Below are 70,672 nucleotides of genomic sequence, written 5' to 3' on the forward strand. Positions count from 1 at the left end.
ACAGAGTTGTTTGGATCCAATTCCAACTTGTACGAAGAATTGTGGCAAGACCCTGCCTTGCAAGCTGCATAACTGTCAGAGTGTGTGCCATTCAGGGCCGTGTCCTCCCTGTAATGTTCTTGTTACCCAAAAATGTCGGTGTGGGTCGACCTCTCGAGCTGTACAGTGCTACAGAACTGCTCCAAGTGCTGAAAAATTCACTTGTGATAGACCTTGTGGCCAGAAGAAAAGCTGTGGCAGGCATCGATGCAGTGAGCGTTGCTGTCCTCTCTCTAACTCCTTGAATTCTTCCGTGGTTGATGGAAACCCACATTTGTGCACAATGCCATGTGAGAAGAAGCTACGGTGTGGTCAGCATTCTTGTATATCACTGTGTCACAGTGGTCATTGTCCTCCTTGCCTGGAGACAATTTTCACCGACTTGGCTTGTGCTTGTGGTCAAACTTCTATTCCTCCCCCATTGCCTTGTGGTACACCTCCACCTTCATGTCAGTACCCCTGCTCAGTTCCTCAGCCTTGTGGCCATCCATCTTCACACAGCTGCCATTTTGGAGACTGTCCACCTTGCACAGTTCCTATCCCCAAGGAATGTGTGGGTGGACATGTTGTTCTTCGCAGTATCCCTTGTGGATCAAAAGATATTAGATGCAATAAACTATGTGGAAAGACGAGGCAGTGTGGTTTACATGCTTGCTCCAGAACTTGTCATCCAGCCCCATGTGATTCTTCTGCTGCATCAAGTACGAGCTTGAGAACATCTTGTAGGCAAACATGTGGTGCTCCGAGGAGAGATTGTAGGCATACTTGCACAGCTATGTGTCACCCTGCCACTCCATGTCCTGATGTAAGATGCGAATTTCCCGTCACAATCTCTTGCTCCTGTGGCCGAGTAAATGCAACAGTTCCTTGTGATGCTGGTGGCAGTAGTGGAGGATATAGTGCTGATACAGTTCTTGAAGCTTCTATAATACAAAAGTTGCCAGCAGCTCTACAACCTGTTGAAGAAAATGGCGAGAAAATTCCACTTGGTTCGAGGAAGCTAATGTGTGATGATGAATGCGCAAAAGTGGAGCGCAAAAAGGTTCTTGCTGATGCTTTTGGTGTTACTGCCCCGACCTTGGATGCACTTCACTTTGGTGATGCTGCATCTGTTTCTGAAGTGCTTTCTGACCTCCTGAGGCGTGATCCTAAGTGGGTCTTGTCCGTAGAAGAGAGATGCAGGTACCTGGTCCTTGGTAGGGGCAGGGGTGGGTTAAATGCTATTAAAGTCCATGTGTTCTCTGTGATGACCAAGGAAAAAAGAGATGCAGTGAGGCTGGTTGCAGAAAGGTGGAAACTTTCTGTCAATGCAGCTGGATGGGAGCCAAAGAGATTTGTCATTGTTCATGTCACGCCGAAGTCAAAAGCCCCAGCTCGTATGCTTGGTGTTAAGTCATGCAATCCTGGTAACATGTTGCAACCGCCGATATTTGATCCCCTGGTGGACATGGATCCCCGGCTTGTTGTGGCTTTATTTGATTTACCTAGGGAAGCTGATGTCAGTGCACTGGTATTGAGGTTCGGTGGGGAATGTGAATTGGTTTGGTTGAACGATAAGAATGCATTAGCTGTCTTCAGTGATCCAGGGAGAGCAGCAACTGCTATGAGGAGATTGGATCAGGGGTCTGTGTATTACGGTGCTGTTGCAGTTCCTCAGAATGGGGGGGCGTCAGTAATGACTTCAGGCGCTGGGGCGTGGGGATCTTCCGCGGCTTCCAAAGATGCTGCATCTGGAGCAGCCCTGAAAGAGAACCCTTGGAAGAAGGTTGTCCTGCAGGACTCTGAGCACAAGGAAAGCTCGCGGGGAGGAGCTGAGGAGTGGTCTGCTAATGCAGCTGATCCCAAATTGCATCACTGGAAAGATAAGGAAGCTCCAACTGCTTCTTCAAGCAACCGCTGGAGTGTCCTGCAATCGGGAAGCAGTTCAAAATCATCCGATGCTTCTACAAAAACGGAGAATCGTCAGAAACAGCCAGAAACTCCTCTGAACTTGTCATCTTCTACGGGAGAGGAGTCTAGCTTGAATGCAGCAGCATTGCAGCCAGAAGGCATGAGCAACAGTGGGTCTGGTGATGTGGTGGACGATTGGGAGAATGCCTATGATTGAGTGAGCATGGCGTGTGAACATCGAGTAATGCATTTAGAGTGCTTATATGGGAGATGGAAGTAAGTATATCTTTTGGTAGCAGGAGGTTCAGCATTTTGAATTCTCCCCTCAAATTCATCCTTATTGTTGGTTGTCTTGTTTATTAGTTACCATTACCCAATCGTCTAGGCTAAATTGCATGCCCTGCCTATATAGACATTTTCGCAGGCAATTTTAGTGCTGGCTTGTGATTTTCTTGAAAAAAAAATATGATAATGAAAAGGTTCATTTCTTTTGAACAATCTCTCCCTGTGGATCCTCATTCACGTTTTTCTTGACCAAGTTGGTACGAGTTGGATAATATTATACTACTCCCTCCGTCCCGCCACTTGTTTTGTAAAAATAATAATAAATAGTTTTAGTGGAGAAATGGTAAAATAAGAAAGAATAGTATAGTGAAGATTCTTTTCTACATTATTATTTCTCTTACTTTACCATTTCTCTGCTTAAATTATTTATTATATCATTTTTACAAAACGAGTGTTAAAAAGTAACTGGGACTGCTAAAGCGGGACGGAGTGAATATCTTTTTTATGTTATTTCTGCTATTTAACTATGCTATGATTCTTGTTTAACTATAGCTGATAATTGTGATTCCTTCAAGATAATATTTTGTGTATTGCTCATATTAATCTTTAATAGGACTGGCATTTATATTTCAATCGTATGGTAAAAAAATGATTTAAACTGTCCTCAAATCATATAGAATATGGGATGCGATTTGCTATTTCTGTCATATTTTGATGAAAAAGAAAATGTGTAGGTTTACGCAAACACGAGACAGTAGATGAATAAATTGTTGAAGCAACTCGTCTCCACACAAATCGGCCTGTGGGTCACCCATTCACATGGCAATAAAAATTGATTTATTTGTCTGTCACATTCCGAAGGTGAACACTATATATGGTATGCCAAAAAATCATGTGTACACCATGATTTTTCAACCATAGACAAAATATCTTATATCTCAAATCAATCTAATGTCTTATTTCATCAATACATATCAAACTTATACACATGTGATAATCATAATGAATTGGCGAACATGCATCACTATTGAGATCCATACACTACAATATAGCACGGAATATCTTTATTAGAATTTATATGTTGTATTTATATTTATCTTTATTAGCATTTATATGTTTACCAATTTCCAGAACACATAAATGTTATCCAATTAATATTCGCTTTAAAGCCACTTGACAAAATTATTTTATTAATTTGATACATATTATTGTTAAAAATAATGTAATTTTGGTTTTTCCGGACCGTGAAGCAAATTTAGGAAGGAAGAAACACAAACATAATACTACAATACAATAAAATAAACCAAAATAGTTATAGTTACAGGACATGTTTCAGTTCCACAAGTCAATCAATCCACCAAGACATAAAACTTCAACTCTGGATCCGAAACATAATCTATTTTTGTTTTTTGTCTGAATTTGATTGCAAACCTTTGATATAACTACTTAATATTATTCTACTCTTCGTCCGACCTTAGAGTTTCGCTGCCTCCTACACAAAAATACAACTCATCATTTGTTTTCTGGTGTATATCAAATGAAAAAAATAATGCATCTAATCTAATTAATAATAATCTCATAGCCTCAAATCAATAAGCCTTTGTCAGATCAAGATACTTCTAGATCGTATGGACACATAAAAAACCAAAGAAAATAAACTAAAAAAGGTGCAAACTAAATGGAAGTATATGATACAAATCCTAAAACTAACCTGCAAAAAGACGATGTATGTATATATGTATGCATGTATGAAAAGATAAAATGAGTGTAAATTGGAATAAAATAATCTTACTGGAGGAAGGAGTGTCAAGTAGAAGGTCATCAAGTTGAGAATACATTATATTAATGAATTCCATAGATTCTTGTTGAGGTTCCTCCATTTCTTCTTTTAGCTTCTTTAGAGTCACACAATATGCCTCCTGCGCCACGTTTTTATTTTATAAAAAAAATACTATAATTCAAAACACTTATCATAGACGTATAGCTAAGGACAAAAGGATATATATAAACAACCTAGTAGTACTTAACTACACATATATTAGAAATTCATGAAAATTGTGATACCATAAACTTGTCCAACTCTGATCGATCAGCTGTGAATAAGTTGGCATGCTGGTTTGGAAGTGCAGCACTTGGATTATTTATTTCATTATTCTCCATTTTACCTAAACATAGCTGGAAAAAAATGAAAATTAAATCTAAATATAGATATATCCATATATAGTAGGAAATTCTTTGGATAAGCAAAAACCCTTAATTAGAAGTAGGGAGAGAGAGAGAGAGAGACCTTCAAGCAGTTGAGGTGAGATTCAACCATGAGGCTAAACAAAGAGTGGCATGCAATTTCTCTCTTTAGCAAAGACAGATTCTCATCATCTCCATTTATAGTAATCTTTGAGTTCTGCACCCTTTCTTCACCACCTTGTTTTCTTTCCATTTATAACTTCCACAACTCCCAACTATGGAAACCTTTTACTTACCATACATATATATAGTCTATAGATAGCTAAATAGATTTGTTCATAATTATAATTACTACTCCTATATAAATAAAAAGTGATTTGGTTTAATAAAAAGATGATTTGGAAGGGAGTATTGAATGAGTGATGAATGCATTGAGTTATTATATCAGTCAGAAGAAGACAGAGAGAGTGGAGTTGAGTGAGCTTTTTGCCTCACCATTAACACTATTGAAATTGAAAGATACATTTCATAGGTTTCTTGGAGACTTCAAAATCCCCATTTTCTTTCTCCCTCTCACTTCTTTTTTTTAACTGTTCTCTTTGGACTCTTCTCTTCTCTCTCTACTTTCATGGCCCCCCAAAAAAATTATTTCAGAATTGCTACTGTGCTTACACATGGGCATTTTCCTTATTTTAATTCCTCATTTTTTAAATACTACTACTACATTTGGTAAATGTATAGTAATATAATTTGTCCATTTCGAGTTACTATCTTTTAAGAATGATCATATGCATGTTGTGCCTTTATTAATTATTATTTCAATATATGGTTCTAACGCTGCATTGCGGATGAGTAAATATTTATTTCATTTATTGTTATTACAAATTCACAAAAAATATTCTTCTACCCATTAGCTAAATGAATATCGATGTGAGAAAAATATTTGGTTAATTTGGTAAATTTCAGGAATCACTATATTTAATACTACTCCCTCCGTCTCATAATAAATGTCACACTTTCCTTTTTAGTTTGTCCCACAAAAGATGTCACATTTTTTTAGAAAAAACTCTCTCTCGTATTTCCACCTTGTACACAAAATAATACAATCTCCTAAAATCTCGTGCTATTAGGTTATTTCTCAAGTATATCATCTATTATGGGACATGAGAGTATTATATATAGTGTGTAGTTTTCATATTTTGAGTTCTTTATCCAAGAATAAATGAAAATATTTTAAATGCATACAAATACAGGTGTATGTAAATAATGACAAAAATATATCGTACCATAAGATTCCCCACAAAAAAAACTTGGTTGAATGTGTCAACTTTCTGCAACTCATTTCATGAAATGTCATAGTTGTTTATTACAATGGAATACAAAGATTATTTATGAGCGCAATCTAAAGAAAAACTACAAAAACAATTTGCAACATTGTGTTTATATAACAGTAACTCAACGAAGAAGAGAATTAGAATTTCGAACACAAGTTGAATGGGCTGCTTATAATTAAATATTTATAGTCACATAGATTTTAGTTATATAAAACTTTATAAACGAAATAAAATTGTGTCACTGTCAGCCTTATACCTTTATTCCTTTTTTTGAGGGAAGTGCATAGCTCTCTATCTTACTCATTTCCATATTAACCCTAAATTTACACTATAATGCATACAACTTGAAAAGATCTTCACTAAAAGTAGGCATCTTGCAATATAGAATACAGAATTTCAAGTTTTCAACATATATATGTGGTGAAATAAGATTATAATTAAACCTAATGACTGAAGATAAGTCCACAGTGCTGCAGATCTGAGTCACAAACGTACATAAACCGTTATCAATACATAATGTTTAAGATCGATGCATGTGCATTTTTCTACTAGTGTTATTAGACAAGAACCTAAATGAAGTAATCAAAATGTTGATTGTGGATTTCCTGTACAGACAAGTTGTTGTCCAAATGAAGCATTTAACTTTCAGTGAAACGTATCTGATTCTTTCACAATGCCATCTCCACTCCAGTCTTTATCAGATTCTTAATTACCTTTCTTTCTTCTATGGCTTCTTGCTAGAATAAAATTGATTTTGCGTTTTGGAACCACATAAATTATTCTTGATTATCTTAATTATTGTTAAAAGCTTAATTTGCTGCACAACAAACCATAAAATAGACAAAAATAACACGCGGAAAATAGTGAAACAGATCACATTAGGTTGTCTATTTAATAGGGATTAAATAGACAACCTAATGGGCTCCAAGGCCCAACAGAAAAATCCCGACAATCCGGCCCATCAATGGGGAAAGGATCACAAAAGATTAAACTCTCACAGGAGTTGTCTGAATACTGTAAGGCATCGTGAAGAGAATATAACAAAGAAAATCACTAAACGGCCTTTATTCATGATAAATTAATGGACCCAGTTCTGTGTGATGCCTAGTAAGATACACAAATTTATTAATCGGTGGTGTTACATCATTATAAGATAATTAAAAAGCTCGAATAAAGTCTCCAAATAAATTGAGATGCCAAGGATTATAAGTCACAATGAGCCAATAAATGTACGGTGAACTTGATAAAATCGCTGAAATATCGCAACTTTATTGACAAAGTAGCGAAGGTGTATACAAATCAATAAACATTTCTTATCCAGATTTATCTTAATATGATTCTCCTCCCATTATATATAATTTAGTACTGTAATTAATTTTGTTTGGCTGTAACAATTAACAAAGGTAACTTTAGTTTTTTCCTATCAGGGACTTCCGTCTAATTTATCATAACTCAATTTTTTAAATATAAAATTTGACTCATTGACTTGTGAAAATTGAAAGTTATAAAAGTAAAGTACATTGAAAAATTTAATGTTAAATTTGAATTCATAAATACTAATGAATTTAGGTCAGTTATGTCTTGAAGGTTGGGCAAAATAAGAAAGAAAAAGTTGAGAATGACTTAAAATGTGATTAATAATTTTCTAAACACCCGTGGTGATATTCTTTCAAGGTTAGACACCTAAAAGCTAAAACACAATTTTAGGGACCTAACTTTTATTAACTTCTCATAGTATAGTTTGTTTTTATCATATAATGTCAGAAATGAGAAGCAGCTTCCCGAATCCGGATAGCCATGGTGCGTGTGTGCATTTGACTCATTAATAGTATGTGTGTGTGTGTGTGTGTGTGTGTGTGTTATGTCAAAGAAGAAATGTAAAATTGAGAAACTCGTGACACCAAAAAATGTCTCTTCAGATCCCGTTTCAATTTTCTACACAATTCAGTAATGGAGTAATGGTTACCATTTAATGTTATTTAATTTATGGAGTAGTTAATATTACTAGGATTAGTAAATCCAAAGTTGTAAGGTATTTTTTTACTTCAAGGATACCATGCACGTCAACGCAACAGGAATGATCGAATTCAGTAACAACAACAAATATATGTATATATAAACCCCAAAAAATGAATTATGGTAGAAACGAATAAGTGAACACAACATAACCATATCTGCAATTTAAACAGTATAGAAGAAGCAGATGGAGAGGAGCAGAAACAGAGCAAGAGAAGAAGACGACGACAACGACTCCGAAACTGATGAACAACGCTACAGTGTCGAAGATCTCGACGACTCCTCCAAATCATGGAGAAACAAGCATCCTTTCAACCTTCTCAGAAACTACTCCTCACAAGCTTCCTTGCAATCGCATGGATTCATCATCCGTCCCGATAACAGGTAGAGAGAGTTTATTCAGTCGAAAAATGGATGGATTTATATGAGTTTGATATTAATTGCAGGTGGTACGTTGCTTGGTCACATTTCATCCTGATATGGGCAATCTACTCCTCCTTCTTCACCCCGCTCGAATTCGCCTTCTTCCGAGGCCTGCCGGAGAATCTCTTCCTTCTCGACGTCGCCGGCCAGTTCACCTTCTTCCTCGACATCTGGATCTCCTTTTTCGTCGCCTACACCGATCCACACTCTTACTGCCTCGTCTACCACCGCCACCTCATCGCCCTCCGCTACCTCAAATCTCGATTTCTCATCGATCTTCTCGGATGCTTGCCCTGGGATGTCATCTACCGGGTACAATCTCAATTACACCTTTCCGATTGCCTAATTTCAATCAGATTACTTACACTCTCACATGAATTGATCAGAGCTGCGGCAGGAAGGAGGTGGTGAGGTATATGCTGTGGATCCGGCTGAGCAGAGCAGTTAGGGTTACATACTTTTTCGAGAAGCTGGAAAAGGACACGCGCATCAACTACCTCTTCACACGAATCGTGAAGCTTTTCGTGGTTGAATTATACTGCACACACACGGCCGCTTGCATATTCTACTATCTGGCGACGACTCTTCCTCCGTCGGAGGAAGGCCACACCTGGATCGGCAGCTTGCAGTTAGGCGACTACAGCTATGCAAACTTCCGCCACATTGACCTCTGGACTCGTTACATAACCGCCCTGTATTTTGCCGTCGTCACCATGGCTACCGTTGGTGACTACTTCTTCCCGCTGCTTAAAACAATAATCGATTTGTGTGTACATTTTCTAGATTACTTTTATACCCGTGACAGGTTATGGTGAGATCCATGCTGTGAACACGAGGGAGATGATATTTGTGATGTTGTATGTGTCGCTCGACATGATCCTAGGCGCTTACTTGCTCGGAAACATGACAGCATTGATCGTGAAAGGGTCTAAAACAGAGAGGTTCAGAGATAAGATGGCGGAGCTTATAAAATATATGAACAGAAACAAGTTAGGAAAGAGCATAGGCAAGGAGATCAAGGGCCATGTCCGGTTGCAGTACGAGAGCAGTTACAGCGATGCCTCTGCTCTTCAGGATCTCCCACTTGCTCTAAGAGCTAAGGTCAGGGACACTCCTTCTAACTATATCTATATATCGAATTCAAATTGTGGCCTCTCCATTGATGATTAGGTTTGCAGATTTCGAACAAGTTGTATGAACCTAACATCAGACAAGTTCCTCTGTTTAATGGTTGCTCGGATGGATTCATCAAGAAAATAGTAAGACATACATTAATTTGCTCGGGTTGAATGAAACTTGCATACACATTCAATGGTTCGCTTCATGTGTAGGCGATCAAAGTGCACGAAGAGTTCTTTCTTCCGGGAGAAGTGATAGTCGAAGAGGGAACCACCAGTGATCAGCTCTATTTCCTTTGTAATGGCAAACTGGTAAGTCACAAATTAATGGTAAAGAAAAAGTATTACTCCCCATTTATTTACTGTAGGAGTTGTGGGATTTGTGCAGGAACAAGTGAGAAATCAGGAAGAAGAAGGATCTGTTTCAGCCACCATACCGGTTAACAGTTCAATAGGCGACATTTCTGTTGTGTGCAGCATCCCAGAGGCGCGAACTGTCCGTGCATCCGAGCTGTCTAGGCTGCTGCGTGTCGACAAGCAATCTCTCGTGCAAGTCATCGAGATACACTTTGCCGATGGGCGTGTTATCATCGACAATCTGCTTCACGTGAGTTGGTGATGATGGTCTTGAAGAAATGAAGTGGCCTGGGTCTCACGACTTACTTGGTGTGTGATGTGCAGGGAAGAGAGCATCATCTTCGGAAGAAGATACTGGAATCCGCCATGGCTGTGCAGATTGAGAGATGTGAATCGGAGCTGGCCATGAGGTTGAACTGTGCAGCTAACGATGGTGATCTGCATCGTTTGCGCCATTTGGTTGAAGCCGGGGCAGATCCTAACAAAACAGACTATCATGGACAATCACCTTTGGTACTTAATCTGCATGTTTCGATCCAACTACTTTTTCGTGAAAGTTGGATAGAATTTAAGTGAGATATGTTATCCATGGCTTGTTGCAGCATCGCGCTGCGGCCATGGGATATGAAGACATCGTTCAATTTCTCATCCAGATTGACGCCAACATAAATCTCCGTGGTACGATAAAAATAGTATAGTTAATCTACCACATATTTCCGTAGTCCACAATTCTAAACATTTGTTGGTCGGCGTAGATAACTGTGGAAAGACCCCGTTGTTTGAGGCAATCAAGAACGGGCATGATGGCGTGGCGTCTCTGCTGGAAGAAGCGGGGGCTGCACTGGAGGTGGAGAGGCCTGGGATATGTCTGTGCGAGGCTGTTGCTAGAAATGAGTTGGATTTTGTTACAAGACTTTTGGCAAATGGAATAAATCCCAACTCCAAGAATTATAGTCTCCAGACACCTCTGCACCTGGCTGCTGCAGAGGGCTTGTTTCAAGTCTCTGTTGTGCTTTTGCAAAATGGAGCCAGCATCTTTGCAACAGACAGGTATATATGTTACATCTCGTGTTTCATCTATCTATCTATCGATCTATCTATATATATTTGTTGGTGGTGTGCAGATGGGGTAGAACTCCATTAGACGAGGCTCGAGTAGGAGGAGATCACAAACTAGTTCAATTGTTGGAAGATGCAAAACGCACTCAGATGACTGAATTTTCTTCTGCCATCAGATGATACGATGTGCCAAAAATATATGGATTTATACATAAATCATTACTAGACTACTTTTATCACCATTTCGAGAAATTATAGATGCAAATTAATGACTCACATCTTATATCAAAAATACATATACAATGAATTATAAGCCATACTTACAGATTAAATTAAGAAATGGTATTATGTGATGTATCAGAATTTATAAGAATACACGCTTCTGTAGTAGCAATAGATTAACTTGTGATGAATGATTGTATTTCTTGCAATACAATGCACTTATAATAACCAATAGATTAACTTGTGATGAATGATTGTATTTCTTGCAATGCAATGTACTTATAATAACAGTACTGTTGCTTAATGAATTCCTCATTTAATTTCCACCAGTCAGTTAGAGGATAAATTTTACCAAAATTTGTTGAAGTTTCAATTTGAGTACCCTCAAAACTCATACTAGCAACTTCATTTGTGGCACAAACTAATACAGAAAGCATGTAGTAATACTATATCATCATAAGTAATGGAAAATCAAGAAAACAAATTAAGCTAATTATAAACCTTGCATATTAATTTCTCACCACTGGCTTAATTTTGGTATAATTTTATGCAGTCTTATCTTCTAAAGTTCATATAACCTCTGCCATCTCAGTTTCTGCAACACAAAATAGGAAAATAAATTCAGAGGACAAAAAACAAAAATCTCTCCTCTGAGACATTCTTCCAAAAGGTAAATCTTTCTACACATATAATCATATATTGGATATTTGTTTGGCTAAATAGCGTTATTAACAAATGAAAGCATTACAACGATGAATATTGGCAGATTGTAGACGAAATGGAGGATTTGGAAGAAGATACTACGCGTGTCGACAATGAAGAAAATGGTGAAATAAAGACGCCTGTTGTTGCAGGGATCAATCTTGTTTTGATGATGTCTTTCCTATCGTTGTCCGAGGAAGATGGCTCCAATATCGATGAAATCCAGGAAATTGAAACGTCGGATTTCAAACATAAACATACGCATGGCATTCAGGCAAGAAGGCAGCAAGTGAACCGGCTTCCAGCCATCGAAAGGCAAACAACGTCCAGGGTTCATACCAAGATAAGAGACTCTAGGTCAATTTTGTAGCATGTTCTGTTTTAACAAATCGATAAATGCTATTGATGAAATGTAACGTCTCCTATTTGATCTTATACTCACCATTTCAACTATTTGATCTCAGGCATTGCAGACGATTCTGAATTTCCAAGAACGAAGCATGCATTCTACTTCTAGATGGACCGATTTTGCATTCGTAATATTCGAGGCTTGTTTTTTTAGGCAAGCTAGTTAGGAGAAGAAATCAAACTTTTTGTTGTTTGTAAAATATCGTTGACACCATAATATAGGAAATGTCTGTATTATGTCGGATTCAAGACATTGATCCGCATCAAATATTTTCATAAATACATAGTTTTTAATGTCTCTAATTAGGAAGGCCCAAAATATGAGTACCATTAAAGATCTCGTTATAGCTTTGCAAAGACTAGTATCTTCATTCAATGATTCATTTTAGACCAAGTAATTGGATGTAGAAGTTTCAGAGCTCAATAGCTCATGCATGATTTGAAGTGGATTTTGAGCTCACCATTAATATGGAACTTCTTTAAAAATTGGGAACCTCAAAAGCGTAACGTTTGGGCCGTACGAAATGAAAATAGAACTTTCCGACCCGGCCCCTATCGATTTTCTTAATCATGCCGGGCCTAAAATATAGGGCCCAGCCCGATAAACCGGTAGAATGGTGGGTACAGTTTGGCAGCTACTATTAAAATTTGTCGGCGTAATAAACCGAAGATTACTAAGTTCAAAAGCTCAAAAACGAAAAGGAAGAAAAGAAGAAGACGACGAGTTCAACACAATTATAAGCGAAAAATGGCGCTGCAGTGGATGATTCTGGCCTACGCCGTGGCAGCTGAGGCAGCGATCGCGATTATCCTCACGCTACCGGCGCCCAAAGCGATACAGTCGCGAATTTCATCGCTTATATCGCGTATTGTGCAGCCATCGCTATTCATCGTACCCTTCTCCGCCTTTCAGCTCCTAGGTACTCAATTTCTTCACCTTTTGGTGATGAGTTTGCTGGTTTCCGTCATATTTGGGTGTTTATTTTTGCAATTTACATAGTAAGTTTTTTTAGGGGTTTATGTTTTGTTTTCTAATTTTCTTTCTGTTTGAATTGATCTTAGATATATATTGGAAGAGTGAGCATCGCCTGAAATGTAGTGGTGAGACCTGCACTGCGGCTGAGAGGAGTCGTTATGAGAGAGCGGTAATTACAATTTCTTGGTGGGGAAATAAAATATGCTTATTCTGAACTTGACATTGGGGTATACTTGTTCTTTGCTTCAATAGATCGCATTAAGTGATCAAAGTGGCTGTGAGCAACACTGGGGTAGGGGTGAAAATGGAAACATGTGATTCTTACCGCTTATTGGACTATGAAGCTGGTAGTTAAATGTAACAGCAAATTTGGATGTATCACGGTCGGTAATACGAACATATTGTGCGATGGATGGCTGCTCAGGGCTCGCTGAATAAGTCTTATTTTGCAGCCGATAGTTAGTAATTAAATCTATAATAACTTAGCAGAGTGTCCTAAATATTTAAGATTCTTTTGTGTATGTAGGATAGTATCGATATTGGGTTAGAGGTGAAGGTCATATGATGTTGAGGCAGTGATAGGAGTAAAGGCTACCCACACAGAGTTAGCACGAGATGTGCTGAATAACAGTGAATTTTAGAGAAAGGAACGGGGAATTTTATTGCTAGAAATACGGAAGGAAAAACAATCCTCACAAGGAGGCCCTACGACAGAAGTCGTCCAAAAGTGATCACGTTCAGAGATACTCTATTCTCCCTAGCGTCCCTATATTTATAGACTGCAGAATAATTGAATTACAAGGAAATAGGAATTAAAATAGGAACTGCCTGAGACTTTCTTTCGAACTACTCTTCCTCTTCTGTTTCGCCTGCTTCCCCCTTTTTCTCTTTGGCCAAACTACTCCCCTATTTCCTCGGTGGTTTACCTTCCAAGCTTTGACCGTATCAGGCAGCTTCTTCTTTGGTGCTGGGCATGAGGAATTCCTTTGTTCTGTTAAAGAGTGATTATGTTTATCACCGTTTGCTATTTGCTTAATTTTATGTGCCATTCACTCTATCAAATCAAATGCATAACTATCTTTTTTTATTATGCTTCGAAACATTCTTTTGTATGCTTCAAATTTTTTGGGGGGAGTTCTGATATACACACTCTTAGTAGAAATGAATACTTGTCTTCAATCTCAGACTTACATATTTATGAGTTTAAATGAAATGTCCTCAATATGCAGCTTTGCTGTTCTCCAGCTCACTTGCTTTCAGCACTGCTATAATTTTTTTTGCATGTGCCCGTGTCTTTTGTAATTACATTTTGTGTTTCTTATCCTATCTATCTCTTTGGTAGCTCTTGATAACCTAGTCTTACTGGTTTTGCTAATCACTTTCTCCGTCTACTGTCAGTTCTGCTCTACTGATTGTTTATCCTAAAACAATGTATAATGTATATCTATATGCTTAATGTGTGCTCCCCTAGAAATGGTCTTCACTTGTGCTGGGATAATAAGTCATGATAGCATCGACTATATATATAGAGCCTTTCACGGCGAGTTCTGTTGCACAATCATTTAAATTTTGAATCCAATTGCAATGTTTTAGGCTGGGATTATAAAAATTTTGTTTTAGCAATTCACTCTATTGATTATGTTGTCAACGATGGATGCAGTTCTTCAAGGCTCAGAGAAATGTGATCTTGTGTTTAGCTGCATGCTTCCTTTACTGGTAAAACAACTTGTGCATTTCCAAGTTATTATCTGATTTCATTGAGTTTTTGCTTCTGTATCCTCACGTGGAGGCTTCTCAATGCTATTGCAGGTGCATCTATCGCATCTGCAGTTATCACAAGGAGATTGAACGCTTGGAGGAAGTGGAGAAGAGACAGAAGAAGGATTAAATAAAAAAACGGTAGTTTTGCTATACAAAACTTTTTCATGACGGCTCTTGTTTCCTCTGTTCATGTGATTGTTATGGCTGTTTGAGTTGTGTATGCTTGGAACTCGTTGTTGTTGAGATCATATGCGTATCTGTAATATCGTAACATAACTAGTTTGATCACTAAAAATTGTCCCGCCGATACAGATGATATATAAATTTGTGGTTCACGCTTGTATTTTGCAGATGGAGTTTCGACCCCCACTTTCAGAAGTATAGACCATGTTTTGATACACGCGCAATTTTTAGATTTTGTTTACTTTGGTTCGCAAATATCAATATAAACATATAAGTAATGAAGGAAATATAAATTATTTGTGCAGTTTATATATTTTAAATAAGCACTAAACTAATTATGCAACAATCAGTGGTTGTACCATGGTTGGCAGCTCGGAATTATGGTGATTTTGAGGTCGATTCAGGCTTAGTCGGATTCTGCCAAAGACTGATCAGAAAAATCTATGGTCAAGCTAAAAAAATTAATTATGCAAATGGATAATACTAGTATTAAAGTATGGTTAATTGTATGTACGTGTATTGTAGATCTACATAGACTAGTATTCAACATAAATTTTATACAGATTGTTGGTTACACACTGGAGTAATTCTGCGTCATTGGTTATTTTGACGTATGCGTTAATTATTCATAGCCATAATCATGTATTGTTACTCATCTCTAAATTATTATAACAATACATCAATTCATTCCACTACTAGCTAAATAATGAAAACCATTGCGAATAGGAATTGTTAAAATAAAACAAGGTCTAGATTTTGGACAAATAATTAAAATAACATCACAGTCTACGCATTTCAAATCCTAGAAGTCTACTAGCTTAGCTACTTAAAAACAAACAAACTAAAATAGTTATAAGAGAATAAAATTGACAATTTTCGATATGTCATGAATACACGCGAAATTAATGAGTTTGGATCAAGTCTTATTGGTTCTGTATCCTTATGGATTGACATGTTAGGAACATGATAATTTCAACAGGATTAATTGTGTTTAAAGCTAGTGGATCGCCATAAATTTTCTGTATCCGTCCACCATATAAGCGGACCACTAGGTTTATTGGCGCGAACTCGGCGAACCTCCAATTAATAAAACTTGTGATTCTGACTTCAAAATATTTTCTATTTTAATCTCTTTTAAACTCTTTATGTTATGACAAAAGTAACAAATAATTTAAGAATCAATGAATAAAAATATTAATAGAAATATATTAAATTTATATGATAATAAGTCAAATCTAATTAGGATAATATAAAGTTAACAAAATAATTTAAGAATCAATTAATAAAATATGATAAAATATAAAAATAGTCAAATCTAACCAGGATGAAATCTTGTGTTTATATCAATTTCAGAGTCTTCCATATTTTGTTGTCATTAAAGCATCCCCCATCGCCACTTTATGGGGCGGACGACGTCCGTGTCAGCGGCGCGACACAGCCCCGTCCGCCGCTGTGCTCACGCCAACGGCTCAGCGCTGCTCGATAATAAGAGCACTTCCGTGCCGCTGAGCAGGTCGACGTGGCAGCCTCCTATTGGCCAACGGCTATGCCGTTGACTTTTTCTATTTTTTAAAATTCGAATTTAATTTAAAAAATCGTTTGTAAATAAAAATATATTTTCCCACTTCCCAATAAATTATATCCGTTTTCTCCCCACTTTTACTTTATTTTTCATTTTCCCCAAAATTCACATTTTTCATCTATAAATACCCCTATTTCCACACAAAAAATTCAATCTATAATTTTTAATTTGTAAGATTTTAATTACGTATTTTTTATTTTTTAGGATTGTAATTATGTAATTTTTAATTTTTAGGACTTTAATTCTGTAATTTTTAATTTTTAGGATTTGAATTATGTAATTTTTAATTTTTTAGTAATTTGTAATAGTATTCATGGTATTTTTAATACATTCTAATATTGTGGAAATATTTTTATTTAAATTGAATAATAGAATGGTAGGACCCTTAAGCATGTCCTTGCAGAAGAGCATGGATGTGGGCCCGAACCCAATTTTACTCACTGCTCTTAGGCAAGAGCACAATACTCATATTCGTGCTCTTCCGCAAGAACAAGCTCAAGGGTCTCACCATTCTGTTATTCAATTTAAATAAAAACATTTCCACAAAATTAAAATGCATTAAAAATATCCGGAATACTATTACAAATTACAAAAAAAATTAAAAATTACACAATTAAAATCCTAAAAATTTAAAAGTACATAATTAAAATCCTAAAAAATCCATTTGAGAGGGTTTGAGTGAGAGAGAAAGATGTAGATAAGTTGTATGAAAAAATATGAATGAGAGATGAATGAGAGATGATTTGATGTGAAAAATAGATGATTAATGTGTGTATTTACAGATGATTTTGAAATAAAAAAATCAAAAAATAAAAAAAAATGCCAGAAAAACAGTAAAAAAGGCCATATTTTTTGGAATCTGAAAATATATTTTTAAATTTTTTTTGTATTATTTTCGATTTTAAAAAAATAAATTTTCAACGGAAATACCGTTGGCCAATCAGAAGTGCCACGTCAGCTGCTCGCTGGCACAGACGGACGGAAACACTGCTGTTGATGCTCTTAGAGCATCTCCAATGGCGGACGTCCGGTCGGACATCCGGTCGGACGTCGCGACGGGCGACCCGGACGTCCGCCACTGTGGCGTTTAGGGTCGGATACGGACGTCCCGTGAGGACGTCGGGTGTCCTCGGACGTCCTTGCGACGGGCGGGCGGACGTCCGCCACTGTGGCAAGGGTCGGACGTCCCGCTCGGACGTCCGAATTTTTTTTATTTTTTTTAAACCCTATATATACGGCTCGTTGAACTTCATTTCATTTGCACCACTTGTTGTTAACAAGTTTCTCTCTTCTTTTACTACATATTTCATTTCTACTTTTAATGGAGAACGATAGGAACTCCCCGGCCACGAGCGAGTCGCAGACTCCGGCGTTTCCCATCGACCTGGAGGGAAACGTAAGCGGAAATGCGACAACAATACCGGGAATGGGACAGATGGGGGCCATGGGTGGGATGATGTCCCCTTATATGTACAATTGGATGGGACAGATGGGTGGTATGGGTGGTATGATGCCCAGGGCAGCCGGGATGGGGGGCATGACCCCAAATATGATGATGCCGGGGATGGGGATGGGGGGCATGACCCCAAATATGATGATGGCGGGGATGATGGCGGGGGATGATGCCGGGGATGATGCATGTGGGAGGGGGTGGCAGGGGTCCTGAACCACTAGCGGACGATGTCTATCGACCGGTTGTGGATATGCAGTCTACTGATACCCCTTCCACTTATGTTCCGGATACTCAGTTCACCGGCATAGACACTTTCTCTTTTGAGGAGTTGGGGATATCTCCAGTCAGGCAGACGCCCGATGATATGAGCGGGGGCAGGGGGAAGGGACGTGGCAAGGGCAGGGGGAAAGCCCCAGGGTCTTCCTCACGAACGGTGGCAAAGGAGGAGGATGAGGAGACGGGAAAGAGGACGATCTGGAGCCAGTGGGAAAACGTCGCGCTTGCGAAGGCTTGGATTGCAATTGTCGAGGATCCCTATGTCGGTGCCAACCAGCATATTGACAGACTGTGGCATCGAATCGCTGAAGCCTACCACACACACAAACCGGCTGGGGCGAAGCGTCGCCTTCCCGAACAGTGCCGGAAACAGTGGGAGCGGTTGAGGCCTAAGCTTAGTCGATTTGCTGGCCTCTACCAAAACAACCTCCGCCAGGCAAGCAGCGGTATGTCCGAGGAGGATGTCCGGAACCGTGCCTTTGCTCAATACCCTACCAAAGCCTTGAAATTCAAACAATTCGACCAGTGGGAGGCCTTTCTCGTGGTGAAGGATTCCCCAAAGTTTTGTGGGGGAGTCGAATCGGGCTGGGCGAAGCGAACGAAGATCAACGCTTCCGGTGAATACAGCAGCAGTGCTGGTTCGCACGAGCTCCCGGAAGCCGACGAAGTGTCCCCGCTACCGCAATCAGACTCTCGCCGTCGTCGTCGCCCGGTTGGGCAAAAGGCTGCGCAGCGGAGGGCTAGGGAAACCAGCGGCGGTAGCAGGTCGTTCGAGGTCGAATCGGAGGCCCCTGCTCCCCAAGAAGATATCGACCGCCTCGCCCGCGCGCAGTTAACGACAAGCTTGGTCCGAACCATGCATAGGTGGCATAGCACGACCGATCCGCTGTACAAGAGGATGCTGAAGGATGTCATCGATGGATGTCGGCGCGATTTGGGGATGCCCCCCATTGGAGATGATGGCGCCGAGATTAGCGGAGGGGACGATGGGGGCGGCACGGGCGACGGTGACGGCACGGGCGACGGGGGCGGCACGGGCGATGAGGACAGCGCGGAGTGAGCCGGGGATGTTGGATTATGTATTTTTCTTTTTTTTGAATGACTATGTATTTTGCTTTTTTCTAACTATGTGTTTTTTATGTTTTATGAATATGTATTTTTGCCCGTATTTTGATTTCCCGTATTCCGTGTCAAAATTATATTTCCGTTTTTACGTAATTAAATTATTGTGATTTTTTTATTACGGGATGTCCTAGTGGGAAGGGCGGACATAGGACGGGATGTCCTAGTGACGTGGCAGTGGGATGGGAAGTCCTAGTGACGTGGCAGAAGGAGTTTTTGGGATGTCCTAGTGGATGTCCGCCCAAACACCGTCTTAGTCAAATTCAATTTAGATAGTTGCCAAACAACACCACCTGTTAAAATCCAATTTAGAAGTTTAGAATTCCAAATTACACAAACTTCCACCCCCAATCCCACCCCGACGTCGATCTCTTCCACTCCCGCCCGCGCACTTTCTCTCTCCTCTCCCATCTCTCTAACAAGATGGAACCCGGTGACGGAGAACAACAAGAGAAGCATGACGACGAGCGAAGACCCGATGACGAGGTCACAATTTTTCATTTCACTTCTTCCTTCAATTCCCCATTTCTTTTAATTACTCGTACTCGTACTAGTTGTTCCTGTCCCCTTTTCTGTTGAAACAAACCCTCGCTGCGATTTCTGTACTAAATTGAGAGCTTACTTTATCAATGACAGTATTACTTTAGGTTTTCCTTTTTCCTTTTTCTCTTAATTTTTTTTATTATGGGTGGTGAAGATTAAGTAATTTTTGTTGCTTGTTCAAAGATGGTATAGTTTTAATTTTGGGGGTTTACTGATAGAGTTATTTGTTGCAGGAAACCATTGCCCGGCTTGAGGAATTTAAGAAATCCATTGAAGCGAAAATGGCTTTGCGTCAGAGTAATTTGAATCCCGAGAGGCCTGGTTGGTACTCTCACTGATAAAAATTGACTTGAATTCACATTTCTACACCTTAACTTCTCATATTGAGTATTCTCCTGGGATTTTTCAAATGCCATATTATTCTATCCACTGTTGAATACTTGAATATGCCACGAGATTACTGATAGTAGGAGGCTAGCCTGTTCAAATTTTTTAGAATGACATTAAGTGAATAAGGTTTCATGGGGCTCGGTGAAGTGCCACTATATATGCATATTCATTCCTGCTGATGTTCCATCGAGACTACGATTGATGCTTGAGATACTAAGATTTTATTATCCAGCTTAGCAGTCATAACATACATGTATCAAATTTAAAGATGTCATGCAAATTAGCTATATGACTTTTGTATTTTTTTTTTATAATTCAGATTCTGGACAACTTCTCCATACTGCCTAACTGCTGATATAGCTATTTTTCGATTTCAGATACAGGCTTTCTCAGGACACTTGACTCTAGCATCAAGCGCAATACAGCAGTCATTAAAAAATTAAAGCAAATCAATGAGGAGCAGCGAGAAGGTCTAATGGATGAATTGCGTGGTGTAAATTTAAGCAAATTTGTTAGTGAAGCCGTAGCTGCGATTTGTGATGCTAAGCTTAAAGCAGCTGATATACAATCTGCTGTACAGGTAGTTATTGTTTAGCTGTCTTGCCTTGCATTCTTCTGTTGTAAAGTTATTAATATTCTTATTATGTCTCCTGAATTCATTTACTAAAAGATTATGCCATGTCTGGAGTCTTGAGTTCTATTTGTCTCACCCATGACAATGATACCACAGTGGCTTGTTATAGACAGTTTAATTACTATTTATTAAACTTGTAGACACTCAGTACTAAGTCTAGGCTGCTCTGCGATGGATTTTCAGTTTCTCTTTTACTTATCGAAGTTAAGATTTTAACCTAAATTATGTCTATTAATACTATAGCAGCTCTTTTCATCCTTTACGTCTATTTCATTCTTTCCCCTCTGGTACCTATAGATCTAACAAGAATATTCTTGCACCAGATTTGTTCTTTACTCCATCAGAGGTACAAAGAATTTGCTCCTAGTCTTGTTCAAGGTCTCTTAAAAGTTTTTGTACTGGGAAAATCTGTGGAGGATCTCGATGCAGACAAAAATTCAAGAGCCATGAAGAAGCGGAGTACCTTGAAGCTTCTCTTGGAGCTTTACTTTGTTGGGGTTATAGAAGATACTGGTATATTTGTGAACATCATTAAGGATCTTACTAGCCCAGAGCATTTGAAGGATCGTGATGCAACACAGACAAATTTGTCCCTTCTTGCTAGTTTTGCTCGACAAGGAAGGTTTCTTCTTGGATTTCCATTAACAGATCAAGATATTCTTGAAGAGGTACATCTTTTGCATTTGTTATTGGTTTCCTTCTAGTTTTAGCGTTACATTTTGTGGTCTAACACCTTATGTTCTGCTGAGGCCTTACTATATTAACTAAGCTAATTATAAATGAGTATTAGACTTCGCCAGGATATTTGTTCATTAACTTGAATCTGAGACTCAAATATACAGTACAGTTAAGTACATTCGTGATATATAAAGATGAATCATATATACTTAAATTGGCCATGCATAAAATTCTATAGTGGGGTTTTACTGAATTGCACTTTATTCGTGGTTCCACATTCGAAATGTATCCCATCCCTAACTATGGTCATGCAATGGCTTTCACTAGCCAAAGAAGTTGTTGATGCACAAACTATCTCTTGTCAAGGTAGCCATTCAATAATATTGTGAACTATGATGGATCTGGATCGTTGCTTTGTTACTTTTAACTATGGTCTGAGAGCATATTCTTGCTTTTGACTGCATATAAGTACTTGCATGAATTTGGTATTGAGTGCCTAAGATTTATAACTAGTTATATTTACTTTATTTTGCTGGTGTCTGTGACTTACAGTTTCTTAAGAGACTTAATATTACGGCAGATCAGAAAAAAATCTTCCGGAAGGCTTTCCAGACATACTATGATGCTGTTGTGGAACTTCTTCTATCTGAGCATGCTGTAAGGACTTTGAAGTTCCGTTATTGGTGTTAGATTCCTGTTGTATTTATAGGTTCTTGATTTTATTTGTGCCTATGTGTCTGATCTATTTAATTCCTGAATGGTAGTCACTTCGCCAAATGGAGCATGAAAATGCAAAGATTTTGAATGCCAAAGGTGAATTGAGTGAGGAAAATGCCACATCATATGAAAAGCTGCGGAAATCGTATGACCTTCTAAGTCGTGGCGTCTCATCGTGAGTTAATTGTCACTATTCCTCCTAAAACTTGCATATGTATAATACATTAGTTATATTATATACAATATCTTTACTCTTTTAGGGATTCTCATTTGTTTTCCCCTGTCATTCTTTTTTGGCACCTATATCAGTGCTTCTTCAGTGTTTTTGCCTATAATTGTGAACTGTTACAATCTTTTCTTATGTAGTTTAGCAGAAGCACTTGATATGCAACCTCCTGTGATGCCAGAGGATAGTCATACGACCAGAGTCACATCAGGGGAGGATGTTTCATCTCCTGTTGCCAGCAAAGATTCTCCCACTCTCGAAGCCCTGTGGGATGATGATGATACTAGAGCCTTCTACGAGTGCCTTCCAGATCTTAGGTGGCTGATTTATGAATTGATTATTGTTTTTGTCCTTTAAAATGAAATAATGGGGCTAAAATTGTTGACTGGTTTTCCTGATTAGAGCATTTGTTCCTGCGGTTTTGCTTGGAGAGGTTGAATCGAAGTCGAATGAACAATCTTCGAAGACCCAGGATCTGCCAGCTGTAACTACTCGACCCTACTTCTCTCCGATATTAGTTGCATTTACTATGGAATACCACATGCATGCATCATGTTCATATATTAGTAGTCCTTCTATAAATTCCTTCTTTTTATTCCAAGGTTTAATCCTTGATATTGAATGTCTTATAAACAATTTTAGTGAAAATCATACCAGAACAATGGTCTTAGTTGTATTATCCTTGACATGTTTGCATAGGTTGTGTTTCCTTTCTCATGCAATAATATCTAGGGCCCTATTTAAGATTCAGATGGTTTACCTATTTTGGGTTTCTCAGGCCCATGCTTTGTTATTCTTTAGAATATGCTACAATGTTACCAAGACTTATGGTTGTCCATTCACATAGTAATTGATTTTGAAGGATATGACTCCTGAGTCAGATAAAGGTCAAGTTGTTATTCAAGAAAATCCCGAGGTTCCTGCTGATTCTACAATTGTACAAGAGGATAAAGAGGGCAAAGATAATGATAAAGAAGAAAAGGACAAGGAGAAAGCCAAAGACTCTGACAAAGAGAAGGGTAAGGAGAAGGATGCTGGAAGAGGAGAAATCGAAAAGGATAAAACCAAAGGTCTTGATGGAACTAATCTTGAAGCTTTACTGCATAGGCTTCCAAGCTGTGTTAGCCGTGATCTGATTGACCAGCTCACAGTAAATTTTCTCTTCCCTCCCAAGCACTGTTCTGTTTTTATTGGTTAGTTTTACGATATCTAGATGTCAGGGTGGATCTCTAACCAGAATTCGTTCTTATTTTCAAGGTCGAGTTTTGCTATCTTAACTCAAAGTCCACTAGGAAAAAGCTCGTGAGGGTATTGTTCAATGTGCCAAGAACATCTCTTGAGCTGTTGGCGTACTACTCACGGATGGTTGCTACACTGTCTACGTGTATGAGAGATGTAGCATCCATGCTCTTACTGTTGTTGGAGGAAGAGTTCAATACATTAATTAATAAGAAGGTGATCTAAACAGATTCACTTGTATTTAGTTTGAACCCACACTGTATTCTTGCCGGTTACACATTATCTCCTATTCTTAATATATTGCAGGATCAAATGAATATTGAAACAAAAATCAGGAATATACGATTTATTGGAGAACTTTGCAAGTTTAAAATTGCTCCTGCCAGCTTAGTTTTTTCCTGTCTAAAGGTACAGAAAATTACATTGTTTTTCATATAATGTACATGTTGAATAATTATCTGCATTCCTCTAGCAAGCTTATATAGGTGTATGAGGAACTTTTTCGTCTCAGAAGCTATGTTTTTCTCTGGTTGGTGGCTGTGTCGTCTTCTCTTCCACTATTTGGGACATAATAAACCCTTTAGTTCCTAAAATTTGCTCGATGCAGTGCATGGAACATAGGGACTGTTGGCTTTTGGCATATCACTAATTTTGCTGCTTTTCATTGCAATAATTTGAACACGTATGTCAGGTTGAGACAGTTTTTCCATTTATGGGAGTCGGTTTTCTCTTGGTGCAGGCTTGTTTAGATGATTTCACGCACCATAATATAGATGTCGCTTGCAATCTACTTGAGACGTGTGGCCGCTTTCTCTACCGGTCCCCTGAGACCACTGTCCGTATGTCAAACATGCTAGAGATACTGATGCGCTTGAAAAATGTTAAGAATTTGGATCCCCGTCAAAGCACCTTGGTGGAAAATGCTTATTACTTATGTAAGCCACCAGAAAGATCTGCACGAGTCTCCAAAGTTCGTCCTCCTTTACATCAGGTAATTTTGCTCTCCATCAGCTGTAATAATATGCTAATATTGAAGAAATGGTTCTAACCCTATCTACTATATTCTGCAGTATATTAGGAAACTACTTTTCTCAGATCTTGATAAGTCCTCCATCGAGCATGTTCTAAGACAACTGCGCAAGCTACCTTGGAGTGAATGTGAGGAGTATCTTTTAAAGTGTTTTCTGAAGGTTCACAAAGGGAAATATGGTCAGATTCATTTGATTGCATCACTTACTGCTGGTCTGAGTCGCTATCATGATGACTTTGCAGTTGCCGTTGTTGATGAGGTTAGTCCCCGGATTTCTGAACTCTGGCAGCTTTTGTATCTTTATATTTAGGTTTTCCACTATTAACAAATCAATCACATAGATTGAGGTACCATCCACCCTGTTGCTTTGATCGGTTAAATTTCAGATGTATATTCATAAATTTTAGCTATAAAATTTTTCACAATCTTACTCTAAATTATCCAACATAAAATTCTCTTTCTCTTCAGGTTTTGGAGGAAATTAGAGTGGGTCTAGAGTTAAATGAATATGGAATGGAGCAACAACGGATTGCATACATGCGTTTCTTGGGGGAACTGTATAACTACGAACTTGTTGATTCATCTGTCATTTTTGATACGCTCTATCTAATTCTTTCTTTTGGACATGGGACGACAGAGGTATGGAGTTGTTACTTCGAACCACATATTTATTACTTATAATGTTCAATCTGTCACCATTTGTATGGCTGATTTTTTATCCTTATCTTGCTCTGACGAGTTTGATGTAAGCTATTCCTGTGATTTGCTTTTGAGTTTTGATAAATAAATGAAAAGATGCTTTGATGGTTTTGAAATAAGTTTTGTTTGGATATATTTTCTGGTGATCGTTTTATGAGAAATTCTGTCATGTACTCTTAGAAAATTATAATGCAAATAATTTATTTTTGAAAGAAATCAAATATAGTGGCTTTTTTGCACTTTAAGTGGTCTATTATATTATATATATGTGTTTCATTTATTGAAAAATGTCAATCCATTAATTGTGATTTCGTGAAGCATCGAAAGTCAATTCAGTAAACATCTATCTTAGTCCCTTAATTAGTCGTCTGTCAAATTTCTGGAAGACATTGTCAATTTGAAGCCTCATCTTGGCCCCTTGAGTTAGTCCTAACCTTTTGGTAGAGACCACAAATATTGTCACTGTGATGCCTTAGCTATATATCTCTACATGATAAGATTTTTTTTCATGCTAGATCATGGGTTTGGAATTCATGTTGAATAAGATCTGTCTTGCTGCTATAGTGCTATTTGTACTATCATCATATTGTATCTACATTGCTAGAATACTTCAAAATTTTAAGCCGACATTGATTGGTTTGCCTTATTTCATGAAACTAGCATGATACATTGGATCCTCCAGAGGACTGTTTTCGTATGAGAATGGTCATCATACTTCTTGAGACATGTGGGCATTATTTTGATAGAGGTTCATCAAAAAGGAAGCTTGATCGGTTCTTGATACACTTCCAGAGGTATATTCTGAGCAAAGGTGTCCTTCCCCTGGATGTTGAATTTGATCTGCAGGTCAGTGTCTAACTTGTGTTATTTCTATGTGAAGTCTGGACTGGACCATTATCTTTATCTAAATTGCATTTTTCCTGATGTCAAATAAATGAACATCGGATCAAGCTAAACCAAAGTCAAAACCCTACAGACTTGTGCATTTGTGTATTGTTCTCCTTAGAGATTTTTGTGCTTTGTCCTTGGAGACAGACTTATGAAAGCAAGTACGGTTATGTGTCAGAATAAAAGTTGGCCCGTTGACATGAAAAGCTGCTAATTACTACCTATCTCATGATATTACACAACAAAAAACACTTATTTTATGTGCTGCCTTGGAAACTAGAATGTCAATGTCCATAGTATTCTCAATTAATTTTATACTCCCTATGTCCCTTAATAATAGAAACTTTTGAAATGGCACGGTTTTAATGCAAATTGGTAAAGTAAGAGAGAGATAGAAAGAAATGTGTGTTAGTGGAAAATGGCTCCCACCTCATTAGATAGAAAGAAATATCCTAAAAAGGAAAGTTTCTATTTTTCGGGGACAGAGCAAAAAGGAAAGAATTTCTATTTTTAAGGGGACGGAGGGAGTATTTTCTTACATGAGTGTTGGGATAGGATAAAAATGGGAAGTTGAAATGGTCATTAGCATTTGGTTCTTGAAACCATTTAGCTAATATCTCCTTCCTTGTCAATCATTTAGGTTATAGTATTACTGATCAAGTGGTGTCATACACCAGTGCTACATATAATATGTGTTATAGCTTGAGTTGAGTCATCTTAATTTTAATAAAAGATGTTCGTATCGTCTAAATAGAATGCATATTTGACTATTATATTCCCCATCAATTACAGCTCTATCCTGTAACATGAGGTACTTTACTTGTAACTTATTTCAGCTGATCTTACAAATGCAATTACTTTTCAGGATTTATTTGTTGAATTGAGGCCAAAGATGATCCGTTATTCATCATTTGAGGAGGTTAATGTTGCTCTATCTGATCTTGAAGAACTTGAACGTAGAGTTTCAGAGAAAGCTCATAATGAAAAGTACTCGGACTCAGAAAAAACTCCACGGAGGACAAGTTCAGGCACTCTATCTGTCAATGGACAAAGTACTGGTAATGGCACTGAGGAAAATGGTGAAGTGCACGAAGATGATGCTGGGGAGACGGATAGTGACTCTGGAAGTGGCACCACTGAGAATATTGGTCGTGATGATGATGATGAAACTGACCAAGATGAGGTTGGTGAAAGTGAAGATGAATATGATGATGGTAGGGATCCTGCTTCAGATGACGATGATAAGGTTCGTGTAAGGCAGAAGGTAGCCAAGGTAGACCCACAGGAGGTGGCTGATTTTGACCGGGAACTGAGAGCTCTAATGCAGGCAAGCTTCTTTAATTTATTTTCCATTTGGGTCAACCTGTGTTGGATGCTCCAGAACCCATATTTGTATTCCTGCCTTGTCAAACATGGCGGTACTTGTGGCACTGTGAAAACAAAAAAGTCTTTCCAACTTGCACCTTTTCCAATTTTTGCAGAAAATCAAACTGTGACTAAAATCTCAAATTAGTGCCACTAAAGTAGATTGTTGAATGGATGCAGGAGAGTTTGGATTCAAGAAAGTTAGAGTTGCGCTCACGGCCGACAATAAATATGATGATTCCCATGAATTTGTTCGAGGGCTCGGTCAAGGAACACCATGGAAGAGGAACTGAAGGTGAAAGTGGTGATGAGATAACAGATGATGGGATTGGTGGAAGCAAGGAAGTCCAGGTGAAGGTGCTTGTGAAGCGTGGTAACAAGCAACAGACAAAGCAGATGTATATCCCCCGTGATTGCTCTCTCGTGCAGAGCACAAAGCAAAAGGAAGCAGCCGAGCTTGAAGAGAAACAAGACATAAAGCGTCTTGTCTTAGAATACAACGATAGGGAAGAGGAGGAACTGAACGGAGGTATGCAGCCACTAAACTCATCTCACAGTGGAGGTAGAGTGTCAAACAGGGGCCATTCATGGGATGGACAGCATAGGTCTGGAGGGCCACGCCATCGGCAGCATATTTACCATTCTGGTGCCGGTGTTTACTATGGAAGGAGAAGATAGTTTCTTTCACAATCACTGCAAAGGAGCATGAGTTGCCCGAGCCATATTAATCGTCCTTTACAAGTGAAAAGACTGAAAGATTACCCAAGTCAGCATTCCGGGCCTTTATTGTGAAGAAGTGCGATTGGCAGAGTTGGAAATGATATTTAGGCTCGTATTGTTCGGAGGTTGTAGAAAGGGTAGGTTATATAAGATCAATGGTGTTTGGCAGTTGCATCGAGATTTCTTTAGTTGGGTTTGTTTTAAGAAACATGTAGCTTCTGATGGTTTTTTTTTTACCTAAATTGCACTGCCGAAATTGTTTCTTGCATGTATGTATGTGTGTCTGACATTTAGAAAATCTATTCTCGTTGGGGTGTTTACTTTGTGTATTTGAAAGATTACGCTCAAAATTTTTCGAACCTGATGAAGTTATGCTTGTAAAATTATTACCTAACCCTAACTTCGATCAAACTCTAATTTCGTTCACAACAAGAGATTATGCTTGTTAGATATAGTGGTTTTGATTCAGCGATCGAGCTCAGTTTATTTCTACTAAATTAAAATTGTGTCATTGCTCATGTGGCATAATTATGACGCACACATATTGAAATTTAACTAAAAAAACCTAACCATCACGAGAAAACTCAAATTATGAACCTTAAATCCTGTAAAATCAAAGTCAACTAGTATAACTTAACTTTTTGTAATATGCAAAACGTTAAATTGACGTAAAGTTTGTAGTTTACAAACAATTGTCTGTCTAAATTATTACCCAAGCCAAAGTGGACACTTGTTCTTTTTTAGATTATATCAATAATAAAGAATTATCAAAGTTCGAAACATCAGCAGTTAAATTTAATTGGATTAGTATTTCAATCAGTTTCATATCAATCTTGCTGGCCCCTAGAAAAAGCAGCATTTTTGTACACATACCACTGCTTGTGATAAGCCGATCAGAAATACAATTTAACAGAGAAGATTTAAACCCAAGTGAGAAATCTTGGCTCGAGCAGATATCTCAAAGCTCCACTTGGTTGCTATGTTCCTAGCCAATCTTCCCTGCTCATGACTCGTCACTATCAGCCAAAACGTGATCAGTAGTATGAGATGCTGTAGACGAGCTTCCTGTGGTTTTGTCTCTCAAAGTTCATAATGAGATCGTCAACACATTCCTCCCAATTTCCAGCAGGCTCGATCTGCATATTATTGCATTGAATATTTTAAACAGCTAAAACTACTGTGTCCAATCTCTGGATGGCAACAAGTGTGTACCTCTTGACATAATTGTAGCGCAAGCCGGCCACCAATTGCTGCCTCCTCGTGATTATCTTTTACTTCCAAGTTGATGACTAAAACAGGCTTCAAAAGCACATGCTTCCGATTATGGAGATCTGCCATATGTGCACATACATTCAGCTGATCGAGTACAGAGAGAGATTTTTGAATATATGAAAGAAAGCAACCATCTCCAGAACTAATTTGTTTAATACTTGCATCTAGGGAATCAATGAGTTGGTGGATGTGAATTTTCCATATCAGCAAAAGAAAATATATACTGGTATGATCAATGATGTCAAGTTACACATGACATGTTAACTGTTTAACTGCCCACTTATAGGGGTCTTATGTTGTCTTTGTTCCCATCATCAATGCAGTAGGAAAGAACAGATATATTACCAGAGACCTCAAGTCACCAGGTCTAACAAACTATAGAAATTCACTTCCAGGCAGCACACATAAACATAATAAGCTCTGAAATAAATGTTCGATTACATTACACAATTCATGAGCATATTCAGTTCAAGTATCAAATCAAAATATCTAAAATATTTAATTCCTACAAACATATCTCTTGTTTTCGCAAGAATTTTGATTGTGGAGTAATACTTTCACATCCAAAATAAAGCTTTCAACTTGTAAATTGTTCATTTATAAAATAAACTTCACGATTATAAGGACAAAACCAGGCAGTCTGCTTAGATTTACTAACCTTCAAGAACCATATCAAAAACTTTTTCTTCGAACGTAAGTACGACGTCAAATGTGCCATCTGCAGCATTTTCTTGCCAACGCTGAGGGGCAGTTTTTACTGATAAGTTCCTCTTGAGCATTGGTAGTATTCCATTTCGCCGATATCTGTACAGTTTCAAATATATGAGGCTGAAATACTGAAATATAAAGACAAAAACATTTAAGCTAACATGAGCACGTATATCTATGTCCATTGGTTCATTGAGATATCGGTGGGATATTAAGCATCAAGTTCACAACATCTGCTCCGGAATACTATATTACTCCACCAGACTGGCCCACCAAATAACTTAGATACACACATCTATTGATATAATCCATATTTCTTAGTATTTATGAAGCTACAAAAAAAAACCCTTCAGTATTTCATTTCACAGCTAAGCAACTCCCAAAAAAGAGCGAAATAGGGAAAATCCAGTAATATACCAATATCCAGAGCCACATAAGTTGCCAAACAGACAGTATCACAAAAAAATCTACTTTTTTCACAAAATATAGGAATGAAAAGTATGGGAACTGATGGGGGAAAAGGGCTTTTAGCACATGATGAACTAGAATTCGCCGATTTTGCAGCTAATCAACCAAAAATTAGTGAGAAAAAGAAAAGAAGGGTTACAATTCGGGGTCTTTGCGGCGGAGGTCGTCGAACATTTGCTTGTAGGGGGTGCCGAAATCGTAGACGTTGGGTTCTCTAAGGGAGGGCCCAGGAAGCTTAACGTGCTGCCCAGTTCCGTACGAGGCTACGTCGAAGCCCTCTCTCTCGAGCAGCCAGTGCGCCTCCATGCTCCTGTTCTGGTTCGAAGAGCACACCGTCGCGTGTCGCAGCTTCATCTCCGATCGATCACTCACTCAATTCACCGATTTCTTCTCTCTCTCTCTTTGAAGTGATTGTAATTTGAAATGCTAAGTTTCGTTTTCCAAAACGGGCCGGCCCAATTTTACCTTATCCAACAAGGACTTCGGCCCATTCTTATTATGTTAGAAATAGACTAGTACTACTACTAAAATAAGTAAGATTTATTTGTACAAATATTTTATTTAAAATATTTTGATAATATTAGCGGAGAGCACTAAAAATAAATATAGTTAGGGAAATTGTACGTTGTGTGTTTTATCTTCTAAAAATATTTTCACGTCTTCGCATATACCTCGGTGTGCCAGTAACATCAAAGTGTCTCTATATATATGCATTTCCTAATAAAAAATACAAAAATAAAACTTCTCTTTATCGTTCTTCCTTTGTAAATTTCTTTGTTGAAAGAAAAGAAAATAAGCATCTCTTTTCTTGTCAGTCAGAGAAATTATTTGAAATGGGGTTTGTCTGCGAAGAAAACCATGAAAACGATTGTTTTTGGCCTCTGGCTGGCGATGATCACATTAAATTGTGCCCAAATTTCTGCAAAATTTCCAAAATTTGAGCAACCCACAAAAGGTGATGGCACTCTCAAATTTTTGGTTATTGGAGATTGGGGAAGAAAAGGAGAGTATAACCAATCTCAAGTTGCACTTCAGGTTATTCTCTATATATTTTCTTTTTTTCTTTATTTAATCTCTTTGTGTTAAAAAATTATAGTCTCAAATGAGTTGTATCATGCATGATTTTGATCCATTCAATATTGCCTATTTTGTGTTTTAACATATCTCTAAATATATTGTAAGTGAATTTGATGTGTGCATGCAGATGGGAAGAATTGGAGAAGAATTAGATATAGATTTTGTAATTTCAACAGGTGATAACTTTTATGATAATGGATTGAAAGGGGCCTGCCTTTGTAGAATCTTTTACCAACATTTACACAGCCAAAAACCGTGGTACTCTGGTACTTTTTCTTCACCGAATTCAGTTTTGGAAAAATAATTTAATTCTAGTGAATGATACATGCAGTTTTAGGCAATCATGATTACCGAGGTGATGCAGTTGCACAAATGAGCCCAGTTCTTCAGCAAATTGATAGTAGATGGCTTTGTTTAAGGTCTTTCGTGGTTAATGCAGGTAATAAATTGTTTTAAAAGAGAGAAAATGATGGATGTACTTATTTTATTCATATTGAAACGATGGTGTTATTTTAACAGAATTCGCAGAGATTTTTGTGTTGGATACGACCCCTTTTGTGAATGATTATTTCATAAACCCAGAACATATATATGACTGGCGTGGTGTATTCCCTACAAAGAGCTACACTACCTATGTTTTAAAGGTATCTCAAAAATTCAAATTATACTATTTAATTTATATTATAAAACATGTATTTATGTTTTAAAGGTATCTCAAAAATTCAAATTATACTATTTAATTTATATTATAAAACATGTATTTATTAGTAGGGTTGTGATCAATTGAGATTTTTTTTAGCCCAATTGAGAATTGAGATGCATTATCAGCCACTCATTTTTATTAAATGAGTGGTCCAGAATTTGCCACATGGAAAATATTTTTAGATTAATTAATTATGAAAGGGCAGAATGGTAATTTCATGGTACATTTTATTCAATAAATATTTTTTTAATTTTAATTTTTTTAATTTTTTTAAAATTTTCTTTTGTCAACTACGCATATAATGTCAACTATGTGTACAGTCCATGTCAACTATATATACAATTCATGTCAACTACTGATGTGTATTTTTCGAGCTTTTATAACAATGAACTAATAACACACAAGTAAATCAAATAGCTCTAAAATTACAACCTTTCTGCAAGAGTACAGATGTAGTTGTAGTAAAAGAGTGTCGAATCACAGGGAGGCGTATGATTATTTAACTTGAGATTGACAAGATTAATAAAATAAATTTAAAAACTAAAGTACGAAAATAGAGAAACTCAAGAGATAAAGAACATTGCTCCCAACAACATTCGGATGAATCACTATTGTATTGATTCTATATTCAAGTTCATACGCTATTGAGAATGATGATCAATTTTACACTCTAAAAGTACTTAACATACTTACAGAATTATAGTACTAGTACTAGCTGAACACATAGCCAAAAGTACCTACTCATTAGACTATCATTCCCGCGGAAGCGCAGTAAATACTAGACTAACTTCTCAAAGTCAACAAATATTATGGTTAGCTGAACACTTAACACATAACTTCTTCTCATCAAACTAAACTCCCACGGAAGCGTAGTAAGTATTAATTCAACTTTGAAGACTTTTTTACATCAATATTCACTTATGCATTTTTCTCTGAATAAGGTAAAATTCATAAGTTTTTCATCTATATTATCATCCAATTTCCAAGTTAAAGAGACATTAGAAAGATGCGAAAAATATACTACATTAGATGCATCAAAACATAGCATATATAAAATCTGAACCATAGACAAAAATCAAAGCTAATGATTAAATATAAAATCTCTACAATCAATTCATCCTACTAGTGTTAGGAGCAATGAAGACAAACTAGCCACACATGCTAAAGAAGAAAAACCGTAGACTAATGGTGTTCCCCGATAGCCAGCGGTAGTCCGTCTCCGAGATGATGAAGATTGGATGCCGGATCCTCCTCCCTTCTTCATCCCAATTCGTCTCTTCCCTTCTCAATTTTTTGCTCCCCCCCCCAACTGCTTCTCTAGATTCGTCCTTTAATTCCCTCTTCAAAACCGTCCCAAAAACTGCCGAGTTGCAGTTAGAGTTGAACCACCCGTCCGGGTGGATTTTTGCAACTAAGAATTCACCCGACCGGGTGATAAGAATTCCGCCTTCTCTGGACACTTTACGCCTTGCGAATCTCACCCGACCGGGTGGATTTTGTTGGTGTACAACTCACCCGGGCGGGTGGTGGACTCCGGACTCCGCATGCTTTATATATTTCACCCGACCGGATGTCTTGAATCTGGAAATTCACCCGGCCGGGTGTAAGTTCTGTAATCCTCCAACATGCATTTCCGGCGAACTTTCAACTTTCAACTCTCCTAAACTTCAATAAAAGCACAACTTGATGAGTTATAATTAACATAAAAATGTGTAGTCTAAGGGAAAAAATATAGGAAATATGCTTCGCATCAACTACACACATATAATGTCAACTGCATATACAAATCATGTCAACTATACACATATAATGTCAACTATAAGTTGTTGACATTTGATGTGCAGGCTATTGACGATAATACCCTCGAGTTGACATAATCTATTTGCAGTTGACATTTCAAAAATGTTATGAATGAGTGGCCAAAAATACATCTTAATTTTCAATTAAGCTAAAAAATCTCAACACATAGCCAAAAGTACCTACTCATTATACTATCATTCCCGCGGAAGTGCAGTAAATACTAGACTAACTTCTCAAAGTCAACAAATATTATGGTTAGCTGAACACTTAACACATAACTTCTTCTCATCAAACTAAACTCCCACGGAAGCGTAGTAAGTATTAATTCAACTTTGAAGACTTTTTTACATCAATATTCACTTATGCATTTTTCTCTGAATAAGGTAAAATTCATAAGTTTTTCATCTATATTATCATCCAATTTCCAAGTTAAAGAGACATTAGAAAGATGCGAAAAATATACTACATTAGATGCATCAAAACATAGCATATATAAAATCTGAACCATAGACAAAAATCAAAGCTAATGATTAAATATAAAATCTCTACAATCAATTCATCCTACTAGTGTTAGGAGCAATGAAGACAAACTAGCCACACATGCTAAAGAAGAAAAACCGTAGACTAATGGTGTTCCCCGATAGCCGGCGGTAGTCCGTCTCCGAGATGATGAAGATTGGATGCCGGATCCTCCTCCCTTCTTCATCCCAATTCGTCTCTTCCCTTCTCAATTTTTTGCTCCCCCCCAACTGCTTCTCTAGATTCGTCCTTTAATTCCCTCTTCAAAACCGTCCAAAAACTGCCGAGTTGCAGTTAGAGTTGAACCACCCGGCCGGGTGGATTTTTGCAACTAAGAATTCACCCGACCGGGTGATAAGAATTCCGCCTTCTCTGGACACTTTACGCCTTGCGAATCTCACCCTCGTAAAATATTATAATAAAAACTTGAACTTTTGAATGGGAAAATCAGGCCAATGGGGCAGACCTCTACATGAACGGCCATGATCAACAAATCAGTGACGACGAAAGGTGTGACACCAACTTCTATTTTAATTATAAAGTAGAAATAGAATATCAAATTTGTAACTTTAATTTAATAAATTTTGGAATTGATTTACAGCCCAATTCAGTTTTTAACAAGCGGTGCCGGTTCAAAAGCTTGGAGGGGAGATCTTAAAAATTTAAGCCATGAAAACCTAAAATTCTTCTACGGTGGGCAAGGCTTCATGTCAGTTCAACTCACAAGTTCTGATATGGAAATTGCATTTTATGATGTGTATGGTCAGGTTTTACATAGGTGGAGTAGGTCCAGGTCCAACCAGCTTCTTTCAGATATGTAAAATGTTCAAAGCTAGATTATATTGTAAGAAAATATATAGCCAAGTTAAATCTATATGTAGAGATTTATTATTATGAAAAAGAAGAAACATAGTAGATTGTGAAATACGCAAGGCATTGAATGTGTTTTGCAAATATGTTCACAAAGATGCACTTCTTTTCTAGAGTATAAATATATTCACTACAAAAAAATGTCCAAGGATAATTTTCCATCAATCAAGGGTAGAAGTTTTGGACTTGAGCGGGCTTTAGGGCAGTTTTATGGGCCTGAGGGTAGAATTTTATAGGCTACTAAATAGAAGAAAATAAAGGATATACTATATACTAATTAAGGGATGAGAGTTTGATATAATCATACACTACCTTTGCTTTCATGAAGGATGACTGAATGGCAAGACCATACACCACTTTATAACAAATATTAGTAACAAAGTCATCTTGCACTTTAGGCGAATACTTCATCCGTTCCATTCTAGAAGTCTCATTTGAGAGTTAGTGAAAAAGACAGTGGAATATAAGTCATACTTTTATATAATAGTTTTATAATAAATTATTAGTGAATTGTGAGGCTTATTACCATTTTTGGAATATTCCAACCGGAACCCCTAAAGTAGGACATCCAAAATGGTAAACTGCGATTCCTAAAGTGGGACGAAGGGAGTAATATTTATGAGTTTTTGGTAATTCAAGTATTCAAGTTTCGTCAAACTAGTTGAAGATTGGTTCGATGAATGATTAGCCATCTCAAGAAATTGGCATTACACACACCTCTTGAATAACTATTGAATCACTGAGAAGAAAATTGTAACTTCATTATAACTTTTTTTTTCATATATAGATAATAAAAATGGAAAAAATGTAAAGCGTTTCTCGTTTTAAGATAGGAAAGATACTGAAAGTTCATTTAATAAATTCTTATCCTATAACAAACACACAAAATAGCAACCGGAGTTATAAAATGTGCGTGTGACGTATTGGAATGAATGATAAACGATTTTATAATACAGTAGAAGATAATATTTTGTATTTAATCATACTTTAAGCATAAATTGTTTAATCTGAATAAAATTTTAATTCCTCAAAGTGCAAAGAGTATATTGAAGTTGGAATTACAAACCGAAAATTAAACTGTAAATTATACACTAATTTTTAATAATGAAGCCAATATATTTAACCTATTAATATAAAAAAAGATGAATGAGAGAAAAATAATTATTGAAAAAAATAATCCACAGAAGTCGCACTCAGTGGTCACGTTTTTTAGGTGGATGGCGTAACTATAAATAAATAAATAAATTTAATTTCTTGTTCGGACAAGCAAAATGCATTTAGAGCATCATCAATGGCGACCGTTCCAGCGGAATTTCGATTGGTGTGCCGGAAGTCCGCGCGGGACGTCCGCCATTGTGCAAGGGAGGCACGGATACGGACATCCGCTGCGGACACCAGAGTCCGTGCGGACGTCCGCCATTGCGTTGACTCCCTCGGCGCGGACGTCCCGATTATTGCATTAATTTTTTTTTATTGTGGAAAGTCCGTCGGGATGTCCTTGGAGATGTCCGCCCCTGTGCAGTGGGATATCCGTATGACATGACATGAGGTGTTTTTGGATGTCCGCCGGGATATCCGCATTACTGTTAGGAGCAGCATTTCCAATGGCGGACGTCCGGTCGGACATCCGCGACGGGCGACCAAGACGTCCGCCATTGTAACGAAGGCACTCGGATACGGATGTCCCGTATGGACGTCGTATGTCCTCGGACGTCCGGGCGACGGGCGGGCGGACGACCGCCATTGTGGCATGTGTCGGACGTCCGGGACGTCCGGTATTTATTTATTTTTAAACTCTATATATACGGCTCGTTGAACTTCATTTCATTCGCACCACTTGTGTTAACAAGTTTCTCTCTTCTTTTACTACAAATTTCATTTCTACTTAATGGAGAACGACATGAACTCCCCCGCCACGAGCGAGTCGCAGACTCCGACGTTTCCCGCCGAACTGGAGGGAAACTCTAGCGGAAATGCGACAACGGTTCCTGCAATGTCGGGGATGCAGTCCCAAATGGCGTGTAGGATGGGTGGAATGGGTGGGATGGGTGGTATGATGTCCTCGTACTTCAATATGTATAATTGGATGAGTGGGATGGGTGGTATGGGTAGTATGATGCCCAGGGCAGCGGGGATGGGGGGCATGACCCCAAATATGATGGGGATAGGGATGGGGGCATGACCCCAAATATGATGGGGATGGGTGGGATGATGCCGGAGATGATGCAGACCATGCCTGGGGGAGGGGGTGGCAGGGGCCCTGAACCACTTGCGGAGAATGTCTATCGCCCAGTTATCGATATGTTGTCTACTGATTCCCCCTCCAGTTTTGTTCAGGAGACTCAGATCACCGGCATGGAAACTTTCTCTTTTGAGGAGTTGGGGCTATCTCCAGTCAGGGAGACTCCCGATGATGTGGGGACAGCGGCAAGGGGCAGGGGTAGGGGCAAGGGCCGTGGCAGGGGCAAGGGCAAGGGGAAAGCCACGGGCTCTTCCTCGCCAACTGTGGCAGATGAGGAGGGTGAGGAGGAGACGGGAAAGAGGACGGTCTGGAGAGTATGGGAAAACGTCGCGCTTGCGAAGGCTTGGGTTTCAATAGTCGAGGATCCCTATGTCGGTGCTAACCAGCATATTGACAGACTGTGGCATCGCCTCGCTGAAGCCTACCTCACATACAAACCGGTTGGGGCGAAGTGTCGCATTCCCGAACAATGCCGGAAACAGTGGGAGCGGTTGAGGCCTAAGCTTAGTCGATTTGCCGGCCTCTACCAAAACAATCTCCGCCAGGCAACCATCAGTATGTCCGAGGAGGATGTGAAGAACCGTGCCTTTGCGCAGTACCCCGACAGATCCTTGAAGTTCAAAAATTTCGACCAGTGGGAGGCCTATCTCGTGGTGAAGGATTCCCAAAAGTTTTGTGGGGGTGTCGAATCGGGCTGGCCGAAGCGGACGAAGATCAACGCTTCCGGTGAATACAGCAGCAGTGCTGGTTCGCACGAGCTCCAAGAAGCCGAGGAAGTGGCCCCGCTACCTCAATCAGACTCCCGCCGTCGTCGTCGCCCGATTGGGCAAAAGGCTACGCAGCGGAAGCAGCAGCGGTAGCGGGTCGTTCGAGGTCCAATCGGAGGCGCCTGCTCCCCCAGAAGAGTACGACCGTCTCGCCCGCGCGCAGATAATGACTAGCTTGGTCCGGACCATGCATAGGTGGCATAACACGACCGATCCAGTGTATAAAAGGATGTTGAAGGATGTCATCGATGGATGCCGGTGCGATTTGGGGATGCCACCCATTGGAGATGATGGCGCCGAGATTAGCGGCGGGGACGACAGGGGCGGCACGGGCGACGAGGACAACGCGGAGTGAGCCGAGAATGTATGACTATGCATTTTTTCTTTTTTTGTATGACTATATATTTTTTTCTTTTTTGCATGACTATGTATTTTTTCTTTTTTATTATGTAATTTTCCCGTATTCCGTGTCAAAATTACAATTCCGTTACGTAATTAAATAATTGTGATTTTTTTTAATTGCGGGAAGTCCTAATGGGAAGGGCGATGAGAAGAGCGGATTGTGTAGGGGAAGTCTTAGTGACGTGGTAGTGGGATGGGAAGTCCTAGTGACGTGGCAGGAGGTGTTTTTGGGAAGTTCTAGTGGATGTCCGAGTGGGACATCCGTGCATTGGAGATGCTCTAATGCTCTAACATCAACAACTATTCAACAGTCAGGTGACTTTCTATAGAAGCCATTTTTTCTTCAAAATTTCTAAACCCTCATCACTTTTCTCTCTCTAAAATCTTGGGGGTTTTCCTAATTCTGCATTAGGGATTTCTAATTGGACTGGCCGCTCGCATTTACCGATGGATTTTCGCAGCAAGAAACTCATTAATGACCCAAACGGTTACGATTATTCCACACTCGCTACTCTTTGATTTTTTGTTTGCGATATTTTTTAAAAAAATTTCGTACTCATGTTGGTTCTGCATTTTCGTTTTCGCGACTTTTTGTGTGAAATTCTTCTTGTTTTTTTGTGGAGGTTTATGGAATTGTGCGGATTGATGCATGCATTTGCACTTTAATTTTTTCTCGACTTTGACTTTTTCTGGTTTCGGTTGGGAGAGGCCAATTTCGGATTATGCTCTATTTCTTATTGGTCGTGTAGATGTGAATTATAACCGGCCAATTCCACTACCTGTACTGATGCAATCGCACAGATTCTTGTGTGTATATGTGCAAATTTGTGTGGAAATTACACTTAATGAAGTTCACTGAGAGCAGCGCCTACTTGATTAGTATTTTGTTTTTTGCATTTCTTTGAATTGGAAATTCGATCTTGTGTATTTCTTTTTATTTTCTTGTCGTTTTACTTTTACTCATGTTTATCTTGAATTCTGAGTGAAATGCACCATTGCTAGTGTGTTTTGTGTTGATTGAAATGGTGTATCATGCTTTTAGGCTTGTTCATTATTCCGGCTGGACTGTTAGTCTGTTACTGCTGCCAACTCTATGATATTGGATGCTTGTCGTTTTACTTTTACTCATGTTTATCTTGAACTCTGTCTTTTTCTTCAGATACTTGGGGATTGGATATATGTTATTGTAACTTTTCAGCTTTGTAAGAGATGATTTAAAAACCTTCTTGTCATTCAAGCTGGCCCAGAATGCATGTTCTATTTCCATGTTAGTTTAGCGCATTTGATTTTTATTTATGTACTTCTTGCTGCAGATGTTGTAACAGAGTTCATTGAGGGTCTGGTGGAAACCTATCCTGGGTTGCAGTATTTGGATGGTTTCCCTGATGTAAGTAGCTAAATAACAAAATATCTTATCCTGCATCAATGAACACATTACTTCTTATGTGCATTGTCCCCAACTGATAGACATCTTTTAATGTAGGTCAAAGTTGTATTTCGTGCTGATGTTTCTGGTGCCACTTATGACAAAGTAGCCGTAATATCAGGTCCAGACATCGATAGCTGCTTGTCTTTGTTATCAGTCGTTGTTGTTAGACATATACATAGTAATTTGCAGATGAGATATTCCAGTTTGACCACTATGGAAAGAATACGACCATAAGAGGATCTATAACTTTACATGGTGGTGTTGCATGATGACTGTAAATGGTTTTGACAAGAAATTTTCTATGGTAATATGAAGATATAAGAACATCTTCATTTGGTTCCACTTGCTCTTGTTTCCCTGCTACAGCGGAAAATCATATTTTGCTGTCACTTTACTTGGTCTGTTGGGAATTTTGATTGCCCGAGAAGGAAATAGTAAGATTGACAATTCTACAAAGGGAAAATAGATAATTCTATGTGGGAAGTGGCATACCTCTGTGCTAGTTAGACGTCAAATGTACTAACTGTTAAGAGCTCAAATTTTGATTAGAAGCTCTCTAAGCACACTGATGAACCTGGTGAAAGTTACTTAATGTACAGGAGGTGGAAGTGGTCATGAGCCTGCTCATGCTGGATTTGTTGGAGAGGGGATGCTTACTGCAGCAATCTGTGGGGATGTTTTTGCCTCACCTCCTGTTGACTCCATTCTTGCAGTAAGTTTTGATTTGCTAATAGATGACATTGTTACTTGATTTGTAGTCTTTTTCGTTTTGATCTTGTTTTACATGATCATTATAAATCTTTTGCATTAGGGCATCAGAGCTGTAACTGGACCTTCAGGGTGCCTCCTGATTGTCAAGGTATCTGTTACTGAAGTTCCCACGTTTCTTGTCAACTTTAAGACAACCTTTTGCTTTCAACATATTTTCATTTTATTCTGTGTCGTTGTCTCGCTTGTGCAAAAAAATATTGATCCTGTTAGGGGATATGTTGTGGTGTTGTTTTGTGTGTGTGTTGTGTTCAGTTTTAATAACAATAATAATAATATCTTGTTATGTTTCTGTTCAGAATTACACCGGGGATCGCCTAAATTTTGGATTGGCAGCTGAGCAGGCGAAGTCTGAAGGTTATAAAGTGGAGGTAGGTCCCTCAATATATGGAGGCAGCTTATTATGCTTAAAATTTGATGGTTGGCTGATATGGGCATACAAGGCTTGTGTTAACAGATGGTAATTGTTGGTGATGACTGTGCTCTACCACCTCCGAGAGGCATAGCTGGGAGAAGAGGTTTAGCTGGAACCATTCTTGTTCATAAGGTTGTTTATATATCTTTTTGATCCACCATTATGATCTTTGTTATCTTTCTTATCTTCATGCTAGCCAATTTTAGTCTGCCTATTTATTTTCCATATTAGTTTTTGCGCTATTGTTGAAATGAAGCATTCCATGCTGATGATAACAGAGTTTTCTACGTGAAAATTATTCGCTTGTTGAATAATGCAATCATGTCAGACATTAATCAAATTATATCATAAAATATCAATATTCTAAATTTCAGGGCTGCATTCATACACTAGTTGTCATACATCACCCAGTCTCTCTGTATAATACATTTGAGAAGCATCAATTCTGTATGTACTTTTGTTTCTGATTTTGCAAACTCAAATTGTGAATCACAGATTGCTGGAGCAGCAGCAGTTTTGGGCCTCTCTTTAGAGGAAGTTGCTGCTGAAGCAAAACGAGCATCAGATATGGTTGGGACTATGGGTGTTGCATTGTCAGTCTGCACATTGCCTGGTCAAGTGACTCCAGATCGTTTGGGCCCTGGAAAGATGGAGCTTGGCCTTGGAATCGTAAGAAGTTACTTTGAATATATTAATATTAATTGGAATCACAATTAGTTTTGGTTAGGACTTAGGAATGTTTCAAATTATCAGCATTTGCATATGTGGCTTTGCTTTATGATATCTTAATCAGATGCATTTTAACCTTGATTATTGACTTGGAAAATTTTATGAATCTAATTAAGATTTGACCTGTTGACACTGTTTTCTGATCTTTTATTCTATACAAGGAATTGTGTATGTTGAATGCCTAAAGGTTTTTAATCCTCACAGCTGTAGTAAGTTTTTACTAAAATCTGCAGTCACGATAGAAGGAAATTTGATAAAGTTACTTACTGCATGTCGTATGTCGCATGTCACATGTATGGAAAGTGATCGATACTCACTGCTTGCCTTGTAGCATGGAGAACCAGGTGCTGCTGTGGCTGACCTCCAACCTGTTGACATTGTGGTCTCTCATGTCCTGAAGCAAATATTGTCAACGGTATGCAAGTAATTATTAATATTTATCTTGTATAATCTAGTCGGTCTCAATAATATATCCCTTTGAAGACTTGTATGTGTTGGATGTCATCTCCTGATCCTAGTGCACAACATGTCTAATTCCTGGTTTATGTAGGAAACAAATTACGTTCCTATTACACGTGGTAGTAGAGTTGTGGTGATGATCAATGGGTAAGCCTGGAGCCTAATGTCTCTTTATATTATGACACATGCTGTCCATGCTCCTAATCATTTAATTTTTAATCCTTTTGCCCCTATTAAACTTTCACAATGGCTGAGTGCAGATTAGGGGCCACTCCTCTTATGGAACTGATGATCGCTGCTGGAAAAGTTATTGCTGGACTGCAGCTGGAATATGGAGTGGCTGTTGAGAGAGTATACACTGGTTCATTTATGACCTCTCTCGACATGGCAGGTGAGTTCATACTGGCTAGAATGTATGCATATGAGAATGATAAATTTATATAATCATTTTTTTATTTTCTGTTGCAGGATTTTCAATCACTGTGATGAAGGCAGACCAAGCAATTTTGAACCAGTTGGATGCTCCAACTAGGGCTCCAAATTGGCCTGTTGCTGTTGATGGTCAGTCTCACTCTATTACATTCATATGCTGCCTACTGGTTTTGAGATATTTATTAGTGAATTGAGATCAACCTGTAACTGAAATAGATATGCAATTTTATAATTGTCTCAGGTAACCGCCCAGCCACAAAAATCCCTGTTCCTGTTCCACCATCTCGTTCTAAAAAGAATGATGAGGTATGCTGTCAGCTTTAGAAAATATCGTACAACTTGGCCAACAGAAACTAATTTTGAGAACCTGCCATAGACAAGATATCTGTCAATATGAGATTTGAAATTCAAAGAACCCCGCCTCTTTATTGATCTCTTTGTGATCTACAGATGACTACTTTTCTTTGTAAATGAAACAATAGCTAGTTGTATCCTAGATTCACTTTGACGCAGTACAATATTCATTAACGCATCTTTATGAGCCTCACTGCATCTTTTTGGCTGCTTTTTCTGGTTAGGTATTGAGTCGCCCTGAACAACTAAGTACTTTGGGGCATATACTTGAAGTGGCTATCGAAGCAGCCGCAACTTCAATTATCAATCTCAGGGACAATTTAAATGATTGGGACAGCAAAGTTGGTGATGGTGACTGTGGATCAACTGTAAGTGTATATTATAGTCTTCTAAGAATATGTGAATCTGGATGATCAAGGGATTCTAATTTCATTTGATTTTTTAGATGTCCAGAGGCGCTTCAGCCATTCTTGAAGACATGAAAAAGTGGTGAGCCTCCTTTTCTCAATCTCCCTTCCTTCTCCTTGTGCCGGTGGCATTTTTGGTGTGCTAAATGGTGATTAACATACAGCAGTGCAGTGGTCCAGTGCTTTTTGCTTTACAGTATAATTATTGAATGGTTGAAGTTACGCTTTTCCTTTTTCACTGTGTTTGTTGATATGTATATAATGAAGCCTCGTCTTGGGAATAAACAAATCAGAAATGGCTGTGCAGTAAAGTATTCATGTTTTTGCTACTGCCTGCTTATGTCATGACCAAAGTTGAAAGCAGATCCATCACCAAAGTTCAGCGACAGGGCTTTGTATCCATTTACCTTTGGTAACCACTGTGGAGACTGAGAGATTATCATAAATTGATCAGCCTTTGTGGGCTTAACTGCGAGCCCTCTTTCTGTTGGATTTTAGCTGTTTGTAGTAATTTAAGCGGGGCTTACTTTGGCTGAAAATGAGGATCATTGATTGTATTTCTAATAATTGAGTTTGATTGAAGTAGCCGTATCACTACCTTTTTCAGTTTCTTACTCTGCATTTCTTCTGAAATCTACTTTCCAGTTATCCTCTGAATGATCCTGCTGAGACTGTCGCTGAAATTGGATCTTCAATAAGAAAAGTCATGGGAGGAACAAGCGGCATCATGTATATTCCTTTCATATAGTCATTTCTGACACTGTATTCTGGTTATGGATGTTGCTTATCAGTTATGACTGAAGACTTTTGCATTCTTTCCTTTTCACAATAATAGATACGATATATTCTTTAAGGTGGCTTATGCACAGCTGAAGGCAAATAGTCATGCTGGCATCACAGCACTACAATGTGAGATGACTGAATGACTTATAGCTTTTATATTTGACTTGTGCACCTGACACTATGATAACTCAGAGCTTCTTGATATAGGGGCTGATGCTCTTGAAGCTGCTATTGCTGCAGTCAGTAAATACGGTGGTGCCAAAGCAGGTTACCGGACCTTACTGGATGCTCTCATTCCAGCATCATCCGTCCTTAAAGAGGTCAGATGCTGCCTACTCTCTCCACTCAATTTTTAATTTTGGTCCAAAATATTTTAGCTAAATATAAAAGGCTTTATGGACAGAAATTGGCTTCTGGAGAAGATCCTGTTGAGGCATTTGTTCTTTCCGCTGAAGCAGCTGTTGCCGGTGCTGAATCAACTAAAAGCATGCAAGCACAGGTGATTGTTAATCATGAATTTTGATATTATGTATTGCAATTGTGCCATCATAAATATCGAATATAATCCTGACTATCATCATTTTTTAGTTCTATTTTGAACTATTGACTTGGACAAGTTAATACCTAAACTAAAGGAAACTATGCAAATTTATCCCAGAAGAGTAGTAGGACTGTAGGAAATTTAACATGGATTAGAAAAATTACCTGAAATTCTCGAACATGAGTTTTTGCAATGGTTTGAGTATAAATTGGTCTTTGAGTATAAATTGCCATTGGTCAAAGCCGATAATTTAGGATAGAACTATTTAGCCTAAACCATATGGTTATCTAGGAATGTGGAATATGTAAAAAGAAAAGATGACTAAGAAACCTTTTCAAGTTATGCAGCAGTGACTAACGAGCAAAAGGGTTTGCAGGCTGGGCGGTCATCATATGTGTCGGCTGATATTCTAGCATCAGTTGCAGACCCGGGGGCGATGGCTGCAGCGTGTTGGTACAAAGCAAGCGCGTTAGCTGTAAAGAACAAGTGCAAGGGGGTTGATGAGTAAGGTTAAGAGGCATTGATATCCTTGCGGCATCCTTTTTTTTTGTTCTCGAGGAGGGGAATTTTTGTTGAGGATCAGCTTTCCGCTTATGCTATTGGTGCTGGTGCTGGTGCTGGTGCTGGTGCTGGTGCATAAAGCTGTGAGAGCGTTATATTCCATCATGTTATGTTGTCACCTGTCTTCTACTATCATATTCATCACTCAACTTCAACTATCCATTCAATCTCTTTTACTACTTGAGACCATTCAACAAATTTTGGCATTATCATGATTGATGCCCTAGGTAAGCTCATCATGTATCTTCTTTTCTCTCTCCTATGACTCATCAGCTCATGTGGTGAACTCCACTCGATCAACTTGCTGGTTAGGCGGACTCCATTGCTTGTTCGGAACTGATCAGTTTGTCTTTAGATTTGGCCATTTATCGCTCCTTTTCCGAGGTGATCAAGTTGTTCCTGCATCCTGCCGCTTCAACACTTTTTAGCCCCGGTGTACTCAAATTCATACTTTTAAGCGTGATTTTACGAACTTCACAATTCCAAATGGATTGGATTGGGGTCAGCTAAGTTTATGGCAGGCCTCATTTTTTTTTACTTCTGACCCATCGGGCCAAGCCCAAACCTGCTACTTTTGACGGCTTTAGAATATACGAGTATGAGTTAAGAAAATCGTTCAGTTGATTAGTGTACTTTCCATAATATTCTAATTTAAAATGGAAGATACAAATAGTTTATGCATAACAAATGATGAAATGAAGTATATTCATCAAAAAAATGACAAACATTTACACCATAACAATTTCATTCTCGAGTCATCTTAAACTTGCTATTTGGTGATATCTTCTCCCCCGGTTTGCCATCCACAACATAGCCCTGGTGTGGTACATGGCTAAAATATCTTCAATTCAATTCTCCTGAACTCTAATGAGACAATTTGCTTGAACTAGGAGCACTATCAGAATGAATATTGTCTTGCTTATAGACTATAGATGACTTCCTCGACTTGCTTCTTCGTGGTTTTGTTTGATTCTTCATTTGTTTCATCTGTATTGTAAATTTTCGATTCTGTAACTTTTTCTGTGCACTCTCTCTCTTTTTTCTTATCACTTATCGTCTGAAGGAGAGGACTGAATTGTGACACTTAAATTGATCTAAAATTTTCGAAACTTAATTCTCCTTGCTTGGAATGTCGGCTTACTCGAGCACCATCGATGCCGCTGTTCCCTCCACCAATCAATATGTCATCAGTTCCAGCGATGATGTCCATCATCAACCATTTCAGCTTCAACCCCATGGATTGGTGAAAATTTGTAAAATCTGATTTTTTTTATTTTTTTTTATTACTAATATATGAGCAATATACTGATTTTATCTTAATATTCAAAAGAATATGACTGAACTAATGAGATTATGACAAATAACATTAGATAAAATAAATAAAACATAAAATAAAAGGAGAATTTAAATTTTTTTTTTGTTATTAGCCCAACTCTTGATATCCATCGGCAAGTCTAGTGACTATTCCCCGTGCAATTGACTACTATCAAGCTATTTCCATATATATGATATATTTCTTGTGGATCGGCTTCTTTTATATTTTACACTATCGGTTTATGAAAAATAACTTTGAACGAAAAGTTTTTATCGAAAAAACAGGGGTAGGTCCGATATTTTAGAATATATCCAAGCTAAGGGTAGGATGTGACAAGTCTTTGGGCAACAAAATTAAATGAGAAGCCAAGTTGAAAGAGTAAATCTATTCCAGCACTCATGGGTCATTTTTACTTGATTCATAGTCATTTGCTTTGATTGGTGAGTTTGAGACTTCACCTCAAGTTAGGTTTGAGGAAGGCCCTATTTGAAAATGACTTCATGTGGTCCTAAATATATACACATTTTCGGCCTAATTTTATTAAATTTGAAAATGACTTTTTATGAAAATTTCCATATTGTAAAACATGTATTTTTGTTTCTTGCTCTTGTTCTCTTGTTCTTATATATATGGATGGATTGGTCATACTGTAAAACAGTATTAAGATGAGAATGTAAGAACACTTATACCAACTATACGCAAAGCAAATTCATCTGAAATGAAAATTACTTAATTGCATTAAGTTTAAAAGAAAACAAGTTTGAACTCAGGATGTTATTTGTGCAACAAGCAAGACAAGATGCATCTATTATAGATCTTCATCATCCAATAGCTTAAAATGATTTTCACATTCTCACAATAAGAATGATTCTTGGTTGAGATTTTTAAATAATATAGTAGTTGTTTTAATTTTTGTGTACATTTACTAAATGAATATTTCTTTTTTTAGTATTTAAAGCCTTTCATTTAACGATTTTAAACTTTATTGTCAAAATTTATAAATGTTAAGTGAAGTGTGCCCGTGAATTGCAGAGGGGCATATCGATTTTCAAAATGTTATCCGTTTTCAATAGGCATCAGTATAGTTTGAAATTGAAATTATAATTTCATCTTCTCTATATGAATTGAACTTCTCAACCACTTTCTAGAAGAGGAAGAAAGTTTTCCAAAATAATAAGCACTTCCAATTCAATGTTCAACAAGACCTATCGTGCTATCACACACTTTTAAATTAAATGTCGACAATTGAAATTAAACAAAAAATAAATATAACTTTTTCAAAGTTAAATTTTCATAAAGCTTAATCACATTGAAATCAAGAGCTTGAACATGTTTTAGCTTTCATATAAAGTAATTTTGTCAGTGGATCGATCAAAGCGGACAAAAACACATTATTTTTAGAAATTTCTGAAGAAAAAGATTTTGGAGTTATAGTTTTTTCGAAGGTATATTAATACCTCCAAAACTGGAATTATTTTGTAATTTTTGACATTTAGGGTCTGAAAGGAACAGTCCAACTGGTGGTAGTGTAGGTGAATTACCAATTCTATTCATTTAAATAATATTGGGCTTTAATGAAGGGTTCAGATTTGTCTGTGGTCCTAACTTGGGCTTCTCTTTTTCATACAAATGCTCTGATAGTGACCGACCATGCTTATACATTTATATAATTAACTATTCATATCAAAATACTCCCATTTTCTATTTCCTTCCCTCGGAATTGAATAAAATCTGTTTTACTTTTGCGTCCACTATTTACAATTAAGTATATATTGGTGTACGTAGCGTGTAGGGTAGTCCATTTTTAATTCGAAAAATCAAATTATTTGAATAAATACAAAAATCTAAAATGGTAAAAAAAAGTTCCGCATCTAAATTGGTCGGGGCCAAAAGTCGTGTGGCCGGACTTCATGTCGCCCTTCGCAGCATTGCGTCCCCCAAGACGGGACTTCATCTCTTGTGTTGTGAATGCTACTATAGGTCAATAGACATAGAGTATTGGGAATTCTATTTGTGGTGCAGAATGTACTACAACGTCACGTGTTTATGTTTTAATTTGATACTTGTAATATGAGTTGAATCAATTGATGCCTGACTTATCAGACCTGACAATCCTAGTATAACAGTCCATAACTCCATTCATACAGCAAATTTTATACTTCCCGTATCAACCTAACACGCCAAGGATTAATCATTAATTAGTTATAAACCTAAATTAACGAAAATATAATCATTATCTATCGAATTTTCAAGTTGGAGGTATACTATTTTGATTAGCCGTACATAGTTTCAGCTTTAATGACAATCTAAATTACGTACTAATAATTTCTTAAGTAATTTATTATGTAATTCTAATTTCTTTTGTGATAATTGGTTGATGTTAGTTAGTATAATTCTAATTTAGACGAAAAAGCACATTGCATTGGTTTGATGTTTATTCTCCAATCAATAGGTCTAAAATTTGAGTTATATTGAATGTGCGTAACTAAATAAGATAAGATTGATGTATATGAATTATTTTAAACGGTGATCTTTATTCATAAACATTAACCACCTATCAGGCGAATAAATAAGATTCTATTCTTGTCATTTGTATATTTATGCTTGTTTTCAGTAAGTGTGTGTGTGAGAGAGTGGGAGTAAATGACAAATAAAGAAAATTAAGAAGGTAAAAGCAAAGTCCAAATAGTACTAATTTATTATGTTGAAAGAATGGGGACATGATGGGAGTTGGATTCTCATACACATGCACAGCACCCATCAACACCCATGTCTTTGCTAATCATCCCTCCCAACTTCTCCTTTCATTTTTCTATCTATTTCCACACATCCAATCAACTACTTTACAAAAATCACTATTTTATTCCATCAAAGATTATATATTGTCTACGACCATTGGATCACATCGACCACATTATATATTAATCAACATAACTTATACACTTAATTAATACTACTACTACTACACATTGCCAAATGCAATCTCAGCCAACATGCAACACGACCTCCCACTAATCATTTGCAAGTACCCCCATCCATCTATAATTGAATATTCGATTTAGGCTTAACATGAATTTATGCCATCTCCAACGTTGTCTTTTATCCGTTTCTTAACCGTCTCATCTCTTAACTATTCATGGGTCCCACTGTACTTTTCACCCAATCTCTTAACTAAGAGACAACACCTGCAACCCTCCATCTCTTAACCATCTCATCCCTTAACTATTCATTCAATTTCATTTTTTATTTTTATTTCTAACAATTCAATTAATAAAAACACACTTCATTAAATAAAATAAAATTACAACTTAAAATTCTAAAAAAATAAAAAAACCACATTAATAAAATCCTAAAAAAAATAAAATATACATAATTTAAAATCTTCCGCTCACTCTCTCTAAATTCAAAATCTCAAAACTCAAAGAAGCAGAAGAAGATATCATCAGTTGCGACGTCTTATTCCATGAGATCAAAGCTCGAGGCAACAAAAATTCGCAGCGATAGACTTGGGGCTGTGAAAGATTTTATTTCGAATTTGGGAGAGAGCTCCGACGAACTTTTAGTCTGTGGATTCCAACGATACTTGAAAATTCAAGGTGTTTGATTTTTTTATTCGACACATTTGCTCAAATGGATCCATGAATGAATTAAATTTGGAAGAAGAATAATGTTTTGAGATGAATAATGTAGAGTGTTTAAGTGAGAATAGAGAGTTTTTTTTTATGTTGGATTAATTTGTGGGAATGATTTGATATTTATAGAAGTGATTGGGGGCTTAAAAAAATTAATTTTTTTTTGCAAAAAACGGCTATAAACTGCTAGTATATTTTTTGGGGTTTTTTTTTTTTTAAATTTTTTGATTTTTTCCTGAATTTTTAAAAAAAACAAAAAAAAACATTTTTTCAGATAAAAACGACACCCACTCGCGGGACGGACGAACCGGAGCTCGCCACGTGGCGCTGGCGCGTGGCGAGCTGTCTCGCCAGTCGTCCCTCCGGGACGAGCCGCTCTCCGAGACGAAACCAAGATGGAAGGCTGCAATGCCGTCTCTTATCCATCTCGTCTCGCTGAGACGAGACCGAGACGGATAAGAGACGCGTTGCGGATGCTCTTAATATATGCCAACGGAGTTCATAAAATGTGAGATTTACTTATAAATACGAAGTATATACAAATGAAATAAGTTAATAAACATTTTAAAGTAGCAAAGTAAGACATTGAATTAGAGTATGTATCTCGATATGAATAATGTTACTACAATTAATTAATTTATAGTGCTAAATCTGTTGTATAGATCAAATCGTCGGAGATGATGTAATGAATTCGAGTAGCTAGTCATGATTTAATATGAAAAAAATAACCGATGCATATATATAGAATAAGTGAATCAAAGATTTCATATTTTTGTAAAGGGGGATGAGAATAATGCATGTGAGTTACCAGTTATATTTGATTAATGTGGTGAATATTGATATAATAATGAATAAAATAATTGAGATAAGATTTATAGAATGGTGAGGTGGTGATATCATTGTGTAGGGAGTGGACCCTGCAGCTTTTTTATACCGGCAGCCACCAAACAGAAGGCCACGAAAAGAGCTAACTTTTATTTAGAATCTTTTTTCTTCTATCCACTACTCATCACATTTTATATTCTCTAATTTAAACAATATAAAAGAATGTTTCAATTGGTTATGAGGGAAATAATTTTCTTGAATATATTTTTAACTACTAAAAACACAATGGAATCAGTTATCTCTATTAAACGATTCTTTTGATCCAAAATTATCTAAGACCGTCGTCACATGTTAATTTACTACCAAAATTTAATAAACAATTGAAGATTTCCCAAGATACACCAATATATATTTTCTCTTCGAATTGAGTACAATGATTATTGTCACACAGTTTGATTGTTGATGCCGCAGAAAGCATGCATATACACAAATCTTGGTTAAAATCAGTGTGACCATATTTTAATTCATTATAGAAATGTAGAACCCTAACAACAAGTACATTAAAAGTATTTGTTATATAAAGTTACATGAATCAAGCATTTGAGAGTAATAATTATCATTACAGTTTTACGTACAGTGTTTGATTTAAATAAAAAAAATATTGGTTTTTTTTTTTTGGGGGGGGGGGGGTGATCTTAATAAAAAAAAATATGAACATTTTATATAATGAATATATGATCTGTTTCTTTTGTTTATAATGGGGCATAAGATAAAATTTTCGGTTCAAGAAAGTACTTCAATTATTGAAAATAAGGGTGAAATTTCAAGTTTTGATGAGATGGATCATGGAGTATCTTTTTCCTTTTTAGAATGTGTTTTGATAATTCCACAGTAAAATTTCTCTTTATTAGGAAATTTATTTAAATTGCTTAGGATGTAATTTATTTACTACTATAACATTGTCGGTTGATTTTACTTTTTCGCAAATCTCATGAATTTTTAGTTTTGGGGCGTATCTAAGCTAAATTGATATATTTGTCCACAATTATGACAGCGACGATTCTATTTAAATATCTCGATCTTCGTAATTATTCATGTATTATGCTTGTGCATGAAGAATTTAGAATTTGGTGGATATCGGCGGCTCGAATTTGATGAAACGTGTATTAGTTAGTATATCAATTCAATAAAGTAATATGTTTGTGTGTCTGAGGTTTAATTAATTTATTATTGCACTCAGATTTTTCGATCTTTACAACTAATTGGATGAAAACTGTACTTAAAACTAGAAAATATTATTTTATATTGAATACCAAATTATTGACTTTCAAGATATTTTTATACACTAGCATTGTGTCTATCGACTATCGGAGATATGTATAACAAGTAACACTTCTATTTTTCATTGTGTTCCGCCGTTACAGATACTCCCTCCGTCCACGAAAAATAGGACACATTGTGAATGTCATAAGTTTTAATGTGGAATTGGTAAAGTAAGAGAGAAGGAAAAAAAAAGTAAGAAAGAAGTAGTGTTAATGGAATGTGAGGTCCATATTATTGATAAGACAGAAGGGATAAAAGTAAGAGAGAACATAAATTACGATGTTCAATAAGGATCAATATTAATAATCCTATAAATATGATGTTCAATAAGATATGAACATAAATTTTGATGTATAAAATGGTCGCCCACAATTTTTTATGAACAAATAATATATCTTATGTGTAAGAGTTAAGCAATTGGTTGCTATTTAATCTGCCAAATCATATGGAGTATGAGGCAGTGGAAAATTCGAGATCAAATTCCAATCTTGATATCAATAATTGCAACTTTATTTGCTAGTGAAAAAACGAAACTTTGAACTACCAACTAAAAGCATAGAAGAGGGAAAATGAAGAAAAAAGATAAGGAATAGAAATAAGCAGAATGTGTCAATGTTTTGGCAATAAATTATACAGGACTAATAATTTAATGGGACGAAAATGATATGGGAAATCAGGGCCCATTTGCGCCAACCCATCACCAAATGTCATTTGCATGAGACAATGTTTTTGTTGCCTTATTATGTGCTACCCTTCACATTCATTTTTATTTTCTTAGTTTAGATTTTTAGACTTTTAAACACAATTAACTGAAACTATGTTTTTCTTCTACTAGCCTTAAAAAACTACTACTACTTCATCAATGAAATTACTACTTTTACCCACTATAAAAACAGACATTATCGATAGATACAAGCAATAAAAATACGTAGTACAAGGACCTAATGAAATAAAAATATATATACAATGAACTTTAGATGTGTTTTTGTCTAAATAGAATGATAAATTACTCAATGTAATTATTAATTATGTGGCCCATCCATTCACTAAAGATTGACTGATTGGTTTTTAGTTCTTATACTAGAGAAAATTAAGCATTTAAAGAGCATTCAAATGAGTTGTGTTTGAATAACACATATCTAACTTAATTGATTCCAATAATTTTGCAATGTCTTATAGCAATTTGTTTGATCCCTCAAAACTTTATATCCTCTTGGCTAAGTTTATATGGATCATTTTAAAATGTTTTAACTTTTATGGATGGCATAATTATCCTTCAATAGTATGTATATTGGCGATATTTTGTTAGGCATATGTTGGATTTGTTTCATTTGTTTCTCCTTTTGCAATTAAATTATTCTTTCGTACAATGATATTTACTGTTCCAATTTCAGATCAAATTATTAAACTTTACGTGTCTGCGATCATAACCATAATGATAATTAATCAAGTAGATGTTATTTATATAGATAATATATTAAATGAAATTAAAAATTATCGAGGAAAACACTATATAGAGGTTAGTGATCAAGGTATAACTAATCTTAAGTGTATAACTAGAGAACAAATCTCAGCCACACATCTTAATGAAATAAATATTAATTATTTTAATAATGTAAAATAGGCCAAGGGTATTTTTGGAAATTAAATTATCAAATTTAAATGAATTACGCAGATTCCTTTCATTCTCATTATGAAAACGGCATTCTCCCCCGGCGACTCGCTGTTCTTCACCGATGAAGGCGGCGACGATGTAGGCTCCGCCGCCGAACTCATCATCCGCCTCCACCTTACCAACACCACGCTCAAACCTTCAACCTGTGCAGCGGGCGCAAGGCTCCCCGGCGCATTCGCCACGTTACAGCGGCAGTTAGCAATTGCAATTCATCCATATTTCGTCAATTATTTGATCGCATCTGCAAGATCTGATCTCAATAAGAAAGAACTATAGTGGATTCATGCGATTTATGCTATTCAAATTAAGATTACTATGAAATTGATCATTTGCACTGTTCATAGAATCGAACATTTTGATCGATTCTAGTTTGTGATAGCACCTCGTTAATGGCGATTCTAGTTTGTGATACATGGCTATAATTTCATTGGATGATTATTGTAAATTGTAAGTATGAACTATTTTGGTATTGTTTGACCTACGCAGCTGGAAATTGTATGTTGTGATTGGAATACAAGTGGGAATTTGTGTGCGTGTGAATTGTATAATTTGCAAGATTCGCAGTTTGTTAAGCACTTGTGAATTGCATATTTGCAAGATTATGAAGACGAAACTAAAAAAAATTGCACAAATTAAGAGGAATCGGGCAAAAAGTAGCTTAATTATTCAGCAAAGGCAAATGGATTTCGATACCTTCCAATTCATAACCCTGAAATACATCACTCTTAGCATAATTTTACTTCACTCTTGTTTACAAAACGCATCACTCCTAGCATGATTTTACTTCACTCTTGTTTACAAAACACATCACTTTTATTATGATTTTACTTCACTCTTGTTTACAAAACACATCACTCTTAGCATGATTTTACTTCACTCTTGTTTACAAAACACATCACTCTTAGCATGATTTTACTTCACTCTTGTTAACAAAACACATCACTCTTATTCTGATTTTACTTCACTCTTGTTTACAAAACACATCACTCTTATTCTGATTTTACTTCACTCTTGTTAACAAAACACATCACTCTTATTATGATTTTACTTCACTCTTGTTAACAAAACACATCACTCTTATTCTGATTTTACTTCACTCTTGTTAACAAAACACATCACTCTTATTCTCATTCTACTTCACTCTTGTTAACAAAACACATCACTCTTATTCTGATTTTACTTCACTCTTGTTAACAAAACACATCACTCTTATTCTGATTTTACATCACTCTTGTTAACAAAACACATCACTCTTATTCTGATTTTACTTCACTCTTGTTAACAAAACACATCACTCTTATTCTGATTTTACTTCACTCTTGTTTACAAAACGCATCACTCTTATTCTGATTTTACTTCACTCTTGTTAACAAAACGCATCACTCTTATTCTGATTTTACTTTACTCTTATTTACAAAACGCATCACTCTTATTGTGATTTTACTTCACTCTTGTTTACAAAACACATCACTCTTATTGTGATTTTACTTCACTCTTGTTTACAAAACACATCACTCTTAGCATGATTTTACTTCACTCTTGTTTACAAAACACATCACTATCAGCATGGTATCTGAGAGTATAAAAGTTCTTAAAAATTCAATTAACATTCTGCCATGCAATACAATCTCAACTAGTAATCGCCATTCCAAATCCCAGAAACTTGAATATATGAACTTGCAATAGTATAATAATATAGTCCAAAATTCAACACGGTTGGGCATCAACTCAAAGTCAACTTGCAGTACACAACCATTTTCTCAAAAATCAAATCCGTAGTTGAATTGAATCAATCCCCAACCAACAATAGGGGAATACGTCGTATTCTGTGTAATACGCAGCCTCAGCGAGCTCCTAATATACGAAGCACGCCACATCCCCGAGCTCCGCGGCCGAATCGAGGTGATCCAAATGAAGCTCCGGCAGCTGCAATCCATCCTCGAGATCGCCGACGCCAGGCAGGAAATCGAAAAAGGAATCCACAACTGGATCGTCGAGACCAGAGAAGTCGCCTACGACATCGAAGATCTCCTCCTCGTAGTCATCTCCCCCTCCTCTTCCTCCTCCGCCAGCCGCAGAAGGTACACCGACCTATTCAGAGAAGCCACCAGCCTCCACAGCCTGGAGCCTAAAATCCAGCTCATCGAAGCTAAGGTTTCCGCTCTCGAATCTGATCTGCGCGTCAGGAACATTAGGCCGCACCAGAGAAGAAGCCCCAACCCGATCACGCGAAGGCGACTTCAGCAGAGGAGGACCTGATTTTGGTATCAAGCTTTTACAAAATTACCATAATACCCCCACCTTGTTATTATGGAGTAAATTTGTGATTGAAGGAACTAATTTCTCATTAAATTAGAAAATTACATGTATTAATACTAGCCCTTGATTTTCTTGATCTTGTGGCTGTGATTTGTTCTCTAATTATTTGGTTAAGGGGTGTTTGCCATAGATCACTATCCTATATATATATATATATATATATATATATATATATATATATATATATATATGGGAGCGTTATTCTCCTATTCATCCCTTAGATCCTTTATTCTTCTTAATATGAGCCGTTAGATCTCATTCATCAACGGTCCAGATGATCTGCATTATTACACTATAATGGTGCATTATTAGTCGGTGTGCATTATTCAACTGAAAATCTGCATTATTACACTATAATGGTGCATTATTAGTCGGTGTGCATTATTCAACGGAAAATCTGCATTATTAAATGACACGTGTCACTAATCTAACCGTCAGATGACAAAATCGTGGGGCTGAGATCAAGAAGGAAAAAGGAGAAAATATGCAAAAAGGTAATGAATACATCCCTATATATATATATATATATATATGGGTGCATTACCCTCCTTTTAACACCTTAGTATAAAACATAGGACTAATATACACCCTAGGATTCATTAATCTAATGGCTTAGATTAAATCCTAGACGGTACATTATGATGCTAGTTTCGTACATCACAGGGCAAATTTGGTATAACATTATTGGACGGTTCGGTTTCTAATTAGCATTTGCGTCATTCACGGGATTTCAACTCCCAGTCATTTCATTCCCCTCCCACTCTCTCCCCCCATTATTGAGTAGGTACTATACCCTAGCCTCATGGATTGCTTAACCCTCTGGGGAATGAATTTAACTTCTGTCACACATTAAACCAATTATAATCTACATTAATCACAAGGGGGAATATACTTTAAACAACCATATTCGTACATTATTTTTAGTATGGATCAATATATTCTGTAATATACAATGGGGTATAAACAATGGAATTATAGTTACGATTAATGGATGTATAAATGAGCAATACAAAATTCGAAAAAAATCAAATGAAAGTGTAAATATTCAATGCATATAATGATACGTACTACAATTTATTCTTGATTATAGTGCACAATAAAGTTTATCTGTACTAATTAAGGAAAATGAATCATTTAAATATTTTATACGTATGGTGGTGTGCAGTTATTTAGGGATGCATAATTTCCAAACTTGCAAGGAGAGAATCATGGAATGCAATTAACCATCTAAATTGAATCTTCCAAATCTGCCTTTTTTTATTTTTTTAATTAATTTTCAGCAATCACACGTGGCAATAAAACCGGCCATTAGATCACACCTAATTAATGGATGAAATTAGTTTTCCTTTTTAAAAGTTTTTTACACATTAATCTGAATACATTCCCACATATATATATAGGGGTGTATTAGGGTCCTCACAACTATTTATTGTTAAGCTTCAAACAGATCACAACCCTTGGATCCTTGGATTGGATGGTTGTGATCAAAATAGCGGAGCTGCATTAAATGACGAAAAATTTACATTATTAGTCGGTGTACATTATTAGAATAAAATCTACATATTAGACTATAATGCTACATTATTAGAATGAAAATCTACATTATTAAATGACACGTGGCATTAACCTAGCCGTTGGATGACAAAATCGTGGGGTTGAGATTCGGTTGAATGTTTGGACAATATTTACATGTTGAACTTGAATACTTCCCTATTATATATATATATATATATATATATATATGGGTGCATTACCCTCCTTTTAACACCTTAGTATAAAACATAGGACTAATATACTCCCTAGGATTCATTAATCTAATGGCTTAGATTAAATCCTAGACGGTACATTATGATACTAGTTTCGTACATCGCAGGGCAAATTTGGTATAACATTATTGGACGGTTCGGTTTCTAATTAGCATTTGCGTCATTCACGGGATTTCAACTCCCAGTCATTTCGTTCCCCTCCCACTCTCCCCCCATGCCCGTGTCGAATGATGCGGAGAAGAAGATCAAGCGGAACACAAAATTAAAGATTGTGTTCCGCTTCTTCTCTCATTAATTTTGTTTCTGTTTTGTCAAATTTAATTCTTGATATGAAAGATTGGTCATTTGCAATACGTTATAGTGTATTTCTTTGAAATTGTGAATGAACTGAATTCATTCTTTGTTTGTGTTTCATCATTGATTTGAATTATGTTACATTATTGAATCAAATTCGTATATTATTTCAATATGATGTTGTACATTATTGTTTTATATGCTATATTTTTATATGATTTCATTTTTTAATGTGTATTTTGGATTTGATATGGTAAATAATGTACGAAAATTGGACTTTTATGTACATGCGTAGTTCTAAATGATGTGCATGTGTAAAGATTTAATGTTTGGCGGTAGTTGAATCCATAACGTTTGGGTTTAGTAATTCATGGGGCTAGGTTGTAGTACACACTCATAAAACGAAACCATTACCAAGGATAGGGGGTTTGAATCATTCCCCTTAGCAATCGATGAGGGTAGAGTACAGTACCACCACATGCATTGAATTTCAATGTTTTATGTGTTTTGGATTGCATACAACAAATAATGTAATAAAAGTGACATTTAATGTACATACGTAATAGTAAGTGATGTATTTGTGTATGGATTGAATGTGGACATTAATTAGTAATGCATTGATATTCAGTCTTATGTGTACATTAAGTCTTCTAATTTGAAGCATCATATTACATTGATTATTTCGATATGTACAATCCTTATTCAGCATTGTGACGTTGTGTTATTAGACATTTATACTAATAAATGTACGCTTGTCTTATTAGATTCAAAGTGGACAGAGGCCGACTTCGATGATGACTTTGATGAAGACATTTCCCTTTCATTTATACACCAATTTAGGGAGAAAATAGCTGCAGATAGGGAACCTAAGGTGCTGCTGTGCCAAAGCATTTCATTGTAAATTTATGTTTACATTTTTTTACTTTAATAGTATTGTATGCATTATACAATTGTATATTATTTATTGTATGAATAATACATTATTTATATAAAAACGTGTACATTATTTATTAAATATGTTGGTAATGTATATATAGGGAACAATAATGTAACGCATCATGACATAGTAATGTACCATTGTATAGAATTCCTGGAAGAGGTACATACAAGTCATAACTAATGTAGTCATTCGGTTATAAATAATGTACAAAAACTCATAAATAATGTAGTAATTCATTATCTAAAACAAATGATGTACATAAAATACATATATAATGTAGTCATTCACTAGTGAATAATGTACGAAAACTTATTAATAATGTAATCATTCGGTAGTAAATAATGTAGATGTCAAATCAATTGTTAGAAACAATATGTTTGGAAAACAAATGAAAAAATATCAAGATTTCTTCTTCCCATTACACTTCTCCTTGCCTATATTCGTATCATTTTCTGGACATGATCTCGAATCATGATGGCAAATCGCACCAAATGTTCTACACTTTCGAAGTGGTATGCTCGTCTCCTTTATAGCTTTTTCCCCCTATGAGATCATACGACTAGCATCTGTACACAAATAACAATTATAATTGTCACCAAATAGAATCCAAAACAGTTACATTATACGATTACGTTTGTACATTATTCACTGTTAGGCATTTATATTATAAGACTATATTCATACATTATTTCCTATATAAAATCCAAAACAGATATAAGAAAGCGAAATTCTATGCATGTGTTGGTAATATGTCTTAGCCCCATGAAAGAAACATGTGTTGAATCATGTGAAAACCTATTGGAATAAAATCTTATTTGAATTAAGTAATGACACATTTGAATAAAGTAATAAACCTACTGGAATAAAGTAAAAATATGTTCATTTCCAATTTATTACGTAAGAGATGGAATGAAGTAATACACTTACTTGAATGAAGTATAAACGTACTAGAATGGGGTAAAAATATGTCAACACAGTGTTAACGGTTAATGTTGTGTTGACGTTGTGTTGAAATGGGTTAACATTTTTTATTGTTGTTATTTTGTCATTTGTTAACATTTTCCTACAGTCAAGATTATAGTTTGGAGTTTGTACAATATTTAGAGTTTGCATTTTATCAATACCTTCATTTACTATGTATCAATCCTTCATCATATCGGACATCGAATTTATACTTTTTTCACTTATTTTTCTAAATCTCCAATCCTACATCATTTTTTTGTAAAACTTACAAATGTAAACTTAATTACATGAGACTTTATCAAATAAACTTATACTATAAAAAATATAATTGTGTCTAGAGCACAGCAAATAAATACTAGTACTAACATTCATCTAGTGAAAGTGATCGAGATTATTATCATTTTAATTTGGTCAGATGATGAATCCGCGAATTATTGATGATGATGAATGCTCGTAAAAATAAATTACGACACGGTGAATTTACGTGGTTCGATTTACTGAGGTAAATCTACGTCCACGGGAAGAAGGGAGGGCAAGATTGTATTGCTTGATCTGGGATTACAGCTTACAACACAGACTTGCTATATGATTTTATCTCTAGAGAGCTTAACCCTTTTCTATCTGATCTAAGTTCTATTTATACATTGAACTAAGGTCGTGGTTTGCAGCCCCACTAACAAGATCGTGGGTGAGCAATAACTGCTCAATAACTGCTTCGTACCACTAAATAGATCGTGGGTATAGCGGAGGTCGTGGAGGCCTTTCATGAGTCCACTAACTCCTAGTTCGGTCGAATGCTGAGACCGAACTGCTGGACTTTACCGATCAGCTCTTGCCGATCTGAGAGGAGAGCTTGACTGGTCGGCTTTTACCGAGCTGTAGGCTGAGTCCGAACTCTTTGGTCGTGCCGAACTCTTTAGTGCCGAACAGATACTCTTTCTTGGGTCTGGGCTGATGGGCCGTCACTGTTATTGGGCTTGCCATTACTACCCCATCACTACCCCCCCCGAAAAGCGAAGTGAATCACTTCGGCGAGGTGAGTCACTTCGGCATTCTGGATAATGGTAAGGGGGAGGCTGACGTCAGGGGACGTGCCTTGCGCGTGCCTGCATTAAATGCGACAGTAAAATCCGGCCGTTGAATCCTGAAAAGGTGGGATTCGAAACGGCGCAACGATCTCGAAATCTCTCCCGAATCTGATAAGTATGCTCCTTTTTCCTCATTTGAACACTTTTGCTGTTGCGTCTTCTATACTCTCTCTTTTTCGAGAAATTTTCTTCCGCTTTCAAGAGCTTCTTCAGACTTTCTTCATCTTCAAAAAGTAAGAAAAATGTCTTCTTCTTCTTCGGAGTCGGGTAGCGGTAGGAAAGGGGATAAGGGGTCTTCTGGCCGGAAAGAGTCCGGGGAGAAGACCGTAGAGTATTTCCCTAGTATTTTGAGCAAGGATACCGTGATATCCCTACCCGAAAAATACTTTTTTCCTGGGGGGAAGGCGGTGGTACCTGACGGTGATCATAGGGCTGACTCCCCGCCGGAGGGGTACGCCACCGTGTACGAGGCCTGCTTAGAATGCGGGCTTCGTTTCCCCCTCCCTTCTGCCTTTATAGATTTACTAGATTTTTTTCAGCTTCCTTTAGGCCAAGTGACTCCGAACTCTTGGAGGCACTTGTCGGCCTTCGCTGCCGAACTCCGTAGGTTAGGAAGGGATTTGTCTTTGAAGGCGATCCTTAAATTCTTTCAATTTAAGAGGAAGGGGTCTTGGTTTTACTTGATCCCTTTACAGCCCTTTAGAGCCTTTTGTAAAACGAAGTGGCCGAAGTGGCAAAATCGCTTCTTCTACTATGATAGGACCGCGGCTCCTAGTTTTCCCTGGAGAGGGCCGGAGTCCGTTATCCGTCACCCTCGGCCTGAACCGTTGGACGAGCTCGATGGCGAGCTCAACAAGATTCCCATAGTTAGGAAACAATACACGGAGTCTGAGCTCGTCAAGGGCGACGTCGTGTTCGACATCTCGTCTTCGGACGAAGAGGCCGAGGGTGAGGATTTCTCTTTATCTTTATGCTCTACTGCTTTAACAAAGAAAATCTGACTTTGCTTTCTTGCTTTTTGGCAGTGTACATGCTGAGTAAAGCTAGCCGCAAATCTTCGGAGTCCAAGGAGCCGGAGAGGCCGAAAACCACCAGCTCGGCGTCTGATGCCGAGAGGACTCCGAAAAGGCAAAAAACCTCTTCGGATCCGAAGAAGCCGGAGTCGACTTCGGCAAAGGGGAGGGGGAAGGCCCAGAAGCCCCCGAGAGCGCCAGAGAAAGACGTGGTCTTGGCGCCTCCTTCGGAACATATCTGTGAGCCGTTTTTATGGCCCACGGACTTCGCCGAGGTGAATTCTCTTCTTGATTTTCTGGCCTTGCTTTTTTCCTGTATTTTTTGTGGCCCCTTTGTTGACTTTTTTCTTTATTCATTTTCAGAGGAACGATATGCTCTCCAAGCTCGTCGCCGTCGAACTCTCCAAAGCGTCCAATGACTATGCCGAGATGCAGAGGAAGTTGGCGGCTGCTTGTCATCGGGCCGAACAGGCTGAGGCTAACTTTGAGAAGGCCAGAGCTGCTAGGATTTCGGCCCAGGATGAAGCTCAGTTTGCCAAAAACCAGCTCGTCATCCAGCGAGAGCAGACGAAGCGGAGCGATGCTGCTGCCGTGGTTGCCCAAGGGGAGGCTCTCCGTGTTTACACGGAGAAACTCTTTTTGAGCAGCCAGTTCTCGGCCTTTGTCGGTAGCCTGGTAAGGCTAATTGCCGATAAGGGCGAGCAGGGGGCCGACGTCGTGCTGCCTCTGTACAGCCGAGAGATAGCAGCTCGGCTTCAGAATCTGCCGCTCCTGGAGGAGCTCGCTTCATCCTCGGTCCTGCTTTCTGCAGACCGAGTCCGGAGTTGTCGAGCTGATCGGGACGAGAACCTGGAGGCTATCTTTGCCTCCGTGGGACCCGTTTCACCCGCTTCGACTTACAATGGAGAGGGTGAGGCCGAGCCGCTGGAGCTGGAGGCCGAAGTCGAACGGGCCGGGCATCCGGAGAAGGAAGCCGATCAGGAGGCGGAGGCGAGGCCGGCAGGAGGCGAGGCCGAGGCTGAGGTAGCTCAGGAGAAAGAAGCTGAACCAGACCAAGGAGCCGGAGACGAAGCTGGCGGAGTATGATTTCGTCTCCCTTCTCTTAGTCTAGTTTCTTCCTTGTAAAATGGCCTTGAAGCCCTCCTAGTGTAAAAAATTTTCCTTGTGAATGAAAAATTCTCTACACTTGTCTTCGTATAGCTTTTCGTACTCGCCTTTATTCCTGTTGTATTTTACTATCTGCTCGGTACAGCTGCCGAACTAACATAGCTGCTTTGTACTCAAGGAGATGGAGTTACTTCACTGGAAACGGCTGTACTCTTCGGCTTTAGACGAAGCTGAGAAAAGAGCTATAGCCGATCAGACGAAGAATGACGAGCTTCTGGCTCGTTTAGTGAAGCTGGAGGCCGATAATAAGGACTTAGAGTCCGATAAGAAGGATCTGGAGGCCGAGCTGAATACGACCATTGCTGAGAGGACTGCGTACGAGGATTACATCCGTGTGCGCGGGGGCTTGACCATATCAGATGTTCAGAGTCGAGTTGACGAACTGTGGGAGGAATATCATGTACTCCGGAGGAACAATGCGCTGGAGAGCTCGGCTTGCCAACAAGTTGTGAAATCATTACGGCGCTGGGCTTCTCGGTACGACATTGTTCTTTCTCGGCGCCCCTCCATAGAAAGATTCCTTCGGCATGTCGTGCCAACAGATGCTCGCACTCCAGATCAAGCCTCTGGTTCCCTTGTTCAAAATCCTACTTCCAGTCAATAACGAACTCCGGAACAGCCGGAAACGTCAAGACGAGAACGGGCTCAGGAGCAACCGGAATCGTCAAGACAGGGACGGACTGAAATTCGCCGAGGAGTTGTGACTATGAGCGAGCAAGATCAGCAGATGATTATTGCAGAGACTCTTCATCGCCGAGGTGTTAGGACTTCTCGGGCTCGGGGAAGAGGCGTTGGGTCGAGGATAGCATCTCGTCGACCTGCTTATTCTTCATCTGCTCGGAACAACCGAACTCGGCTTCCAGAGGATTTTGCAGATAGGTGGCTTAACTTCAGCAACCCTGGACAGTAGAATAGTCCTTTGTAATAGCGTAACGCCATTTTGTAGGGTAGCTGAGTTGTATGCCGAACAAGATTTGAAAAATGAAATTTTGTTTTCGCTTCTAACACTGTATTTACAGCTTAGCGAAAAAATTTCATCGTACTTGTCCTCGGTCTTATGAAGTAAACTTCTTTGACCGAACTTGGTCCTTGGTCTTATGAAGTAAACTTCTTTGACCGGACTCGTCTTTGGTCTGATGAAATAAACATCTTTGACCGGACTCGTCTTTGGTCTGATGAAATAAACATCTTTGACCGGACTCGTCTTTGGTCTGATGAAATAAACATCTTTGACCAGACTTGGTTTGTGTTCTAATTTGGCGATTTTTGTCGCCGGGATCGAACTTTCCCTTGTCCTAATTCGACGAGTTTTATCGCGTGGATCGGACTTTCCCAGTTAACCGAAGTGGTCTTATGCAGTAAACCTCTTTGACTAGACGTGGTCGTCCCCGGTCTTATGAGGTAAACTTCTTTGACCGAACTTGGTCGTCCTAATTCGGCGAGGTTTATCGCGTGGATCGGACTTTCCCTTATTGCAGTTCGTTTCAGACGAAGTGCTTATTTCTTAAGCCGAATTGTGGTCTCGTATCTTCCTGAGAAGCTTGGACTCACAATCGTTGGCTTACTGCAGTTCGTTTCAGACGAAGTGCTTGTTAAGCTGAATTGCGGTCTTGTATCCTCCTTGGAAGCTTGGACTCACAATAGTCTTTAATAATCGATCTAAAAAGGGGATCAGTCTTTAAAGAACGATATACCTTGGTACCATTTGTAAGAGACGACAAGCACATAGAGACAAAACACATAGGGAAAAAATGAAAAAGACGAAAGAAAAAAACTTTAAACTTTTTATAAAACGACAAGTAAAAGGTACAAGTAAAAACAAACAAATAAAAACATGTACCCCTATGACCGAACTAGACACAAGACAGACTGACCGGACTTTGTCTCTTACAAGTGGAACTTCTTGAGGTTGGAGACGTGCCATGTTCGGGGTACTTGTTCTCCTGACATGTGAGTCAATTTATAAGACCCTTTGCCGAGGACTTCTGACACCCGATACGGACCCTCCCATGTGGGTTCGAGTTTGCCCAGCTTTTCTGCTCGGCTTACTTCGTTGTTTCTCAAGACGAGATCTCCCACTTGAAATTGAAGCTTTTTCACCCTTTGGTTATAATACCGGGCTACTTGCTCCTTATACTTGGCTGCTTTTATGCACGCCAATTCTCTTCTTTCTTCGGCGAGATCTAGTTCGGCTCTCAGTCCGTCGTCATTCATTTCTGAGGAGAAATTTAGAGTTCGGGGACTGGGTACGCCGATCTCCACCGGAATTACGGCTTCAGTGCCGTACACCAGACTATACGGGGTTTCACCGTTGGAGGTTTTGGGTGTAGTTCGGTAGGACCACAGGACTTGAGGGAGATTTTCTACCCATTGTCCTTTGGCTTGTTCTAACCGAGCTTTTAACCCTTTCACCAGAATCCGGTTCGTTACTTCCGTTTGTCCGTTTGCTTGGGGATGGGAGACCGAAGTGAACCGCTGTTGAATGTTCAGCTCTTGGCACCAATTCTTGAACGTCTTGTCGGTGAACTGAGTCCCATTATCCGAGATGAGGATGTGGGGTATGCCAAATCGGCACACTATGTTCTTCCAGACGAAGTCCAATGCCTTTGAGCTCGTTATCGTAGCTAATGGTTCAGCCTCCACCCACTTCGTGAAGTAGTCCACGGCAACGATAAGGAATTTCATTTGCCGAGGAGCTTGAGGAAGTGGTCCCACTATGTCTATGCCCCATTGCATGAAAGGCCAAGGGCTTTGCATAGTGTATAGATCGGTCTGCGGCATCCTTGGGACATTTGCATGAATTTGGCACTTCGTACACTTATTGACGAGCTGCACTGCCTCTTGTACCATGGTTGGCCAATAATATCCCCATCTCAGAACTTTTTTAGCTAAAGCTCTGGCTCCGATGTGGCTACCGCACGATCCTTCATGAACTTCTCTGAGGATGTAGTCCGTCTCTTCTGGTCCTACGCACCGCAATAACGGCTGGAGGTAAGACTTTCTAAAGAGGACTCCTTCATGAAGTTCGTACCGAAGTGCTCGGTATGTGATCTTCCGAGCTTCTCTTTTATCCTCGGGCAATTGTCCTTGATCCAGATACTGCAAGATCGGCGTCATCCAGTTCGGCGAGCTGGATACTGAATGTACCTCGGCTTCATCAATGCTTCGATGCATTAATTCTTCCGCCTTTGAGTTCGGATCTGAGGCCAACTTACTTAAGGTATCTGCTCGGCTATTTTCCGCTCTGGGAATGCGGATTATCCGAAAATAGGAGAAACTTCGGCTGATGCTTTGCGCTTTGTCCAAATACTTCTTCATTCTCTCGTCACGAGCTTCACTTGCACCCAACATGTGATTTACTATGACTTGTGAATCACAATGGACTTTGAGAGATTTGACGAGCAGACTTTGCGCTAACTGGAGTCCGGCCAGGAGGGCTTCGTACTCGGCTTCATTATTAGTAGTGGGGAATAGGAACCGAAGTGAGTAGGTTACCTCGTGTCCGTCGGGAGCGACAAGTAAAATACCAGCTCCACTTCCCATCTTGTTTGAAGCTCCATCTACGAATCCGCTCCAGCAGTCCGGCGGCTCTACTTCGGATTCCAAGGGCTGTGCTAGCTCGGCATTGGCAGAATTCTTCTGTTCGGCAATAACAGGAATTGCTTGATCGAACTTTGCTTCTGCAAGAAAATCTGCCAAGGCTTGTCCCTTGATGGCTTTCCGAGGTAGATATTCAATTGTGTGCTCTCCCAACTCTATAGCCCACTTGGCGATTCTGCCTGATGCTTCTGGTTTGGTCAACACTTGCCGAAGTGGCAGATCAGTTAAAACGCATACCTTGTGAGCATAGAAGTATGGCCGCAGTCTCCTTGCTGCATTTACTAATGCCAGAGCAATCTTTTCCAGTGGTTGATACCTTGTTTCTGGACCTCTTAATGCTCGGCTTGTAAAGTAGATGGGAAGCTGCTTTAGGCCTTCTTCTCGTACAAGCACCGCGCTGATGGTTTGATCCGATGCCGCTAAGTATAAGAATATTACTTCGGCTTCGGCTGGAGCAGAGAGCATAGGAAGCTCGGCTAGATAACTTTTGAGCTCGTCAAAGGCCTTTTTCTGCTCGGCTCCCCACTCGAACTTTGGTGCCTTTTTCAACACCTTGAAGAACGGCAGTTGCTTTTCGGCTGCTTGGGAAAGGAATCGATTCAGTGCGGCTAGACATCCGGTTAGCCTTTGCACGTCATGTATGGACTTCGGCATTGCCATGTTCTGAACGATTTGAACTTTTGAGGGGTTTGCCTTGAGTCCGTCCTTTGAAACCCAACAACCCAGAAACTTTCCCGAATCTACCAAAAAGGTACACTTTTGGGGATTAAGTTTGAGGTTGGCTTTCTTGAGCACGTTGAGAGTGGACTTGAGGTTGTGCTCGTACTCCGAAGTGCTTTTGCTTTTGACGACTATATCGTCAACATACACTTCGACCTCCTTTCCAATCAGGTGCCGAAAAAGCTTGTCTACCATCCTTTGATAAGTGGCTCCGGCATTCTTTAAACCGAATGGCATCTTTTTATAAGCGAAAATGCCGAAATCAGTAATGAAGGCCGTTTTTGAAGCGTCAATCTCATCCATTAAAACTTGATGGTATCCTTTGTACAGATCAAGAAAACAAAAAATTTCAAAGCCTATCAAAGCTTCTACTTTTTTATCTATGTTCGGAAGGGGATAGCAATCTTTGGGACAGTGCTTATTTAGATCGGTGAAATCTATGCACATCCGCCATCCTCCTTCCTTTTTCTTGATCATGACAGGATTGGCCACCCACGAAGGATACTTCACTTCGAATAACACATCCGCCTTCAATAATTGACGGACTTCGTCATGGATGACTTGACTTCGTTCTGCCGCAAAGAGTCTTTGCTTCTGTTTTATCGGCCGGACTGAAGGATCAATATTTAACCGATGAGTGATTACCTCGGGGGGCACTCCGGTCATGTCCAACGGAGACCATGCAAAGACGTCTTTATACTCCTTGAGGAGCTGGATGGTTTTTTCCCGAAGTAGGGGCGTTCCCGCGAAACCGATCTTAACCGTTCTGGATGGATCGTCTTCGTACAGCTGAACTGTCATCGAGTTCGGCTCCGGTATGACTTCGGTCATCGCCTCTGACTCCGGCTGCTGTGATTGCTATGCTTGGTGGTGCCGATCTGACTGCTCGGCACTTCTAAGCGCAATTTGCAGACATTCCTTTGCTCTCTTTTGGTCACCTCGGATGACCGCTATCCCTCCTTTAGTAGGGATCTTGATGGTGAGGTGATAGGTGGAGCAAACGGCCCGAACTGTGTTGAGCCAGTCTCTTCCCAGGATGACGTTGTACGGGGACCGAGCTTTCACCACGAAAAACTCAATCATCGTACTGGAGCTAGTAGGCGCCTTCCCCACCGTGATCGGAAGGCTGATAATACCTTCAGGGCGGGTGTCCTCCTGGGTGAAGCTCTTCAGGGGAAGCGGAGCCGGACTGAGCCGAGCTGGGTCCACTTCTAGTTTGTCGAAGCACTCTTTAAAAAGAATGCTGACCGACGCTCCTGTATCCACAAACACCCGGTGGATCAGTTTGTTTGCCACTCCGGCTTGGATGACAATGGCGTCTTGGTGAGGAGAGATGGCCGGGACGGGATCAGCAGCCGAGAACGTAATCACCTCGTCCTGCTTCAGCCTTTTATGCGTTGGCTCCTCTCGATTGGAGCCTCTGCGTTCTGACTTTAGGGACGACTTGGTCTTCCCGGCAGGGAGAGCGTCAATAGTCTGGATTACTCCATCATATTGCGGCTCGTCGTCGTCTTCGGGCTCCGGCTGCCTTTTCGGATCCTGAGGAGCGCAGTTCGCACCACTCTGCCGTTTATTCTTCTTTGGCTGCTTACTTCGGTATTTTTTCAATGTCCCTGCCTTCACAAGAACATCGATACCTGCAGCCAAGTTTCTGCACTCCTCAGTATCGTGACCGTGGTCTTGATGGTAGGAACAGTAGTTATCCTGTGGTCGGCGCGCGGCTGATTTCGTCATCCGCTTTGGCTTTTCGAATAGGTCAGAGTGCAGTTCGAAAATTTCCGCTCTCGGCTTGTTCAGCGGTACGAAC

At 38.3% G+C, this 70,672-nt stretch overlaps 7 protein-coding genes and 1 pseudogene across 7 annotated transcripts in view; 6 read left to right on the forward strand and 2 right to left on the reverse strand.

Annotated features, from left to right (window-relative positions):
• The window catches only part of LOC121751948 (NF-X1-type zinc finger protein NFXL1-like), a 4,068-nt gene extending 1,641 nt beyond the window's left edge, over positions 1-2,427 (forward strand). The window contains exon 2 of the mRNA XM_042146784.1: positions 1-2,427. This exon is cut by the window's left edge and continues 1,255 nt beyond it. Coding sequence (XP_042002718.1) covers positions 1-2,146 — 2,146 coding nt within the window. The 3' untranslated portion in view covers positions 2,147-2,427.
• Positions 2,428-3,468: 1,041 nt separating this feature from the next.
• LOC121751369 (homeobox protein knotted-1-like 6) lies at positions 3,469-4,905 on the reverse strand. Its single transcript, XM_042146100.1, has 4 exons — positions 4,502-4,905; positions 4,279-4,389; positions 4,007-4,133; positions 3,469-3,706 (listed from the first exon to the last, which is right to left on the reverse strand). The coding sequence occupies exons 1-4, from the start codon at positions 4,649-4,651 to the stop codon at positions 3,672-3,674; spliced, it is 423 nt and encodes a 140-aa protein (XP_042002034.1). The 5' UTR covers positions 4,652-4,905; the 3' UTR covers positions 3,469-3,671.
• A 2,896-nt stretch (positions 4,906-7,801) lies between these two features.
• LOC121750803 (potassium channel SKOR-like) lies at positions 7,802-11,253 on the forward strand. Its single transcript, XM_042145415.1, has 11 exons — positions 7,802-8,132; positions 8,195-8,483; positions 8,558-8,897; positions 8,977-9,272; positions 9,350-9,430; positions 9,503-9,601; positions 9,678-9,896; positions 9,971-10,159; positions 10,249-10,324; positions 10,402-10,696; positions 10,771-11,253. Exons 1-11 carry the CDS (start codon positions 7,936-7,938, stop codon positions 10,883-10,885), a joined length of 2,196 nt encoding a protein of 731 aa, XP_042001349.1. The 5' UTR covers positions 7,802-7,935; the 3' UTR covers positions 10,886-11,253.
• A 1,454-nt stretch (positions 11,254-12,707) lies between these two features.
• Positions 12,708-15,124, forward strand: LOC121752990. Its single transcript, XM_042148118.1, has 4 exons — positions 12,708-12,957; positions 13,100-13,182; positions 14,674-14,729; positions 14,823-15,124. The coding sequence occupies exons 1-4, from the start codon at positions 12,786-12,788 to the stop codon at positions 14,899-14,901; spliced, it is 390 nt and encodes a 129-aa protein (XP_042004052.1). The 5' UTR covers positions 12,708-12,785; the 3' UTR covers positions 14,902-15,124.
• Positions 15,125-19,698: 4,574 nt separating this feature from the next.
• Positions 19,699-28,839, forward strand: LOC121751974 (regulator of nonsense transcripts UPF2-like). Its single transcript, XM_042146818.1, has 17 exons — positions 19,699-19,876; positions 20,167-20,254; positions 20,701-20,903; positions 21,281-21,625; positions 22,188-22,292; positions 22,400-22,527; positions 22,719-22,895; positions 22,981-23,062; positions 23,441-23,728; positions 23,836-24,033; positions 24,124-24,225; positions 24,557-24,808; positions 24,888-25,106; positions 25,316-25,486; positions 26,207-26,392; positions 27,300-27,761; positions 27,980-28,839. The coding sequence occupies exons 1-17, from the start codon at positions 19,814-19,816 to the stop codon at positions 28,475-28,477; spliced, it is 3,567 nt and encodes a 1,188-aa protein (XP_042002752.1). The 5' UTR covers positions 19,699-19,813; the 3' UTR covers positions 28,478-28,839.
• Positions 28,840-29,306: 467 nt separating this feature from the next.
• On the reverse strand, positions 29,307-31,449 carry LOC121752089 (RNA polymerase II subunit A C-terminal domain phosphatase SSU72-like). The gene is made up of 4 exons (XM_042146971.1): positions 31,107-31,449; positions 30,450-30,595; positions 29,732-29,850; positions 29,307-29,655 (listed from the first exon to the last, which is right to left on the reverse strand). The coding sequence occupies exons 1-4, from the start codon at positions 31,319-31,321 to the stop codon at positions 29,554-29,556; spliced, it is 582 nt and encodes a 193-aa protein (XP_042002905.1). The 5' UTR covers positions 31,322-31,449; the 3' UTR covers positions 29,307-29,553.
• Positions 31,450-31,564: 115 nt separating this feature from the next.
• On the forward strand, positions 31,565-35,887 carry LOC121752611 (annotated as a pseudogene).
• A 3,791-nt stretch (positions 35,888-39,678) lies between these two features.
• Positions 39,679-46,456, forward strand: LOC121752088 (putative 3,4-dihydroxy-2-butanone kinase). The gene is made up of 20 exons (XM_042146970.1): positions 39,679-39,834; positions 40,661-40,734; positions 40,831-40,894; positions 41,376-41,488; positions 41,588-41,635; positions 41,844-41,915; positions 42,002-42,091; positions 42,455-42,628; positions 43,020-43,103; positions 43,239-43,294; positions 43,408-43,538; positions 43,616-43,708; positions 43,821-43,885; positions 44,158-44,301; positions 44,379-44,422; positions 44,986-45,069; positions 45,176-45,249; positions 45,331-45,443; positions 45,527-45,622; positions 46,041-46,456. The coding sequence occupies exons 1-20, from the start codon at positions 39,795-39,797 to the stop codon at positions 46,170-46,172; spliced, it is 1,791 nt and encodes a 596-aa protein (XP_042002904.1). The 5' UTR covers positions 39,679-39,794; the 3' UTR covers positions 46,173-46,456.
• The last annotated feature ends 24,216 nt before the right edge of the window (positions 46,457-70,672 follow it).

Source organism: Salvia splendens, chromosome 10 (assembly GCF_004379255.2).
Source record: "Salvia splendens isolate huo1 chromosome 10, SspV2, whole genome shotgun sequence".
Classification (NCBI taxonomy): Eukaryota; Viridiplantae; Streptophyta; class Magnoliopsida; order Lamiales; family Lamiaceae; genus Salvia; species Salvia splendens.

Bases quoted from the DNA above. Each gene is read 5' to 3' on its own strand.
- LOC121752990 (XM_042148118.1), top strand. From the start codon at position 12,786: ATGGCGCTGCAGTGGATGATTCTGGCCTACGCCGTGGCAGCTGAGGCA. The intron at 12,958-13,099 runs GTACTCAATTTC...AATTGATCTTAG, and splicing joins CTCCGCCTTTCAGCTCCTAG to ATATATATTGGAAGAGTGAG. The intron at 14,730-14,822 runs GTAAAACAACTT...ATGCTATTGCAG, and splicing joins GCTGCATGCTTCCTTTACTG to GTGCATCTATCGCATCTGCA.
- LOC121752088 (XM_042146970.1), top strand. From the start codon at position 39,795: ATGGATTTTCGCAGCAAGAAACTCATTAATGACCCAAACG. The intron at 45,070-45,175 runs GTATATTCCTTT...TCACAATAATAG, and splicing joins GGAGGAACAAGCGGCATCAT to ATACGATATATTCTTTAAGG. The intron at 45,623-46,040 runs GTGATTGTTAAT...AAGGGTTTGCAG, and splicing joins CTAAAAGCATGCAAGCACAG to GCTGGGCGGTCATCATATGT.
- LOC121752089 (XM_042146971.1), bottom strand. From the start codon at position 31,321: ATGAAGCTGCGACACGCGACGGTGTGCTCTTCGAACCAGAACAGGAGC. The intron at 30,596-31,106 runs GTAACCCTTCTT...GAAACTGTACAG, and splicing joins CGCCGCAAAGACCCCGAATT to ATATCGGCGAAATGGAATAC. The intron at 29,656-29,731 runs GTACACACTTGT...AATAATATGCAG, and splicing joins CGCTACAATTATGTCAAGAG to ATCGAGCCTGCTGGAAATTG.
- LOC121751369 (XM_042146100.1), bottom strand. From the start codon at position 4,651: ATGGAAAGAAAACAAGGTGGTGAAGAAAGGGTGCAGAACTCAAAGATT. The intron at 4,134-4,278 runs GTATCACAATTT...AACGTGGCGCAG, and splicing joins CAGAGTTGGACAAGTTTATG to GAGGCATATTGTGTGACTCT. The intron at 3,707-4,006 runs GTAAGATTATTT...ATTTTTGTGTAG, and splicing joins ACTTGACACTCCTTCCTCCA to GAGGCAGCGAAACTCTAAGG.
- LOC121751974 (XM_042146818.1), top strand. From the start codon at position 19,814: ATGGAACCCGGTGACGGAGAACAACAAGAGAAGCATGACGACGAGCGA. The intron at 21,626-22,187 runs GTACATCTTTTG...TGTGACTTACAG, and splicing joins ATCAAGATATTCTTGAAGAG to TTTCTTAAGAGACTTAATAT. The intron at 27,762-27,979 runs GCAAGCTTCTTT...GAATGGATGCAG, and splicing joins AACTGAGAGCTCTAATGCAG to GAGAGTTTGGATTCAAGAAA.
- LOC121750803 (XM_042145415.1), top strand. From the start codon at position 7,936: ATGGAGAGGAGCAGAAACAGAGCAAGAGAAGAAGACGACGACAACGAC. The intron at 8,133-8,194 runs GTAGAGAGAGTT...TATTAATTGCAG, and splicing joins ATCATCCGTCCCGATAACAG to GTGGTACGTTGCTTGGTCAC. The intron at 10,160-10,248 runs GTACTTAATCTG...GGCTTGTTGCAG, and splicing joins ATCATGGACAATCACCTTTG to CATCGCGCTGCGGCCATGGG.